Below are 71,746 nucleotides of genomic sequence, written 5' to 3' on the forward strand. Positions count from 1 at the left end.
ATCTGAGGGTTTCTTTTCTCTGGGCTGGGTCAGGAAACAGCCTCAGCTTTTGGTTCTTGTCAGAGGTGAGCAGGGAGGGGAGGCTGCAGGACCCCAAAACCCCAAAACCAGCCTGCAGGACCCCTCAATGCCCTAAAACCAGGCTGCAGGACCCTCACCACCCCAAAACCAGCCTGAAGGAACCCAAAACCCCAAACCCAGCCTGCAGGACCACTTAGTGACCCCAAAACCAACCTTCAGGACCCCTCAGAGACCCCAAAACCAGCTTGCAGGAACCCCAAACCCAGCCCACAGGACTCTCAGAGACCCCAAAACCAGCCTGCAGGACCCCTCAGCACTCCAAAATCAGCCTGCAGGACCCCTTTAGGGACCCCAAAACCAGCCTGGCAGGGAATTGAGGTGCACAGGAGGGTAAAGGGGGTCGGTTCCAAACTCTCATTGCAGATATTTGGTTTGACAGCGAAAATAAAAATTAAATCAAATAACAAAAACAATTAAATAATCAAAAAAATAACCACATATCAGGGTGATGTCATTGAATTGTTTGGGACCTTAAAACTCATCCAGTCCCCCAGGGGCATCTCCCACTGTCCCAGGTTGCTCCAAGCTGCTCTGGACACTTCCAGGGATGACTTCCACATTTTCTCTGTGCCAGGACCTCACCACCCTCACAGGGAGGAATTCCTTCCTAAAATCCAATTCCTAATCTGCTGGGAAACAGAAATGGGAAAATTAAATGAAGGCCTGAGAGCACCCAGGATGGGTTAGGCCAGTGCCCAAAGCTTGGAGAGGCATTTAATGCAAAACACAAGAGAAAAACAAATCCAATATTCTGCAGGAATATTCTCCTTGGCAGCCCAGCTCCATCTTTAAGCCAAGCTCCCCCTGGGCAGGTGATGTCTTACAAATCCACGTGCCAGCCACCAAAATCAAGGAGGTTTCAAAAAGTTTTAGAGCTTTCTTCTCCAAATCCTGGCAGCAGCTGCAAAGCTGCAGCAATGAAAGTGTTTTCCTCTCCTCCCCCCCGTGAGAACAGCACAGTTCAAGCCTTGCTCTGCTCGGTGTCAGGGGGGGTTTTTTGGAGATTTGGGGTTTTGTGCATTTGTGGTTTTTTTTTTTTTTTGCCCAAAGCTCAGCTGAGAGGAGCTGCAGCAATCTCCTTTGGCTGCCAGCAGCTGTGGCTCTGCTGTGGAGAGAGAGAAGGTGACAAGAAAGTGAGAGGGGCCTTTCATGGGAGGCATTTTTAGGCTGGAGCTGAGAAAAAAATTCAGAGAGGAGCCACAATCAGCGAGCTCACCCTGCTGAACCTGGGCTTGGGGACAACCCAGACCTTCCTGGGTGCTCATTCCCTGCTTTCTCCTCCTCAGGGTGGGGAACTGGGGTTTGGGCAGGGAAGCACCAGCAAAACTGATTTTTGTCGCTTTGAGGAGCCGTTTGTCACCTCCACTCGCTGCTGGGGCTGTGACACCTGGGGAGGGATCCAGGGGACACATCCCAGGGACAGCTCACCCTGAGCAAGGTCTGGGCTGGGTTTTGTGTGCCTGGATCTGCCCCTCGTGCCTGGGCACGGTTTGTGAGCACAAAACCGGCAATAAAAGCAGAGTTCAGAGCTTTGCCTCTGGTTTTCCTGTCAAACAGCTCCAAGGAACCGGGCATGACACTTGGGAAGTCTTCACCTGGAAAGATTCACCCGGAAAGATCCAAAGTTTGTGTTCCACCACTGTCACTGTCGCCTTTTCTGAAAAATCCTTTCGCCAGGACTTCTCCTCCTGGGAAGATGAGAAGCCTCAGAGAAAAACCAATATTATCTCATTTGCTGCTCCCTGTTTTGCTGCTTTGGAATGTGGCTGGAGATTGTTTATCCAACTGGTCATTGTTTGATTGGTTTCATGTGAATTGTTTTTAATTAATGACCAATTTGGTCATTGTTTGATTGGTTCCATGTGAATTGTTTTTAATTTGTGACCAATCATCTTCAGCTGTGTTGGACTCTGAGGAGTCAGTCACGAGTTTTTCATGATCATTCTTGTTTAGCCTTCAGTCTCTATCCTTTCTCTTTCTTTGGTATAGTTTTAGTATAATTAATACAAAATTATATCATATCATATCATATCATATAATAATCAGCCTTCTGGGAACATGGAGTCAGATTCTCATCTCTCACCTCGCCCTGGGGACCCCTGCAAATACCACCCACCACATTTTAGGATCTTTATGTTTACAAACTTCCAGGTTTCTCAGATCCCTGTCCAGCCTGGCCTTGGAGATTTCCAAGGATGGGGAATCCACAGCTTCTCTGGGCTCCCTGTGCCAGGGCCTCAAAACCCACCCAGTAAGCAATTTTTCCCCAATATCCCATCCAACCCTACCTTCCTGCACCTTCAGGCCATTCCTGAAGGGGAATGTGAGGTTTTCCTGAGGAATTTTTGCTGCCATGATGAAAAGCTTCCTTTACATTTACCTGGTGTCATTGTTTCCATGATTTTCCAGCACCTGCTTCTCCTGGGGAAGATCTCAACACCTTCTGCTGTTGGAACCCTGGGTGCTGAGAATTCCAGACTTTCTGTGCTGCCAGGCACTGACCCCCAGGAGAACACTGCACTGACCTGAGGCCCTGGAGAAGCTTCCAAAATTCAAGAATAAAACTGAGATTAAAGGTGTGGAGTTTGAATAGAAGTGTGTGATATCACAGGGTGGGAAACTCAGAGTTTAAGGGTTTAGAACACAGGAATGGATAGAAAGCAAGATGGAGGTTTTAGGTGGAGGCTGCTCCTTCTTCTTCACCTTCTTCTTCTCCTTCTTCTTCACCTTCTTCTTTCTTCTTCTCTTCCTTCTTCTCCTTCTTTTTCTCTTCCTTCTTCTCCTCCTTCCCCTCCTTCTCCATGGGTTTGGGTGGTTTTGTGTCATTGGATAAAAAAGTCCCCATTGCAGGCACGGGTGGTTGGGTATTGGGTTAAAAGTGAAAATAATTGAGGTGTCATTTCTTAATTGGACAGTTTATCCTTCAAAGGCCTTGCAGAGAGAGACAGGGCTCCATTTTTAGTTTGTTGGAGTGAAGTGCTGCAGAACTCAGGGTTTGTGAGACTGTGACAGAGATAAGAACTGATAAACATCTGAGTCCCAACAAGAAACACCCTCTCGCACATTTAATCCCGACCCTGGCAAATAAAAAAAGCAAAGAATCCACATTCTGTTACCCCCTAGGAATGGTCCCTGCTGCATCCTCGTGTCCATGGGCTTGGAGTTCCTGAAATCATGGAATGGTTGGGGTTGGGATGGGTTTTAAAGCTCATCCCATTCCAGCCCCTCGCATGGTGTGAGATTCAGAAAAACAAAAACTTCTATAGACACTGAAAAGTTTGATCTGTATCCTTAAATGAATGTAAATTAATAAACTAGATTAGTTAAATTAAATTAAATTTAAATTTAATTAATGCAAAATTACACTAATAAAAATGTAATATTATAATGTAAAATAATGTAAGTTAATTTAAAATACAATGCACAAACATTAAGCAAAAAACCATAAATGTGTATTTCTATAGTTATAAATAAAAATATACCTTGTGAACCTATATTAACTAAGATTGTAAAAAGTTTATAATATAAAGTGTAATTATATATAACAAATTAAGAGTTTAAAAGTTGTAATAGAAACACGTGTACCTATAAGTTAGAAGCCCATTAAATAAAAGTATCCACAGTACAACAGAAGGAAGTAAAAGTAATAAGTTAAAAAAATAAAATAATTTTTATAACAACTATCTAATAATTTAAAAAATTATATATTAACTTATAACAAAAGACTTTTGACTACTCTTGAGCTATAACCACATACTTATTCCTCTAAAATCTTAGAGTTTTTAAGATTAATAGTAAATAATTCTTAATTTAATATATAAAATAAATTAATCATAAAGCATATAAATAAATAACTATAAATAGATAAATAAAAATTAAAATAATAATAAATAACATAAAATAAAAATAAATAATAAAAATTTAAAAGAATAAATAATAAATCAAAATTAAAAATAATCCCTAAAAATTTCTAACAGTGACAGTGACACCATGGGACACCTTCCACAGTCCCAGGTTGCTCAAGGCCTGGCCCTAAACCCTTCCAGGGATGTGGCTTCTCCCTCAGGCTCAGCTGGAAGGGAATGCTGGAATTCCCACCCTGTCACTGGGATATTTTATGAAAAATCCCTTTCGCAGGATTTTTCTCCTGAGAAGCTGAGAAGCCTCAAAAACGAAGTGTGAACAATAATTATGTGATTCTTAGATCTGAATAATTATCTGAATCTTAGAATGTAGTTTGAAGGTTGCTTACCAACAGGTGCACCTTTAATTAGTTCCATGTAGATTGTTTTTATTTGATGACCAATCATGGTCCAGCTGTGTCAGACTCTCTGGTCAGTCACAAGATTTTATTATTCATTCCTTTCTTTTCTAGCCTTCTGATGAAATCCTTTCTTCTATTATTTAGTGTAGTTTCAGTGCAGCATTTTCTATTTATATAATATATATTGTCAAGTAATAAATCAACCTTCTAAAACATGAAGTCAAGATTTTCATCTCTTCCCTCATCCTGGGGACCCTCAAACACCACTACAGCAGCCCAGCCCCAAGCCCTGGGATGTGGATCAGAGCTGAGCTTTCTGGCCGTGACGAGGCAAAAGAGGAGAAGCTCAGTCCCTGGGGAGCTCAGCCCTGTTCCTGCTGCTCGTGTTCAGCTACTAAACCCACGTTTGTTTTGTCTAACTCTGCTTCTCTCCCTGTCTTGATGGAAAGGAAATCCAGATCTGGGAATGTGGGACAGAACCCAGTAGATTTGTCTGCTTTCAAAGCCCTCCTGTGAAGCTCACTGAGGTAATGGCTGCATTTCTGTCAAAGCCAGCTGGGTTCTTTTCCTTTTCCCTATTTTTTTTTTTCTTTTGGCTTCTCTGATTTTTTCCAGCCTGACAAGAAACCGGTGGCTGAAGGAAGCAAAAGGATATAATTTATTCTCTCTGGGCTCCCCCTGCTCCTGACAGAGGCAAATTTTCCTGCTAATCCTCTGTGTCTGGATATTTTATTCCTTTCAACTGAAACCCTTGAACCCTTGAAATCCTCGTTTCCCTTTGCTGGTGATGTCACCTGCCCACCTCCAGTTCATGAGTCACATCCAACACCCCTGCCAAGAACTTCAGCCTCCCAACACTTCCCTGATGGAGTGGGAATATAATGGATCCACTGGATAAAACCCCTTGGAACATAAAGGAATCTTTAATCGCCTCTTAATTAGAACAGCAGGAGTTGTTAGAAAGATGGAGGGAAAGTTTTGGGATGCTTAAAAATGATTTTTTCCATGAATATTTCCCCCTGTCCCATGGGCATGAGGATATTGCTGGAAAGCATCAGCCCCCCTGTCCAAAAATTAGGATTGTGGAACTGGTGATGTCACCATGGAAAACTGAAATGTTGTGTTTGAGAACCTGGAAAAGGAGGTAGGGAAGGAAATGGAAAAAAATGAAGCAGCAAATCCGACAGCTGGAGAGCCCAAAGGAGCAGGAGAGATGACTCAGCTTCCCATTCCCAGGCCAGCAGCTCCATTTGGGACAGCAGCAGCTTCTCATTTCTCCTCCCTGAGTTTCTTGGCCAGGCTCTGGACTCCTCACAGAAATGTGGCCTCTGTCTGGGGCTGCAGCAGCCAGGGAGCTTCTGCTCCTGGCCAAACCTTCCAGGGGCACTGCTGAGGGCACACCTGGAATGCTGTGCCCAGCTCTGGCCCCTCAGCTTGGGAAGGACCTTGGGACACTGAGCACATCCAGAGGGGACAACGAGGCTGGAGAGGGGCTGGGAACACAAACCCTGAGAGGAACCCCTGAGGGAGCTGGGGCTGCTCAGCCTGGAGAAAAGGAGACTCAGGGCTGCCCCCATCACTCTGCACAGCTCCTGAAAGGTGCCTGTGCTCACCTGGGGCTGGGCTCTTTCTCCAGCAGCACTGACACAACCAGAGCACACAGCCTCCAGCTGCACCAAGGAAAATACAGGTTGGAGAGCAGGGAAAAGGTTTTTGCAGCAAGGGTGAGAAAGTTCTGGAATGGCTGCCCGGGGAGGTGGTGCAGTCCCCATCCCTGGGTGTGTTTAACAAAGCCTGGATGTGGCACTGGGGGCCGGGGCTCAGTTGGGGCTGGGTTGGTGTAGGAATGTGCTCCTTGTTAACAGAGTGACCAAACTCTCCTTTGTCCTCTTAAAAGGAAATAAACCCAGAAGTTTCTCTCCTTTATTAGGTGAAAAAGACACCTCATAGGACTTTGGGGACTTCACCTCAAACTTAAGGACAGCAAATTGGACAGGAGCCAAAAAGTCCCACCTGGGCAATTTACTAGAAAAAGAAGAGAACAAAAAAACCAATGGCTTTTGTGAGGTTTTACCAGAACCTCTTGCACCTGACTCGGTTTTTCTGTTTGTTATTTTGCCTTTTATTAAAACCTTTTTGTTTCCAACACTGCAACAGAAGCCATCCTGCTGATTTTTATGCCTCCAAGAGTTTATGAGACCTGGCTTGAGGAGGCAACTATAACAAGTTGGACTCGATGATCTTGAAGGTCTCTTCCAACCCAGTGATTCTGGGATTCTGTGAATTCTGTGAATTCTGTGAATTCTGTGAATTGTGTGAATTCCACAGCTCAGAGAGAAGAACTTGGAATATCTGGGAATAGGCACCTCAGGGTGATCCCAAACACACGGGGAGGGCTGTACTTTTTAATTTAATTGTCATGTTTGGGACTGTTGATAGAAAGGTTCATGATCCTAAATCCCATTTTTTAAAGAGAAATGGGATTATTCTCTGCGAGTCCATCATTATTAACTGAACTGAATGAATGAAGGGACAAAAGACATCAGGTGATTTCTGGTCCCTGGGTGTTAGACAGGGACAGTGACTGGAATTTGCTCTTTTCCTCAGGAATTCTTTTTCCTTTGGCATCACAAATTCCTACTGGTAAAAGAACCAATGTATTGGCTCTTTAGGGAACCACTGCTGATAGAAAAGTTCTGATGGAAATTCTGCATTTTAGAGACAATTCCTGTGGATTTCTACTCACTTGGCCTTGACCTCCCAAATCTGAAGAATTTTTTTCCTCAAACTTTCCCATTTTGATTTTCCTTCTTTTGTGTTTTACTCTTTTTGTTTCATTTCCACCCAAGTTCAATCTCCAAAGACCTTTTTATTCTTCTTCGTTTTATGATTTGGATTACATTGGTTTTTATTTTTCCAGCATTTCAGCCTAAATTTAGAGATCCTGATGCCAAAATTAGCATTGATTTTCTCTTTGATATTGAATCATCTGAGGCTGCAGCAACAAATAATTTCTATTTTTTTGAGCCTTCCTAATTCTTCTGTGAAAAACCACTTTTCTGAGCAGTCTAGACTTAGACTTAGAACCAGTTTTAAGTCTAGAATGCTTGTTATACCTTGTGTTGGCATTAAATACTGGGCAAGGAACATCTCTTTGATCTGGACTTGGACAGAGAGGATCCAGCCCATGAAAACAGAAAATGATCCAAGATGTTAAAAATGGGATTTTCCAAAGGGTTTCAGCTCTGCTTCCCAAGAAACCTGTGAGGATATCCCAGGGCTGTGTTTTGAGGGAAGTGTTCAGGTCCCAGAATCCACAAGGGAGAATTCCAGGGCAGGATCTCCCATTTGGATGAGGTTTCCCTGGAGCTTTCTCTTCTCCAGGCTGAACACCCCCACGGGGTTTTTCCAGTTCCTCATGGATGTAAATCTTCACCACACCAGCAGCTGAGAGGGACAGAGAGGGAGAGGTGAGGGCTGAGAAATTCTCAGTGGGGAAAAGTGGAAAAAATAGGAAAAAAAATGAAAAAAATTAGGAAAAAAAAAGAGAAAAAAAGATTAAAATTTAAAATTGTAAGGAGTGACTCTCCAAGTGAATGTGACCCTTCCTGAACTCTCTGAGCTCCTTCCCTGAAGGATTTTCCTGCCCTTCCCTCCCTTGCAGCCCTCCTGCTCCTGCCCTGGGAGCCACTGGAGCCTGGCCTTATATTGGGTCCCAAATTGGAAGATTTGGGCTTGGCTCCATGAGGTCACCAGGTCCAACCCAGAGGGGACAGCCCTGGGAGAGCCCCAGGAGCTGGCAGGGAGGAGCAGGGTGGTGTGAGGGGACAGACCAATGGGGTCCATCCTGGGAAAAGTCCCTCTGGAGGAAGGAGTCAGACTCTGAGTCAAAAGGGAGGATTTTGCTGCTCTGGGCTGATTTTCCTTTGGCTTTTCATGGTTTTAATTATTTTTTTTTTTTTTAGGGAGGGGGTGAGGAAGAGTTGGAATTGTGGGGCAGCCCTGAGGATCTGAAGGGATGTTCCTCTGCTCTTATCTTCAGCCACGTTATCAAGGCAGAGAGCAAAGGGAAAAATAACCAACAACAACAAAAAAATTAATTTTTGCCCTAACGAGCAAATAAACCAGGAAATTAATTCATGAATGGAAGCTGGGAATGTCCTGAGTGGGAAGGGACCCACAGGGATCATCCAGTCCAGGTCATGGCCTTGCACAGACACCCCCAAAAATCCCACCTGGGCATCCCTGGAAGTGTTGTCCAAACACTCCTGGAGTTCTGGCAGCCTTGGAGAAGAGAAGGATGTGTGGAGACCTCAGAGCACCTTCCAGGGCCTGAAGGGATTCCAATGAAGCCAGGGAGGGATCCTGCATCAGGAACTGGAGCGCCAAAAAAAGGGAAATGGCTTCAAACTGCCAGAGAGTGAGTTTGGATGGGATATTGGGAAAAAATCTCTCCCTGTGAGGGTGGGGAGGCTGAGTGTGCCCAGAGAAACTGCCCCTGGATCCCTGGCAGTGCCCAAGGCCAGGCTGGACACTGGGGTTGGAGCAGCCTGGGACAGTGGGAGGTGTCCCTGCCATGGCAGGGGTGGGATGGGATTTAAGGTCTCTCCAAACCCAAACCATTCTGGGATTCCGGGATTCTCTGGCTGCTTTTCTGTTTGAAGCTGTGATTCCTTCTCCCCTCTGAGCACTTTTCCCATCCTTTGCCCAATCCTCACAGCAGGCAAACCCCGTGCCATGGCTGTTGTGGTTTTGGCCCATCCCATTCCTGGCCTGGTGCATTGTCCTGTGAACTTGGAAAAATCCCTTGGAGACCTGGATTTTGCCTCAGTCCCTGTCCCTTTGGCAGTGCCAGGACCCAGGGGATGGCTCCCAGTGCCAGAGGGCAGGGCTGGATGGGATATTGGCAATGAGGAATTGTTCCCTGGCAGGGTGGGCAGGGCTGGGATGGAATTCCATCCCTGGATCCCTGGCAGTGCCCAAGGCCAGGTTGGAGCAGCCTGGGACAGTGGGAGGTGTTCCTGCCATGGCAGGGGTGGGATGGGATGGGATTTAAGGTCTCTCCCAACCCAAACCATTCTGGGATCCTCTGAAGTGTCTCCCTCAGGACAGGGGTACCTGCACTGATCCTGCAGCAGGAATTCTGTGGAATGGGGCTGCTGGGAAGAGCTCCTGGGTTCACAGAGATTTCAGGTGAACCTGGAGCTGCCTCCCAGTGTCACCGACAAGGAGCTGAGTGTGGGAGTGAAGTCCTTGAGGAAAGAAGGAGACCGGGAACCCCTGGGAGCCCCTCCTGATTTGTGGCACCACCTCTCCCTTCCACCCTCACCCGCTGAGGGACCTCCCAGGCATTTTCACCCACCAAACCTCTCAGGGACAAAACCGCAGTGCCCTGAGAGTGGGGCTGGAGTCCACAGCCCCTCTGGAGCACAGGAGCCCCTTTTTCGTGGGAAATGGGATTCAGATTTCAGTCTGCAGCTCCTCAGAGGGACAGCTCTGATCTCTGCTCTGGAACAGGGACAGGATCCTGGCTGGGGCTGGGCCAGGAGGGATTTAGGTTGGATTTTAGGGCAAGGTTCTTGCCCAGAGGGTGCTGGCACTGCCCAGGCTGCCCAGGGAATGGGCACGGCCCCGAGGCTGCCACAGCTCCAGGAGCCTTTGGCCAGCGCTGCCAGGGATGCCCAGGCTGGGCTGGGTGGGCTCTGGGCTTGAATTCCATAATTCCATTCAGGACATTCCACAATTTACTCTTTTAAATACTCACCTTATTCAAGCAGGAAGTGGTGGAATCTGAAATGCAGGGATCTCTCAGAGCTTTGGGCCTGGAAGCCAAAGCTTAGAGTCAAACCCAGGATTTGATCTGAGACCTTGGGAAAGGCTCCCAAACTGAGGTGCTGGAAGGGAAAATGTGGATTTGTGGTTTAAAGCAGAGACAGGTTAAGCTAAGGAAAGGAAAGTTTGGAGTTTTAGAGTTTAAGATATAAAAATAAAAGCAGTTCCAGAGGTAAACAAGGACTTCAGAATGCAGCACTGTGGGTTCGTGTGTCAGAACATGATTGGCTAAAAAAGCTCCCACTGTAACATGGGTCCATAAAACACAATATTTAAGAATTGGGTCAAAAACCATAAATATCCTTCTTGTCAGTCTTTTATTAATTAATAAATCCTTAAAAAGTCTTGTAATTAAAAGTCTTGGGACCTTCTGAACCATGAAGTGAAGGTGTGAGCTGAACTCACCCTTCCTGCCTGTGTAGAAGATAAGAAAAATTAATCACATCATCTAAAGTAACTCCGAGGTCCCATCACATTCAAAATTCCTTCAATAGTCCCCACAAGGAAGAAATACTCTAAAAAGCTTTTTTGGGGGGAATGGAGACAATGTCCTCCATGTCCTTCTTCAGTTAGGACAGAGACCTAATATAGAAATAAAATGAAATGAAATGAAATGAAATGAAATAAAATAAAATAAAATAAAATAAAATAAAATAAAATAAAATAAAATAAAATAAAATAAAATAAAATAAAATAAAATAAATAAAATAGAGGAAGATGTCCTGCTGCAGGGAACGGCTGCATCCAGTAATCCCCAATGTCTGGGAATTGCCCTTGTAAAGAGATTATTGTTCATCCTTTGACATCCAGAGCCATTCCCCACCTCAGCAGCCCTGGCTTCATTCTGGGCATGATCCTAAATCCCGTTTTTTAAAGAGAAATGGGATTATTCTCTGAGAGTCCATCATTATTGACTGAATTGAAAGAATTAAGGGACGTTGAATGAATTAAAAGACATCATGTGATTTCTGGTCCCTGGGTGTTAGACAGGGACCGTGACTGGAATTTGCTCTTTTCCTCAGGAATTCTTTTTCCTTTGGCATCACAAATTCCTACTGGTTAAACAATCAATGTATTGGCTCTTTAGGGAATCACTTCTGATAGAAAAGTTCTGATGGAAATTCTGCATTTTAGAGACAATTCCTGTGGAATTCTCCTCACTTGGCCTTGCCCACCCAAATCTGAAGGAGCTTTTTCCTCAAACTTGACAATTTTGAATTTCTTTCTTTTGTGTTTTACTCTTTTTGTTTCATTTCCACCCAAGTTCAATCTCCAAACACCTTTCTCTTTTTCCTTTTACAATTTTGATTACAATGATTTTTATTTTTCCAGCCTAAATTTAGAGATCCTGATGCCAAAATTAGCGTTGATTTTCTCTTTGATATTGAATCATCTGAGGCTGCAGCACCAAATAATTGATTTTTTTTTTTAAGCCTCCCTAATCCTTCTGTGGAAAAACACTTTTTGAGCAGTCTAGACTTAGACTTAGACCCAGTTTTTAGTCTAGAATGGTTGTTGTGCTTTGTGTTGGCATTAAATACTGGGCAAGGAACATCTCTTTGATCTGGGCTTGGATAGAGGGGATCCAGCCTCCAGGAAATTCTCTATCAATATAAAATTAGATTATTAATAATCATAATTATGAGTTGAAGACTGATGATTCTGGATTCCTGACATGGGTCCTTCATCCCATTGGCCTCAGAGAGGTTGGGATGTGGCTTTTCCTGGCTCGGCTGCTCTGCAAATGGAAAAATATCTGGGAGTCCTGTTTTGCTGCCTCAGCCTTTGCTTTCTTTCCCTTTTCAGGCCATTTTACTCCAGCCTAGTTTGCCTTTGTCTCACAGCCTCAGGAAAGAAAAAAAACAGGGAAAAAGAGAAGTTTTCTCCAAATTACAACAGGAGCAAGAGGGGTGTGAGGAGAAAGGATACACTCATGATCTAAAAAAAAGGGAAAAAAACAACTTTCTGTCTGAATATCCAAAAGGAAGCAAAAATCCAAAGAAAAGGAATAAATTCCACCCCTCTGGTGCCCCTGGAAGTCTGGAGCATCCAGCTTTGCTCCTGTTCTGCTTCCAGTGAAGCAGCTGCCAAATTTGTCCTCCCTTGGAGGCAGAACACATCAGGCTCCGGGAAAACCCAGGTGCTGGGATGGATCCTGGAAATCCCACAGCAGGAGGAGAGCAGGGGGAAAGAAAACACAGCTTCCTCCTGGGATAAAAATAGACGGACATGCACAGGAGCTGAAAATTCCTGGCTTCTGTTTGGTTTTGCTCTTGGATTTGTTTTGATTCCCTCTCACCCTGCTGCTTCCCTCTCCTATCCCCAGTGGATGGTGCTTCCCACCATAGCCAAGCTGTCTTCCAAGACATTTTCAACTTAAAAATAAAATTAAAAAAAAACCCCACCACCCAAAACCCCCCAAATTAAAAGTTATTTCCCAGTGTAAAACTCAGTAAATTCCCTTAAGGAAAAACTGGATATTTAATGTTGCCATGGAAGCAAAATCAGGTCAATTGACAGATATTTGGTGAGGGTTGCCCAGATCCTTTGTGTAAAATCAATGGTTAAATATTTGATTTCTGATCATATTTGCAGTTCTTCCTCTTTCTAAAAATATTAAAAGCCGTGACAGTTGTCATTCTCTTTTGTATTTGTTGCATATAAAAATACAACAGCACTAAGGCCTGAAAAATCAGCTTTTTCCTCAACTTAATAAAAGTTTTATGAGATATAAAACCCCTGAAACAATAAATATTCTGCTGGAAATGATGAGTGGAGCAAAACTAACAGATGTTCATCTAATACTCCTAAAAACAGGGAACACGGAGTTCTAACTCAGCTAAAAGTGTGATTGCTTCATATTCCAGCTTTAAAACCTTGGTTTTCTGGGATGAACCAGGAGATTTTTAGGGATTTTGTGTGAGTTTTCCCCTCAGATTGTGAGGTTTTAGCAGGAAATGTGTTTGCATTTAGGGGCAAGCAAGTTCTTGGAGGGCTCACACCACATCCTCACTGGTGTAAACTGGCAGGGGCCTAAAGGAGCTGATTTAATAAAATTAAACACAAACCCCCACATTTCTGGTTTGGACTGGGTAGTTCAGCTCAGCCTAAAGTGAGTTTATTCATGTGAGGAGCAGAAAAACCAGGACAAAAAGGGCAAATCTCCTGAGTTAACCTGGTTAGGCCGGGTTTTCCAAGCAGGCTTGGAAATCCTGGAGAATTAACAAATGATGGCATTCCCAGAAAATATCCACTAAAAAAACCCAATACTGTGAGCCCAGCTCATCCCATGGATTTGAAACCCACCCTGAGCAATCCCTGTGGAGCTGAGGTGGGAATTTGGCCACCAAAAGTGTCCCTGCACTGGCCCAGGCCACATCTTGCCCTGTGTGGGACACTGGGAGTTGTAAAATTCCTCCTTATGTTTCCCTCCTTGTTTTCACCCTCCTTGCTGGGAATAAGCAGGAAAAAAAACCCAAGCTGAGTTGGTTTAACTGGTTTGGGAGATAAATTTGTGGACTGGGAGAGCTGGGGGTGTTCACCTGGAGAAGAGAAGGCTCTGGGGAGACCTTAGAGCTCCTTGCAGGGCCTACAGAGGGTCATAAAAGGAAGGAGAGGGTTTTTTATAGGGAATAACAGTGAAAGGGTAAGGGGGAATGGTTTTAAACTGCCAGAGGGATCTTGGGAATGAGGAATTGTTCCCTGGCAGGGTGGGCAGGGCTGGGATGGAATTCCCAGAGCAGCTGTGAAGCTTCTGGATCCCTGGCAGTGCCCAAGGCCAGGCTGGACACTGGGGACAGTGGGAGGTGTCCCTGCCATGGCAGGGGTGGCACTGGATGAGTTTCAGGATATTCCTCTGCTGGCAGGAAAGGCTGGCACAGCTGGCATTGTTCACCTGCACAGGAGAAGCTTTGGCCTGAGCTCAGGGTGGCCTTGCAGGGCCTGCAGGAGCCCCAGGAAAGCTGGAGAGAGACAATTTCCAGGGGATGCAGGGACAGCACCCAGGGAATGGCTTCACACTGGAAAATTACAGGTTTAGATCAGATATTAGGAACAATTTTCTCCCTGGGAGAGTGGGGAATAGAATTCCCAGAGCAGCTGTGGCTGTCCCTGGATCCCTGGCAGTGCCCAAGGCCAGGCTGGACACTGGGGCTGGAGCAGCCTGGGACAGTGGGAGGTGTCCCTGCCATGGAACCAGATGGGCTTTTAGATCCTTTCCATCCCAACCCATTCCATGATTCCACAGCCTCCAGCTGCACCAAGGGAAATACAGGTTGGATAGCAGGGAAAAGGTTTTTGCAGCAAGGGTGAGAAAGTTCTGGAATGGCTGCCCGGGAGGTGGTGCAGTCCCCATCCCTGGGTGTGTTTAACAAAGCCTGGATGTGGCACTGGGGGCCAGGGTTCAGCTGAGCTGTTGGGGCTGGGCTGGACTCGATGGGCTTGAAGGTCTCTTCCAACCTGGTCATTCTGGGATTCTGGGAATTATGTGAATTCCATGACTAACTAGGACCTCCCCAGGGTTTGCCCCAGTGACACTTCTCCTGATGTCCCATCAGAGGTGCTGCTAAGCCAGGCCAGCCCTGCTGGTTGAACACAAACAGGATCTGACCCTGGCTTTTATTCCTCCCCTGTCTGAGCACATCCAGCTGTGACCCCCCTCCAGCCCAGGCTGTGACTCAGCAGTGGCCCAGGAGATGAATGCTGAGCCCAAATCTTCCCTTTGCTGCCTCAACTCTTGGTTCCCAGTGCTGGGAATGATTTCCTGGCTTGGTGCTGGATGATTCAGTGCTGTCCAGGGAATCCCCTGGAGCCCCACATGGATTGACTCATCCCATGGCTCATGGGGCCCACCTGCTCAGGGCATAACTGTGGTGGAAATCCACCCTGCCTTACATGGATGAGATTCCCAGCTGGGATGGCACATGGGGCCTGCTGGCACCATGGAACTGGGGTTGTTTGGTGACCTTGGATTTGTTCTCCATGGCACTGGTTGGGAGCAGCTCTGAATTAGTGTTAATTCATTGGGGTTTTTTGGTGACCTTGGATTTGTTCTTCATGGCACTGGTTGGGAGCAGTTCTGAATTAGTGTTAAATTACTGGGGTTGTTTGGTGACCCTGGATTTGTTCTTCGTGGCACTGGTTGGGAGCAGTTCTGAATTAGTGTTAAATCATTGGGGTTTTTTGGTGACCTTGGATTTATTCTTCATTAGACTGGTTGGGAACAGTTCTGAATTAGTTTTAATTCATTGGGGTTTTTTGGTGACTCTGGATTTGTTCTTCATTAGACTGGTTGGGAACAGTTCTGAATTAGTGTTAAATCATTGGGGTTTTTGGTGACTCTGGATTTGTTCTTCATGAGACTGGTTGGGAACCGTTCTGAATTAGTGTTAAATCATTGGGGTTTTTTGGTGACCTTGGATTTGTTCTCCATGGCACTGGTTGGGAGCAGTTCTGAATTAATGTTAATTTCTTGGGGTTGTTTGGTGACCCTGGATTTGTTCTTCATGAGACTGGTTGGGAGCACTTCTGAATTAGTGTTAATTTCTTGGGGCTCAGTTCTAAAATATTCCTGATTTTCCTTCTGAGGAAAAGAGGGAGAATCAGTTGGTGAAGCTGAAGCCAAACTAGAAGGGATTAAAAAGGACAAGAAGAATTTCTCCATGATCAGGCATTGGAAGGGGCTGCCCAGGGAGGTTTGGAGTCCCCATCCCTGGAGGTGTCCAAGGAATGACTTGAGAAAGAGAGAAAAAGGAGAGAAAAAGATAAATCCAAATATTTTGGGTGAGAAATTTACAGATGGATCAGGACAACTCTGGCAGGAATAAAAGAGAATTTCATGGATGGCACCAGGAGCCATCCGGCTTGGAAAAGATCCCAGTCCTTGTCCTCCATGTAAATCATCCTTCACAGCAAATGTGGAGCCTCCCAGGTGTTCCATCATGGAATCTTCCCTGGAGGCTTTTTGAGGCTCTGAGGAAAATGAGACCAAAATAGGAGATCCATGAAAATTGGCAAACTTTTACCTCAGAGAAATCTGATTCATCCTCACCAAGACCTCACCTTGATTGAATAATAGAAAAAGTTGCTACTTTCAAGTGGGAGTGAAATTTTTGGACATTTTTTCCTTGGTCTAAACTGAAAGTAAATTAGGGGAAAACTCCAATTCATTTAAGCTGGTGAATGGGCAGGTTTGAAAATGCCACGGGAGGGTCTGTGGGGCAGGGACTCTGCTCTGCTCTGCCTCAGTGCCTTCCCAGCATTGCTGGGACATTGCTGGGATACATTTGGGGTTGTGCAATATGGTTTTCCATACCTTTGGCTGTCTGTCTTTCCAGAAAAAGGGTAGAGGAGGAAAGCACTTGGATATTCAGTACAGGAATTTTTGTCTTGGATTTGAACTTCTGTGAAGGACGGATCAGTCCTACTAAACCTGGCTAACAAAATCTAAGAATTTAGAGATTTTTCTCCTATTTTTATTCCTATATTTAAAGTTATAGATTGTTCAGTCCTAGATTTAAATTACCAAATCAACCAAAGCTGGTAACCCAAGTCACTCTCCATATAAAATAAATCAAGAAGTGGAGTGGAGGCACTGCTGCAGGACAATTCCTCCAGCTCCGGGCTAACTTCGAGAGCTGTGTAAATTTTTTGAGATGACTGCAGGACTTTAAAGTAAAGATTTCCCGCTAGAAGCAAGCTGCAGGAGCTAAATATATCCTTCCTGTTTATTCTGTGTGTGATTTCAGCCCCAGCTCCAGCCCAGAAAACAAAAAGCATCAGCACCCCAGCCCTGGTGAGTAACAGCAGCATCATCCGAGCAAAGCTGGCAGGCAAAGCCCTGCAGGCTCGTCCAGCTGCAGATATCTGGGTCAAATCAGCTCTGTGGTTTAGTTCAAACTTCAGGCAGGAGACAAAGATCATTTTCTTTTCCCCTCCTTTTTAGGGAAGTGTTTCGATTTGTAATGAGCTGTCGATTCTGGAGGGTGCAGAGGGGATTTAGAAAGAACCTCTGCAGTGTCCAGGACATATTTGGCTTTGACAAAGATTTTCCAGCTTCTCAGCTGATGATAGGCTGGGAGCTGGGTTCAGAGATCTCCTGTTTAACCCTTTCCTTAATTAACGATTTTTATTCTCCTCACAATCCAGTTCAGAGCAACCCCCGGAGCCCCTGTGCATCCCACTCCCAGGGCAGGAATCCAGGGATGCTCTGCTTTATTCCCTCCCCAAACCAGACATCTTCTGGGAGGAAAAGGTCAGAGGACCATGATTTCTTTTTGTCAGCAGACGTGAGGAAACAAAACCTCTTCGTAGCCAGCCCAAAAAATGACCAGAGGCTCTGTTTTGCAACACAGAATGGACAACCTAATAAATCCCAACCTCTCTGACAGAACTTCGAGTTATTCCTTGCCTACCTCTCTTTTTTGTCTGGGAGGAAAAAAGGTCAGTTTTGTGTTCCAAACCCACTCTCAGAGATTTGATGATTGTGCCATTGGCCGGAGTTCAAACAGTGCAGGCAGGAAAGAATGTCCAGCTGTCAAGTGTAAACAGCGCCGGGTACAGCTCAGAAGTGCCTCAGACAAATCAGTCCATGTCATCAGCTGCTTTTAATTAACACCAGACCAAATATCCTCTCCCCTGCCCCCTCCCTCTTTCTTCTCCCACTTTTTCTTCCCCCTCTTCAGGGCCTTGAAACGCCAATGGTTTGTGACAATTGACAAATTTTCCACCTGTATTTTATTTTTCTGAGAGGATTTCTGCCTTGCTGAGAAACAGGGAGGGAGTTTTCCCTCTGAAATCAGGAAAACTCTGCACAAATTTACTCTTAAAAACCTGCAGGGAATTTATGTTACATTTAAAGCTTCTTTTCACTGTTTTTTTTTTTTAAGGATTTATTCCAACTCACAGCAATTGAGACAAAAACTGGGGGAAAATCAAGTTAAAGAATGAATTTCTTTCATGATCCACCAAATTTCTTAATGATTTTTTTTTTCATCTCGGCTTTTTACTCTGTCCAAGTTGAATGTGACAGTTCTTAAATCCTCTAATTATCCCAGTCCTGTAATTATCCATTGTCTTGGTGGTGGCTGTCCTTGTGGAAGGGAGAAAATGAATATGGGGAGAGTTCAAAGCATATTCCAACATCCCAGCGAGGTCACAGATTCTAATCTCCCAGCCAGGTTGGATTTGCACCTTTCTCACTTTCCACACTGAAAATCTGGCTCCAGGAACAGAATGCCAGCGTGTTGTTTCATGTTGTTTCATATTCTCATTTAAATTGTTGTTTTAAAAGCACATTTCAGGCTGATCACCCCCAATCCAGCCAGGTTTCCTGTGCCTTGTGCTAGAACCAGGCCTGGCAGGATGGAAATCTCTTTGCAGCTCATCCTATTTTTAGGAATGAGGCATTAATCAATATTTAGAGGCATTAATCAATATTTAGACTCTTCTGGGTGGGCCTGAGCTGGAGGCAATGCAAAGGAAGGGAGGAAAGATGTGGTGCACACATTAATTGTGCTTAATTTTCTATTTTACAGTCTCTTCCGTGGCTTTTCCTGCTTCTGTGGTTTATTCTGGTTGCTGGTTCTTTTCTGCCTCTGAGCCTTCCAAAATTAATATTCCTCAGTAAATTTATTGTGGCTAAGACCTGACACTGAAGAAAACATCTCTGTCACAGAATAATCATAAACCCATGGATGGTTTGGGGTGGAAAGGACCTTAAAGCTCCTCCAGTTCCACCCCTGCAATACAGGAATTTTTGTCTTGGATTTTAACTTCAGTGAAGGACAGATCAGAACTACTAAACTTGGCTAACAAAATCTAAGAATCTAGGGTTTTTTTTTCCTGTTTTTATTCCTATATTTAAAGATTACAGGTGGGGAGTGATTTTTGAGTTCTTCTCTCTTGTGTTGTGGAAATTCCGCTTCTTCTGGGGGCCAGGAATTGGCTCTGCTGCCCAACCAGAGGGTGGGTTCTCCTTGGAGAGCAGTTTAGAGCTTCCCACACCCAAGAATTCCTGGCAGACACAATCCCAGGGGCTGGTGAGCCCAGCATTGATGGGAAATGCAGGATTGGCTATTCCCATGTTTGGGGGAAAGCCCAGGGAATTCCAAAGAATCATGGGATGGTTTGGGTTGGGAATCACCTCGAGGATCATCCAGCTCCAAACCCCTTCCACTGTGCCAGGTTGCTCCAAGTCCTGCCCAGCCTGGCCTTGGGCACTGCCAGGGATCCAGGGGCAGCCCCAGCTGCTCTGGGAATTCCATCCCAGCCCCTCATCAACCTCACAATTGGGAATTTCTTCCCAATATCCCATCCTGACCTTCCCCCTGGCAGTGGGAAACCATTCCCCCTCATTCTGTCACTCCAGGCTTGTCTCAGTTTGAAAAGCCAGGTGTGTGCTAAGGAAGGCAGGAGCCTCCCCTGAAATGGAAAATGCAAACCCCCCCTCCTCCAAATCGTTATAAATTTGAAATTAAGGGGCTCTCAAGCAACAATATGGGAGCAGGAATAACAGTTCTGTAGTAGGGAAGAAAATAAAAATAAAATAAACAATGCAGTAAATCAAAACAACCCTGCCAGAGTCAGACCATGCCCTGCCCCCTGTGTGTCAGGGGGTGGCACAGCCCCATCCCACGGGGGCTCAGCCCTCCTGCAGTGCCAGCTGTGCTGCTGCTGCAGCAGGGATCCTGCACAAGGGGGGAGTTTTCCTCTGCAGCTCCAGGGCTGCTGCAGATGGGCCTGGGCTCCCTCTGGCAATGCAGGGGGCAAAGGCTGCTGTGCTGTGCCAGGCTCAGATTGGATCCAGGTAGGAATGCTTGGCTCCTCCCCTGGGCGCAGCATCTCCCCATGGGATGCTGGAATTGGATCAGCCCCTGCAGGGACACTCAGTGGCCATGGACAGCAGAGATCTCCTGGAGGGAGGGTTGGCTGTGGGAGAGAGAAAGAACAAACTGCCCCATGGACAGCAGAGAGCTGCCCCAGCTCTGACAGATGGGGACAGAACACACATTGCTTGGCAATCTAGAGCGAGGCCCTGGCAGTGAAAATAAAGGAGATTTTTAGATAATTTTTGCACTTCCAAACAGTTAAATCACATCAATTAATCCTAAATTTACTTTAAGAATCTCTGCACAAGGAGCTAAACCACTTCTGTGTTTAATTTTCTTTTTTTCACCATCCCTCTCCAAAGAGGAGGGAAATCCCAAATGAACAGCTGGAAATCCAACAAAAAACCTGAAAATTATATTAAAATTATATTAAAATTTACCAACAGCTCAGTTTTGTCTCTGGCTCTACAGAAGCTGAACTGAGACCAGTTCAGAGACAAAAAAAAAAAAAAAAAGAGGAAAGAAATGCAAATAATCATGGAAACATAAGAGGAATTAAGGAGACATATGGTGATCTCCAGGAAATATGGCCTCTAAATTTGAAATGTGGTTCCTATTTGCTTCTCACATTTTGTGTGCAGCAGGAACAGCTTTTCTTTATATTCCATGTGGGGTTGGGGTAATCTGAATATTAATTTATGAAACAACTCCACAGTGCATTAATTGCACATTAATTATGGTGGTTTTATGTAATAGACCATCATTAAATTATGTTTATTGCACAATTCTTGTATCAGGTTTGCTGGGGAAGCCCAAATTTTTACAAAATCACATCAACAGAGGCCCCCCAGATGGATCAGAAGCGGTCTGGAGAAAGCTGGGATTTTTACAAGGCTCAGAATCCCAATAAAGCTCCCCTACATCCTCATCCAACAGGAAATAAAAACCTTTTATGAAATACCTCAGCCCTTTTGGGAGACATTTCTGACATCATGAGGACAAATGGATTTAAGGAATAAAAAGCATCAGGATGCACCACGCTGGGAGTGGGATTCTCCAAAATGGACGAGTTTTCCACCTCTGTTTTATTTTGGAAGGGGATTTCTGCCTTGCTGAGAAACAGGGAGAGAATTTTCCCTCTGAAATCAGGAAAACTCTCCACAAATTTACTCTTAAAAACCTGCAGAAAAATTTTGTTCCATTCAAAGCTCCTTTTCACTGATTATTTTCCAACTCACAGCTATTGAGACTAAAATTGGGGGGAAATCAAGCTAAAGAATTCATTTCTTTCACGATTCCCCAAATTCCTAATTATTTTCTTCACCTCTGCTCTTTATTCTAAGTTGAGTGTGACAGTTCTTAAATCCTGTAATTATCCCAAATTCAGCATCAGCTTTTACAGTTAATTTATACTTAATTAAACAAGTTACCATGTGTATCCTTCAGATGTTGGCAGATAAAATATTAGTATCTGATAGTACTGATATTAAAATATTAATATTTTATTTGAGGGTCTATCTCATATTTAATGTGGCCACAAAATTCCCACTGTATATTGAATTTTCCTGTTGATAAAAGCTGTGGGATCAAGGTGTGGCCTTTTTTAATGCCCTTTAAAAAGTCCTTATTTAATAGGCTGTAACTGCACTGGGTATTTCCATGGGATGGTTCTTGGGAGCAAATTGGAAAACTGGGATGGATGGAAATAATCGGGGGAAGAGCTGGGGTGAGAAAGGCTCTGGGATTGGCAGAACAACAGGCAGGGGTGAAGGATTTATCCCAGTCCTGCTGGGGCAGGTGGGTTCCAATTCTTACATCTCCCCAGAATGGCTCTGAGCTCTGTTGTTCTTTTAATCCCACATCACAGGAACCAATCCCAGGAGAAATTCAGGGCATTTTTCTCCCTGCTTTGAAAGTTCCTCCTCACTTTTCAAAAAAAAAAAAAAAATTCAGATTTTTTCAGCAACCTGCACTGATGGTCATTCAGAATAGAATGAAGCAGAGCCTCACATCTGGGATCAAAAACTGCTTCCAGGGATGGTTTGGATTTCTCTGGGTGCAGTTTTGATTTGTTGCAGAGTTAATCCAGCCAGGAAATAGGAATAAAGCTCCATGAGTGGGTGACAAACTGACCACGGCCAGCAGCTGAAGGCACCAACTGAAATTTCCAAGTGTTACCAAAAAAGAGACGAACAAAACAAAAAAAAAAAATCAAGTCACAAACTCAGACAGACTGAAATGAGTGTTCAATTTAGGAGAAAACCTGTGAAGTTTTTTTCCAGTTATTCATTCAGTGCCAGGCCTGGGGTTTGTCACAGGTTTGGTGACAAAAGTCGCGCCCTGAGCACGATATTTAAACGAGGTGCAGGCCCCAGATGACTCAGCTGCAGCTCAAAAAGCTTCACAGTTGGGTTCACAGATTTTGTCCTGTGAGAAATGTTGAGATAAACTCAACTGAGTCATTTACTGGGGGTGGTTCCCTCAGTGTCAGCAGCAAAAAAAGCAAAATGTGTAGTGGTTCTGGTTTGTTAATTTGAGATTTTTTTTGGTTAATGTATTAACCAAATAGATTAATAATGTATTAGCCAAATACAGAGTGTGGTGGGTTTAGTGTTATTTAATTATTAGTATTTATTAGGATTATTAGTATTTATTAGGATGTATTGATTTATTTTTTGTTGTGAGGTAGGACTGGGAAAAAGGTAAAGTATATTTAAAACTTTAGAAGAGAATAAAGAGAAATTTATTAATAGTAATTAAAGAAAAAGTAATAAGAATTAAAATAAAACCTTTAAGACACTTCTTTTTTATCACTTTTTAAAAAATGATAATGTAAAGAAATAAAATTCTGGTTAGTTTATCATTTGTAGAATAGTCTTTTTTGACCCCAAATCCCCTCCTCAACTGGGCAGGGGAGAGAAAATCCAAGAAAAAATTAATGGATCAGGATAAAGACAGGGAGAGGTCACTCATCACTGTCAGAAAAAACAGATTTGGGGAAATTAATTGGATTTATCACCAATCAAAAGAAGAGCAGGGTAAGAAGTCAAATTAAAGCTTAAAAACATCTTTGTCCCATCCCTTTCCCTCCTTCTTGGGCTTAGATTTATTCCCAAATCCCCCTCTTCTCCCCACCAGTGGCACAGGGAGCTGGGAATGGGGTTTATGGGTTTGTGGGTCCCTCTCCATGGGGTCAGTCCCTCAGGAACTGCTCCAACTTCCATGAGGTCAGTCCTGCAGGAACTGCCCCAGTGTGGATCCCTTTTCCCATGGGGTCATTCCTTCAGGAGTTGTTCCCTTTTCCATTGGCTGAGTTCCTCAGGAACTGCTCCAGTGTCAATCCCTTTTCCATGGGGTCAATCCCTCAGGAACTGCTCCCTTTTCCCATGAGATCAGTCCCTCAGGAACTGCTCTACTGTGGATCCCTTTTCCCATGGGGTCATTCCTTCAGGAACTGCTCCCTTTTCCATGGGATCAGTCCTGCAGGAATTGATCCTTTTCCATGGGGTCAGTCCTGCAGGAACTGCTCCCTTTTTCCATGAGGTCAGTCCCTTAGAAACTGCCCCAGTGGTGATCCCTTTCACCAGGGGTCATTCCCGCAGGAACTGCCCCAGAGTGGATCCCTTTTTCCATGGGATCAGTCCTGCAGGAACTTCTCCCTTTTTCATGGGGTCAGTCCCTAAGAAACTGCTCCAGTGTGGGTGCTTTCCATGGGGTCAAGTCCTTCAGGAACTGATCCTTTTATCCATGGGGTCAGTCCTGCAGGGATTGCTCCCTTTTCCATGGGATTAATCCTTCAGGAACTGCCCCAACATCAATCCCTTTTCCCATGGGGTCAGTCCTGTAGGAACTGCCTCAGTGTGGGTCCTTTCCATGGGGTCAATCCTTCAGGAACTGCTCCAACTTCCATGGGGTCATTCCTTCAGGAACTGCTCCCTTTTCCCATGGGGTCATTCCTGCAGGAATTGATCCCTTTTTCCGTGGGGTCAGCCCCTAAGGAACTGCTCCAGTGTGGATCCCTTTTCCATGGGGTCATACCTTCAGGAACTGCTCCAGTCCACTGTGGATCCCTTATCCATGGGGGCAGTCCTGCAGGAACTGATCAAGTGTGGATCCCTTTTTCCATGGGGCCAGTCCTGCAGGAACTGCTTCCTTTTCCATGGGGTCAGTCCTTCAGGAATTGCTTCAGTGTCGATCCCTTTTCCCATGGGGTCATTCCTGCAGGACCTGCTCCAGTGTGGATCCCTTTCTATGGGGTCATTCCTTTGGGAACTGCCCCAGTGTGGGTCCTTTATCCATGGAGTCATTCCTGCAGGAGATGCCCCAGTGTGGGTCCTTTATCCATGGGGTCATTCCTGCAGGAGCTGCCCCACTGTGGGTCCGTTATCCATGGGGTCATTCCTTTGGGAACTGCCCCAGTGTGGGTCCTTTATCCATGGGGTCATTCCTGCAGGACCTGCCCCAGTGTGGGTCCTTTATCCATGGGGTCATTCCTTTGGGAACTGCCCCAGTGTGGGTCCTTTATCCATGGGGTCATTCCTTTGGGAACTGCCCCAGTGTGGGTCCTTTACCCATGGGGTCATTCCTGCAGGACCTGCCCCATGTGGGTCCTTTATCCATGGGGTCATTCCTGCAGGATCTGCCCCAGTGTGGGTCCTTTATCCATGGGGTCATTCCTTTGGGAACTGCCCCAGTGTGGGTCCTTTACCCATGGGGTCATTCCTTTGGGAACTGCCCCAGTGTGGGTCCTTTACCCATGGGGTCATTCCTGCAGGAGATGCCCCAGTGTGGGTCCCTTTTCCGATAAGATCCCAAGCCCTCCCACCAAACCTGCTCCAGGGTGCAATTCCCATGGTATCACACCTTTTTTTTTTTGTGCATCCATTATTTTTCCTTCTTAAATACATTAAGGGCCCTTTCCCACAAGTGGCTTCACCCGTGGGATCAGCCCCATTAAATTCCCTGGGAATACTCATGGATTTGGAGTGTACAAAAATCCTCCCAGGTGTGGGGACTCCAAATGTCCTTGGTGCATCCCCCAGGATGCTTAGGAAGGAGTTTAAGCTCGTGCCTAAACCCCTCTGCCAAGGATTTGGGGTGGTTTTAGGAAAGCAGGAATGGATTTGTGCTGGTGATTTCCAAACATGTTGTTAAACTCTGATTAAATCCATCAGCAAGTGAAAGTTAAGGATCTCCACTGCCATGAGGAGATTCCAACTTCTTTTAAATCCAGACATTAATTTCTGATCATTCTTTTCACCTAATTGGATAGAAATTGCTCTATTTGTGGGATCAATTTACCATAATCACAATTCTACACCTTTACTTCTCCAAACCTCTTCTTAGGACAATAGGATTAGGTGAGATAAATACCCAAAAAAACCTTTCAAACCTCCCTGTCTGCCTTAAACCCGAATTTGTGTTTAGCCCCAGGCCTTGGCAGCGATTGAAACGAAATGTTTTGAAACAAAGCAAATTGGCTTTTTGCTGACTTTTAATGTGCTGCGAGACACCTGGTTCGACACAAAACATCTATTCACAATTAAAGGCTGAGCTTTTGTTATGCAAAAGGTAAATGAGGGCACCATGAACTCTGGCAGAGTCAGCTTTGGGGGTTTTTTTTGCTTTTTTTCCCAAGGGGAATCTGTCAAAAAAATCCTGGTTGGTGACAGGAAATCAGGAGTTTTGAGGATGGGTTGGGTTCTTTTTTTGGGGGGGTTAAGGAGAGGCAGTACAGTGGTAAAAAGACACCAAGAGTAGAAAAACAAACTGGTTAAATTAGGCAAAAGGAATATTCCCTTATTTGAATATCGGGTTTTATGCAAATGGGACGTTGTGTGTTTGTGTAAGAGGCCAGACGGGTCCCAGTCACAGCACAGCTCAAGTGACATCTGAATCTTGATGTTCCCAAGGCATTCTGTGAGATCCCTGCTGGATGGAGAGGGAGGCATTTGTGTGTTTTCTGCTGGCTGGGGATGTTCATGGATTCAAAAGCAGGAAAGGGATTGGGATTGGTGTCCCTGTGCCCCCACAGGTGATTTCCCAGCTGCAGAGCTGCCCCAGCCCTGGGCCCAGCGCAGGGAGGAGCTGGAGCTGCTGCAGAGAGCCCAGAGGAGGCTCCAGGATGAGCAGAGGGATGGAGCAGCTCTGCTGGCAGGAAAGGCTGGCACAGCTGGCATTGTTCACCTGCACAGGAGAAGCTTTGGCCTGAGCTCAGGGTGGCCTTGCAGGGCCTGCAGGAGCCCCAGGAAAGCTGGAGAGAGACAATTTCCAGGGGATGCAGGGACAGCACACAGGGAATGGCTGCCAGTGCCAGAGGGCAGGGCTGGATGGGATCTTGGCAATGAGGAATTGTTCCCTGGCAGGGTGGGCAGGGCTGGGATGGAATTCCATCCCTGGATCCCTGGCCGTGCCCAAGGCCAGGCTGGACACTGGGGCTGGAGCAGCCTGGGACAGTGGGAGGTGTCTCTGCCATGGCAGGGGTGGCTCTGGGTGGGATTTGAGATCCCTTCCAACCCAAACCATTGTATGATTCCATCTGATTCCATTATTCCATAATTCCTTTATTACATGACTCCATTCTTCCATTATTCCACGGTTCCCCGTTCCCAGCACCCACTATCAGCAAAGACAAGTAATCTTAAAAAAAAATAGAAGTGGTCTAAACATAACACTTTGTATTTTCAAAGGAAAACTGAAGGGTGGGAGTTAAAATAAACACTTCTTCTTTTGTGATAAATATAAGTAATGTTTTAAAATGCTGAAATATAAATTCAAAAATGGTTGAGTCATTAAATGAAACCTGGTTTGGTTTTGATTCTGTTGGAGCTTTTTAGTTCAAAAAGACTTTGATATTTTAATGTTTTTTTCCTGGCATCATTGGATTTTAAAATTTTTTTAAACTGATTTAGAATAATAAAATGTCCAAAATCTTGAAAATTTTCCATGGAATAGAAAGCAAACCATATGAACTCTGGGATGTGATTACTCAGGATAAAAAGGTCTTATTGTAATGATGGACCATGGACACATTGCTATTCCCTTCATTTAGTTATTTCTGTATTATTATAATTTATTATTATTATTATTATTATTATTATTATTATTATTATTATTATTATTATTATTATTATTATTATTATTATTATTATTATTATTATATTGCAATCACAACAGTTTGCCAGGTGCTCCCATGGCATTGCCACTGATGCATTCCCAATGAGGGAAAGAAAGGAATGCGATAAGGAAGGGAAGCTCTGGCTCCAAGTTCTCCCCATTCCTGAAGTTTCTCCAAGTTCTCCTTCTATTCCCATTGGGATGAAATGCAAAAGATTATTAAAATTAATGGAATTAATGCTATCTGTGCTAAGGCAGGAATTCATCCTCCTGTCCCTTCATGTCCTGTCACTCCTGGCTCCCAGTCCACATCCCATCCCATCCCCTTTTTCTCCTTTTAGCCCCTTTCCCAATCACCAGGATCCACCAGAGACCCTTGACCCCCCTGGAATGTGGACTTGGCCCCATCCCATGGCCATGGACTCCCCAAAATTCCCTCCCTCCTTCTTTGTGGAGCCACCTGGGCTCCTGCCAGGGGTTTCCAAACTCCAGACAGCTCCAAATCCATCAGGACCAAGCCTGGAGGGAAGAAGCAGAGGAGATGTCTGGGAAAAAGGAGCTTTATGGTAATTCTGGAGCAGGGAACCAGACTTTCAGATGGGAGCCGATTTTTTGGAGGCTTGAAAAGGGATGAGGGAGCCCCAAATCCATGGGGAAAAGCAAGTGGGAACAGAGCAGGGGGAGGATGGGGCTTGTCCCAGTCTGCCTGGTCAGATCCCATCTCACCGCTGATGGATGCTGTCCAGAACAACACATTCCAAGGGATTCTTCACCCTTGGGTGAGCAGAGGAGGGTGGAAATGGCCAGAGCTGAAGCTTGAGGGGGTCCTGGGGTGGTGTGGAAAGGCTGTGGAATATCCAGGGATGGATGGAGGGGCTGGGAGCCTGAGGGAGGAAGAGCAGCATCCTCATCCCTGCCACTGGAGTGCTCTTCCTCAGGGATGTGGTGGCTCCAACACTGCACAGGATCAGATCCACAAGTTCTGACTCAGGTCCCTCAGAGCCCTGCCAAGAACCCCTGGAGGGCGTGGACACAAAACCAAAACCAAAACCAAATACAAACCAAAGAAAGGGTGGGAGTTTGTTTCTTTGGGGAAACAGAAATGTTTGGTCACCACAAGTCCCTGACAGGAGGGGTCCAAGGGAAAGGAGGAGAGGAAATGGCCTCAAATGGCACCAGGGCAGGCTCAGGTTGGAGACTGGGACAGAAAATTTCCCTGGCAGAGTGGTCAGGCCTTGGGCTGAGCTGCCCAGGGAGGTTTGGAGTCCCTGGAATTGTACCAGAGTCTGGATGTGGCCTTGGGGACAGGGACAGGGTTTGGGGTGATGCTGGTGGGGCTGGGGTGGCACTGGGTGATCCTGAAGGGCTTTTCCCACCTTGGTGATTCCATGATGCTCTGAAAGACCAGGGAAGGCTTCAGTGCTCCAAACAGCGACAAACAGGAGTGACAAACATTGCAGTCTGTGCCCAAAGCAGAGCAAGCAGGCACAGATGGGATCTTGGCAATGAGGAATTGTTCCCTGGCAGGGTGGGCAGGGGCTGGGATGGAATTCCCAGAGCAGCTGAGGCTGCCCCTGGATCCCTGGCAGCGCCCAAGGCCGGGCTGGACATTGGGGCTGGTGCAGCCTGGGACAGTGGGAGGTGTCCTTGGGGGACTGGATGATCCCCAACCCAACACAACCTGCATCTCCTTCCAACCCAACCCATTCCATGATTCCATGATTCCATGAAATGGGCTGTCACCAGGGATGGGAGAGGGCGCCAGAAATCCATGACCATGGTGGCCCCTGTGAGGAAGGATGAGGATGGGATGGATGGGGATGGGATGGATGAGAATGGGATGGATGGAAACGGGATGGATGGGGATGGGATGGATGAGGATCGGATGGATGAGAATGGGATGGATGAGGATGAAGCTGAATGAGAATGGGATGGATGAGGCTGAGGCTGGATGAGGATCAGGCTGGATGAGGATGGGCTGAATGAGGATGGGATGGATGGGGATGGGATGGATGAAGATGAGGCTGGATGAGGATGGGCTGGATGGGGATGGGTGGATGAGGATGGGCTGGATGAGGCTGAGGCTGGATGAGGATGAGGCTGGATGAGGCTGAGCTGGATGAGGATGGGTGGATGAGGATGGGCTGGATGAGGATGGGCTGGATGAAGATGAGGCTGGATGAGGATGAGGCTGGATGAGGCTGAGCTGGATGAGGCTGAGCTGGATGAGGATGGGTGGATGAGGATGGGCTGGATGAGGATGGGCTGGATGAGGATGGGCTGGATGAGGATGAGGCTGGATGAGGCTGAGCTGGATGAGGATGAGGCTGGATGAGGATGGGCTGGATGAGGATGAGGCTGGATGAGGCTGGCTGGATGAGGCTGAGCTGGATGAGGATGGGTGGATGAGGATGGGCTGGATGAGGATGGGCTGGATGAGGATGGGCTGGATGAGGATGAGGCTGGATGAGGCTGAGCTGGATGAGGATGAGGCTGGATGAGGATGGGCTGGATGAGGATGAGGCTGGATGAGGCTGAGCTGGATGAGGATGAGGCTGGATGAGGATGGGCTGGATGAGAATGAGGCTGGATGAGAATGAGGCTGGATGAGGCTGAGCTGCCTCAGCCAAACCACCTCAGACCTTTGGGCTGGGTTTAGAGTTCGGTAAACCCCAGGTGATAACATCAGCCCCAGGGCAGTTGGGAGGCTTAGCAAGGCTCTGTCTCGAGCTTTGAGGTGCAGAGTGAAAGTCCTTTATGACTCTTTTATTGCTTTTGAGCTGAGATCAAAGCCCCAGCTCTAATCTGATGCCATCCCTTTTATGTTCCTACCACCCACTTGTATCCAAAGTCAATCCCAGCTCAGCCTCTTGGGCTTTCCAGGCTGGGTTGGTTTTTTTGGAGAGGTTTTCCAGGGTAATTGTCTGCCTGCTCCTCGGTGGGAGGCTGAACCTTGGAAAAGAGTGAGGGCAGACACAAAATTGCATCATTATTTAGCATCAATGTTTTCTCTCGTTACGTTAATTAGGTGGGCGTGTCAGGCCAAAAAAGCACTGTGTTGTATTTAAATTAAATTTTAATTTATTGGTGGTCAAATTGAGGCCTTTTATTATTCACAGGGGGTGTTTGTAAATACAGATTTATATAGAAGTCACCGAAGACAGAAAATAGGGAATTCACGGATTTTTCTTTCCCAGTTGGAAGTGTCACTGTGTGATTTAAATCTTCTTTTTCTTTTTCCTGGAAGGGAAATCCACTGCTGGGAATCTCAATTTATTAAATGAATCTTCTTGGGCACCAATTTTATAAAGTGCCTGAAAGTGTGAACTGGACACAAAGGGGCCAAGATGTTGAAGGGTGACAGTAAAAGCTCTGCTGACAGGAGGCTGTGTGGTCCAATTATTATAAAAATAAAGAAAGAAAGAAAGATGAAACCAAGGAAAAAAAAAAGTTTGCAACTTCATGCCCAAACCTGATCCAAAAATAAGGAAAAACAAGAGTTCCATGGAACTCTGCCTCTTGGAAAAAACCCAAACCCCATGGCTGGTATTTTTTTTTTTAATATTTATTTTAATTTATTTTCATTTGATTGTGTTTTACATCGCTCTTAACCTGTTCATTTGAGGGCACAGCTCCCAAGAACCACCTAAATCTGCACTGGTGCAGCAATTCCCACCTGCCTGGGATGGAATGAGGAGCTGGGGGATGGAGTTTTGAAAAAAAGTGGGAACAAAAAGGACTGAAAAAAATAAATGGAAATGTCTCTGTTCCTGACAAATCAAAGAGCAGAGGGTTTGAGTTTGGATCTCTCTCACAAGATGCCCTGGAACCCAACTGGAATGTTTGGGATGTTTCCTTTCAGGTTCCTTGCACTTTGTAGTAGGAAACAAAGGAAAACTCAACCATTAAAACAACAACAAAAAAAGCTTTTTGAATAACAAGAGATGAAGACTCAGGAGTTTCACTTCAGAAGTGCTGAAATAAAACCTTCCAATGCTCTGAAAATGCCTCTCTTGGGTTTTTTTACCTCACCTAGGACTAATCACTGAATGAATCTCAGATCTGGGAGGTTTCTGACTGGCCAGGCCTTTGGATTTGACTCATTTTTATTTGGCAGAGCAGGAGTTTGAATCCTTTTTATAAACAGAGAACCCTCATGATTCACACAACCAAGAACAGGCTGCCTGGGGAATGGATGATGTCCCTGGATCCCTGGAAGTGTCCCAGGCCAGGCTGGATGGAGCTTGGAGCAGCCTGGGACAGTGGGAGGTGCCCCTGCCATGGCAGGGGTGGGGTGGGATGAACTTTACGATCCCTCCCAGGCCAAACCATTCCGAGGCTCTGCTTCATGAAAAAATTAACCTGTCCATAAATGCAGGTGAAAATAAATGAGTTGGAGGAACACAGACACATCCAATGAAAATTCCCAAGCAACCCAAACCTCTTCTCCATTAGAAGAGTCCGGGGCAGGATTTTCTTCACATTAGTTGCAAAATCCAAATTTAAAGGTGAATTGTGATGACAGGGGCACTTCACAAAGACCTAAAGCTCATCCCATTCTAGTGCCATGGCAGGGACACCTCCCACTGTCCCCAGTGTCCAGCCTGGCCTTGGGCACTGCCAGGGATCCAGGGATAGAATTCCATCCCAGCCCTGCCCACCCTGCCAGGGAACAATTCCTCATTGCCAAGATCCCATCCAGCCCTGCCCTCTGACACTGGCAGCCATTCCCTGGGTGCTGTCCCTGCAGGCCTTGTCCCCAGTCCCTCTGCAGCTCTCCTGGAGCCCTTCAGGCCCTGCCAGGGGCTCTGAGCTCTCCCTGCAGCTTCTCCTCTCCAGGTTGAACATTCCCAGCTCTCCCAGCCTGGCTCAGAGCAGAGGCCTGGCATGACAGGAATTCTTAAAGAGGAGTGTGGGATGGCATCACCTCTGGGGTGGGTGGCACTGCTGCTTTAAAGGTGAGAAATTCTCTTTTTCTGGTTTTCTGTGGAGTAAGGAGACTGATGGATTGGTCAGCAGGCAAAATCCCGAGCCTGCCTATTCCACAGTGGGAACACAAGTTCATCAGTTCACCGACAGAGTTTCATTTTTATTTTTTTCCTTTTTTTTTTTTTTTTCCCCTCAGGGCAATTTTTTTGAATGTTCTAAAAATGTCTCATCGTGGTCAAACAAAACCCAGGACCTTCCTTAAAATCCCACCCCCTCTCCTGGGGTGTTTGCCTCACCCAACTCTTTGGAGATCATGGAAGGTGACTCACGTTTGCTCTAGCAACATTTTTAATCTTTATTTTTAAATTTCAATTTATTTTCAGAGCTTGAGGGGAGGAGAATTTTTGTGGAAAAAGGCTGGGTGAGAGCAGGGTCAGACAGAGATCATGCAAAGTAGAACCAGGGCAGGTTCAGATTGGATATTTGGAAAACTTTTTGCCTGGAAGAGTGGTTGGGCACTGGAATGAGTTGTCCAGGGAGGTGGTGGAGTCACCATCAAGGTGGGAAAAGACCTTCAGGATCATCCAGTCCCAGCTCATTCCAGCACCACCATCATCCCTGAGGGGAGGAGCGTGGGTGATTGTCTCAGACGTCTTTTATGGAAAATCCTTTCCTTAGGATTTTTCCTCCTGAGAAGCTGAGAGGCCTCAGAACAAAATGTAAACAGTGATTATCTGCTGCTGTGGAATGCAACAGGTGCATCTCTGATTGGCCCATGTTGGATGTTTGTAATTAATGGCCAATCACACTGAGCTGGCTCAGACAGAGAGCTGAGCCACAAACCTTTGTTATCACTCTTTGCTATTCTATTCTTAGCTAGCCTTCTGATGAAATCCTTTCTTCTATTCTTTTAGTACAGTTTTAATGTAATATATATCATAAAATAATAAATCAAACCTACTGAAACATGGAGTCAGATCCTCATCTCTTCCCTCATCCAAGAACCCCTGTGCACACCATCACAGGTGATGTCATCCCACACTCCTCCTGGAGAATTCCTGTCATTCCAGGCCCCTGCTCTGAGCCAGGCTGGGAGAGGAGAGAGAGAAGCTGCAGGGAGAGCTCAGAGCCCCTGGCAGGGCCTGAAGGGATCCAGGAGAGCTGCAGAGGGACTGGGGACAAGGCCTGCAGCGACAGCACCCAGGGAATGGCTGCCAGTGCCAGAGGGCAGGGCTGGATGGGATCTTGGCAATGAGGAATTGTTCCCTGGCAGGGTGGGCAGGGCCTGGCACAGGGTGCCCAGAGCAGCTGGGGCTGCCCCTGCATCCCTGGCAGTGCCCAAGGCCAGGCTGGACACTGGGGACACTGGGAGGTGTCCCTGCCATGTCAGGGGTGCCACTGGAAGATCTTTATTAAGGTCCCTTCCAACCCAAAGCCTTCCATGATTCCATGACCTTGGAGCATGACTTCAGTATCAGGCCTGATCCCATCAAGGCAGGATCCCAAGGCAGGCTCACTGGTTTAGTTGGAAGGGAATTTTCTGCTCAGTTTTGCTCGTTTTTCCAGGAAAATCCTCATATCTGCCTGTCCAAGTCCCAGTTTTTAAGTGGAATTTTATCCTTTCTCTTTGCCTTCCATTTGGTTATAAAACACTGGGACCACTTGGCTACACATTTATCTTTGGGATTCAAGAGAATATCCTGCATTTATCCCAAAGTCAAGGATAACCCATGAAATCCTCTTGTCATTGATTATTTTGATGCATTTTCTGCACTTCCCTCAGCCATAAGGAGCTCCAATTTCCTCCCAGGCTGAACTTTGGCCTCCTGCTGAGGAATCTCTGCAGTTTTCCTTGGAAAAATTCCAAGCCTTGATTTTTTTTCCCCATCTATCACTCTGTCCACAATTTTTGAGCAATTATTTTTGCCTATTTTTTCTACTTAGGGGCTAAATCCCTTCAGTTCTTCCACATTTTCATTCCATGTCTTTTTTGAGTCAGGTTAAAAAATTTAAAAAATTTTAATATGGAATTTTGGTGTAATTATGAAGGAGTTTCTGTGGAGTATAAAAATTATCCCTGGCATTTTAAAGTGGTTTATTCTCTTCCTTTTTTTTTTTTTTTATATGGAGGCAACAGGAAAAGGCATGGATTTCAAATATAATGGCCCTTTAAATAATGATAGTAATGATAATGATAATGAATGATAAGAAGAAGAAGAAGAAGAAGAAGAAGAAGAAGAAGAAGAAAAAGAAGAAGTAAAATTTTAAAGAGTGATATATGAAAATATTTCAGAATTACTACCACAGTTATTCCCTTTATTTTCCAACATGAGCCTGGGATGGGAACATCACTTGGAGACAACAAGAGAATGATGATGAAACTTGACTGAACTAACGACTTAGGACCAGATTCCTGCTCTTCTCCCCTAAATCCCACAAAATTGAGCTGATTTTGAACCGAACACCAGCAGGGCTGGGAACTGAGGTGTTGTTATCTAGTTTTAACCCCCCCTGGAATTTGGGAATTTTCCGTAACCGGGATTTGAAGCGTCCCTGACCTCGACCGCCCACGCAGGAAACGTCTGGGAGCAGGTGCTCAGTCCTGGCTGGCTCCACCGGGGTTTGTGGGATTCTGATCTCAGTGCCCAGTTATGATCCCAAACAAAAGGCTTTCAGAGAAATTCCAAGTGAAGAAATCGAGGAGGATGAAGTGACGGGAATGACAATCCTGAAATGCATTAAAAGAGATGGGGAATTGGGAAAAAGACAAAAAAAAAAACCCAAGGGGTTTTGTGCTGGGTTTGCTTCTGTGGATCTGCTTCCCTGATCACCTGGTGGAGGAATCAGGGAGCAGATCCTGCATTTTAGAGGATATTCCAACCAACTGTTTGCTTGAACTTACTAGAAACATCAGAATTCCTACTGAATAATCACTCCCGGATTAAAGTCTTGGGAATACTGCCAGGAATTACAGCAAGTGCTGATTTAGTTTTATTTTTTATGTGTCGTGTCTTGGAGCTCCAAAAGCTGGCAAAAAAGAGGAGAAAATCCTACAAAATGGAAATCCTACAAAATCAGCTGCTTGTTTGAGCCCAGCTGATCCAGTTGGAATTCAGTGGTCCTGGCGGGTCCCTTCCAATTCAGGATATTCCATAATTCCATAATTCACAAGCTGAAGTTTTGTGTCTTACTTTCAAGGTTTGCTCTCTCTTCTCTCCCCATCCCTCCTGTCATTTGCTTTATGACCTTTTATTTATTTGATGCTTAAATCCCTGCTTTTAATTTCTGTTGGAAAAAAAAGAGGGATAAACAATCACATTTCCTAAAAGAGTAGTCAGCACCCTTCCTCCTGTGATTCCATGATTTATTAATATTAAAAATGCAGGAATTCTAGTGCTGGTCTGTACTGGGGAACCATTTCTGGCCTAAGTTGTGGAAAGGAAAAATAGAGAGACCTTTCTCTGCTGGAAAAAAAGATTTCCAAAAATTTCTAAATATCCATATTTATGGTTCAGTTTAGCTGGGCAATGTCATGGAATCATGGAATGATTTGGGTTGGGAGGGACCTTAAAGATGAGCAAGTTCTGTGGCAGGGACACCTCCCACTGTCCCAGGCTGCTCCAGCCCCAGTGTCCAACCTGGCCTTGGGCACTGCCAGGGATCCAGGGATGGAATTCCATCCCAGCCCTGCCCACCCTGCCAGGGAACAATTCCTCATTGCCAAGATCCCATCCAGCCCTGCCCTCTGGCACTGGCAGCCATTCCCTGGGTGCTGTCCCTGCAGGCCTTGTCCCCAGTCCCTCTGCAGCTCCCCTGGAGCCCCTTCAGGCCCTGCCAGGGGCTCTGAGCTCTCCCTGCAGCTTCTCCTCTCAGGGAGCACCCCCAGCTCTCCCAGCCTGGCTCCCTCCAGCCCTCAGAGCATCCTGGACTCATTCCTACAGATCCACATTTTTCCTTGAATTAGGAACCCCAGAGCAGAGATTGGGAATCCCCTTCCCACCCTTCACTGTCTGGGAAGTCAAGGGAATGAGCTGGGCCTACAACTCTTGCTTTACAAAGCTGAAGTTGGGTGAAATTAAACTTTCCTTGCCTAAACCCTGAGCCTGAGGTGCTTTAAATGCTTCCAGCACTGAGAACCTTCAGCTTTCCCTACACCTTTATTTCACTGGAATATCCAGATGGAAACCACATTCCAAGGATCGTTCGGTCCACGTGAGTGTCAGGGAGGAGCTCCTGGCACTGGGAATTGCTGAAATCTGTGGGGTTCTCCTGGGAACAGCTGGGAATGTCTCAGGCTCTGCTGTCCCTTTGCCCCATCACTCCAACATCAGCTCATGGAGCTCCAAGGATCCCACTGTGGGCCTCATTCCCACCCTGGAGAACACCACAGGAGAATTTCAAGGCTTTAAAAAGTTCCCCTGTGACTCTGCAGCTAAAAAAGTGCAAACCCACCAATTTTAGACCAACTCCTGTGGCAGGAACATGGAATATTTCACTTTTCAAGGCCTGGTGACGGAGTTTGTGGGCACCTGCAGACACCCACGTGCACAAAGCCTTGTTTTAATCATTAACCCAGCCAAACTCGAGATTAAGTTGTCGTGTCCCAGCCTAATGTGCTGAAAAGATCAAGGCATTTAATGAAGTGTAAAATCCATCCCACTGACGACGCGAGGAACGTCGCTCTCTCCAGGGAAAACTCCATGCAGAAAATGTGGCTTTTTAATGGAAGTTCTTTGTGTCTGCTTCATATTCTGGGCCATGAGAACAGATTGGGGTTGTTGCTGTTGTTTTGGCACATTCACAGCCTGAAGGGCTGCACCACTTGATTTTTTCCTAACAACTTGAACTCCTTGGCAGCCAGCCCTGCTCCAGAGTGGATTTCTCCTCTCCTATTTAATGGGATGGTTCATTAGCAGATCCAGTCTTGTAGTTGGGGAGGAGAGCAGGAAAAATTGAAGAATTTCTGATCTGCTTCATGTTCAGTTCACAGCTCTGAGAACTCAGACCCAGCTTTGAGACACTCAGTTAATTACTCTCTGTCTCAGAGTGATTATTCCTGACCTGGCTTCCTCCTCATGGAGGTTAAACTTGGCCTAATTGTGGAGGCAGAATTAAAAAATCCCAACCCTGAGAGAGCAAAGGTCAACTGTGGGAGACTTTTCAAGTTCCATTTTGAGATGGAGTTGGCAAAGAGCACCTAAAATTTAGGTTACTAGAGGAAAGGGCTGGAAAACACATTTGGGAGGGGATGTTTGGGGTTTAGTCTGAAGGAGAGGAGACTGAGGGGGTTCTGAAGGTCTCTTCCAGCCATGATGATTCCATGACTCTGGGAAATGAGAGGTGTCAATGCTGAGACAGAGCCTGCCCAAATAACAGCACATTTATAGAGCAATTCTCTTAAACTCGAGTTGTTCTGTGCGAGGACACCTTGGTGAAAATTCCTCCCTCACTCTCATAAATCCCAGCTTTAGGAATGGTTTAGAACTTAAAAATAATCATCCTCCTCCTGCAGCATTCCTTCCTCTCCAGACAATCGTGCTGGTCTTGTCCAAGCTTTCCACATCAGCTGCAGGGCTCCTGTAATCCAGGTTTTCCTGAGGGCAAGTTGTCATCACACCCTGGATGTCCCAGTAAATCCCAGTTTGCTCAAACTCCACCAGTGGCCCAGCAATGTTCAGTGCCTCGTTCCTGCAACATTTACTCAGGAATATGAACTTCCAAGAGCAGAACATAACATCCCTCTGGTGAGTAATAAAATATCGAATTTCCTTGCTGCTGGAATTAAATAACCTCATTCTGTCACTCACTGGAGGATATCAGCAGTTGCAAATCTCAGCTTTAAGGGAAAACCACCGGAGGAAAAGGGAACAGGTGATTTTTAGCTTTAGACTACAGCTGTGGAAACTATTGAAGGCATCCATCTGTGTGTATTTCTTTGCTCCTTAAAAAGCCTTTCCAAATTTAGCTCTCTGCAGGTTGTTGGAGGGGAGGAATAAAGGTGTGGTTGTCTGTCTGAGTAAAATTCTGTTTGGTGGGAAGCTTTTACTCCATCTAAAGATTCCAAGCTCCCTCTCAGTGTAAGGCAGAGCAATCCCTGTTGTCTTGGTTTGGAAAGACAGGAGTCTGCTAAGGAAGGCAGGAGCCTCCCCTGAAATGGAGAATGTAAACCCTCCCCACCCCTCCAAATTGCTGTAATTTTAAATTAAGGGGCTCTCAGGCAAAGATATGGGAGCAGGAAATAACAGTTCTTTAATAGGGAAAGGAAAATAAAATAAAATAAAATAAAATAAAATAAAATAAAATAAAATAAAATAAAATAAAATAAAATAAAATAAAATAAAATAAAATAAAATAAAATAAAATAAAATAAAACAATGCAGTCCACTAGAACAACACTGACAGAGTCAGAACCCACCCTGACACCCTGTGGGTCAGGGTGTTGGTGGCAGTCCCATTGAAAATGTGGCTGCAACCCTCTGAAGTATCAGGTGTGGTTCTGTTGGAGCAAGGAGGATCTGCAGAGAAGGATGTGTTCTTCCTCTGGAGATCCAGGGGAGGAAGAGGCAGCTGCTGTTCCTCTGGGGCATCCCGTGCAGAAAAGCCGTGCCGGAGTTCCAGAATCTCAGAGTATATCGGGGCAGCAATGCTTGGCTCCTCCCTCTGGGCGGAGCATCTCCCAATGGGATGTTACAGTTCTTATCAGCCATGCAGGGACATTCAATAGTCTGTTATCAGCAGAGGTCCCCTCCCGAGGGAGGTGTGAATGTGGTCACTCAAAGAGAGAGATAAGGCAAACTGCCCACTTGGCAAGGTAATCTGCCATACAGATGGGAATGGAAAACATCTTGCATGCAATCTTCAACACCTGTGGAGCAGCTGTTCCCAGAGCTCCTGGCAAGGTTTGTGATGTTCCTTGCTCAGTGAAGGTCACAGGCAGCTGCCCCTCTTGGAAGGATTTTATTTTTACAGAAGTCCAGGATCACAAAGGTGGGAAGAGCCCTTCAGGATCATCCAGTGCCACCCCAGCACCACCGCTTGATTTTTTCCTAACAACTTGAACTCCTTGGCAGCCAGCCCTGCTCCAGAGTGGATTTCTCCTCTCCTATTTAATGGGATGGTTCATTAGCAGATCCAGTCTTGGGGAGGAGAGCAGGAAAAATTGAAGAATTTCTGAGCTGCTTCATGTTCAGTTCACAGCTCTGAGAACTCAGACCAATCCTTGAGACACTCAGTTACTCTCTGTCTCAGAGTGATTATTCCTGACCTGGCTTCCTCCTCATGGGGGAAGGAATCACCAGCATCACCCCAATCCCTGTCCCCAAGGCCACATCCAGACTGCTCTGGGACAATTCCAGGGACTCCAAACCTCCCTGGGCAGCTCAGCCCAAGGCCTGACCACTCTGCCAGGGAAATTTTCTGTGCCAATCTCCAACCTGAGCCTGCCCTGGTGCCATTTGAGGCCATTTCCTCTCCTCCTTTCCCTGCTCCTCCTGTCAGGAGCTGTGCAGAGCACTGAGGTCCCCCCTGAGCCTCCTTTGCTCCAGACTTTCCAAGGATCCAGGTTTCAGTCTGATGCACAGCTCAGATATCCAGCTTCTGCGTCAAACTTACAGATCCAGCAGCTGAAAAGTTGAAGATGGAGCCTCCTCCTTCCTGCAGCTCTTTCTGAATAATGCATTCTCATATGTCTGAAAAAGCAAATTCCTGCTGTAACTGATTCAGGGGGAAGTTAAAGATGTCCATGGTAACAAAATAAATAATAGATAGAAAAACAGGTCATACTTTGTTACAGCATCTCCTGATAGCACAGATTTTTTTTTTTTTTGAAGCGTTAAACTGTGGTTTTTATTTAATGGAACTCCCCAGCCAAGCCTGGCATTCATCAATCTGCAATTTATTAGCCCTGATCCTCTTCCTACAGTTGCTTTAAATAAAATTGGGGCTGGTTTTTATTTACTGCAACTCCTGGCCTTCACTGGCAGGTGAAAGTGAACAGCAGGAAAAGCTGCCAGGGAGTTTTCATGCAGGGGATGGCACTGAGAATGTCCCAGGTGGGTGGGGAACACTTGGAGGGGCAGCAGTGGGGTTTGCTGGGGGTTCCACATTTTCCCAGTGTGGGTAGCAGGGAAAAAACTGCCAAATGAAAAGTCAGCCCTGTTGTATCAGATAACTCTGGAAGTGTAGGAAAAGGAAATTTGTCCGGACCACAAACCCTGTGGAAATGGAAGCCACAAAGATTTTGGCCTTCCCTTCCTTCTCTCATCTTCACAGTTTTATCCCATCTTGTACAGCTGCTTCCCATTTTTTTCCCCTCCTGGTTCTCCTGAGGACCTGTCCATGACTGTGGTGTGTTTTATGGAGAAGGTCTGTGTTGAGTTTTATCTTTTTTTTTAGCCAAGGTCAGGATTAAATGTGTGAGAGGGTATTTCTTGTTGCGACTCAGATGTTTATCAGTTCTTATCTCTGTCACAGTCTCACAAACCCTGAGTTCTGCAGCACTTCACTCCAACAAACTAAAAATGGAGCCCTGTCTCTCTCCGCAAGGCCTTTCAAGGATAAACTGTCCAATTAAGAAATGACACCTCAATTATTTTCACTTTTAACCCAATACCCAACCACCCGTGCCCGCAATGGGGACTTTTTTATCCAATGACACAAAACCACCCAAACCCATGGAGGAGAAGGTGAAGAAGAAGGAGCAGCCTCCACCCTAAAACCTCCATCTTGCTTTCTATCCATTCCTGTGTTCTAAACCCTTCAACTCTGAGTTTCCCACCCTGTGATATCGCACACTTCTATTCAAACTCCACACCTTTAATCTCAGTTTTATTATTGAATTTTGGAAGCTTCTCCATGGCCTCAGGTCAATGCAGTGTTCTCCTGGGGGTCAGCGCCTGGCAGCACAGAAAGTCTGGAATTCTCAGCATCCAGGGTTCCAACAGGTCTGGATATTTTCCAGGTCTGGATCCTGCTGGAGCACCTCCACTCTCAGGTTCAGCATCCAGTCTGTAACCCCCGTGATCCAAGGAATAATGCACGGGATTACAGATGCTGAGTATTCCCCATGGATGGCTGGAAACACTTGTGGGATTTTCCTGCTACCATCAGACCCCCCTCAAGATTCTTTAGGACAAGAAATCCTCATTATATCAATCAGGGAATCCTCTTAAAGCCTGGATCAAGCCGGGGGTGAGGGGAAATTTGAGGTTCAGCCTCCTGTAGACAGAGGGGTCCCCTGGGATTTTGGAGCTGAAGCTGCCACAGGATAGGAGGGGGAGAGGGAGGACAAGGCAAAGGGCTTTGCAGGGCTCCTCTGGGAGCTGGAAGAGATTCCTGCACATCCAATTAGTGGGATGGAGAGCAGATTAAAACCAGATTATTGCCGCTGTAGATGAGCAAGAGCTCCCTTCTGCTCAAGATGCTGCTCAGATGTGAGACAGGGTGGCCTTCAACTCCCCAAAAGTGATTCAGGGAAGCACCTGCCCCATCAGCAGGTTTAAATATTCACATCACTTTTGAAAGGATTAATTAATTATTAAACACAATTCTATTTATCCATTATTCTTCCTTTTCTTTCCTTTTTTATCCCATTGTTTGTGGCATGGCTTTGAATCCATACTGGAAATTTGGAATTTCCTTAAGCAAAATGCTCGGGGTCATTTGCATGGTGACCATGCAAATGCCAGGCAAACATCCTGCTTTTGAACAAGGCTTTTCTTCTCTGGTGCGGTTTGGTCGTGAAATTCTGACCTTTGCTGGATTTGTGGTTGCAACTGAACTCGTTGGGCAGAGAAAGAGGCTGGAAAAATCCTTTTCATACATAAAGCACAGCAGCAGGGGCAGCAACAACACAAGGCAGGATAGGAACACATCCATGGGAAGCTTTTCCAAAGGTGATGGAGCCAAGGGATGGACAGAGTCAAAGCTTTAGGTAGGAACAGGAAGCCAGGCAGGATGGGTACAGCCACTGCAAGAAGTCCTGCCAGGCTGCCCAAGCAGCCTTGGGAAAGCAAGTTCCTCTCTTTTTGCCTCCATGCCCTCTGGAAAATGTGGGTGGGTGCTTCCTTCTTTCCAATCCTGTCACTTATTCCTCATCCTGGAGATGCTGGGATGGCACCAGGTGGCACCCGAGGGTTCTGGCTCCTGCTGTTGTCCAAGCAAAGGAGATTGAAGAAAAGTTGGAGTGGGACATGAACCCTGACAATGAACCTGGGAAAAGTCAGGACAAATTAATTTGTGCTGTAAATTGCTCCAGTTCTTTCCATGGAATGATGGAATGGTTTGGGTTGGGCGTGACTTAAAAATCACCCAGTTCCATGCCCTCCATGGGCAGGGACACCTTCCACTATCCCAGGGTGCTCCAAGCCCCATCCAGCCGGGCCTTGGGCACCGCCAGGGATGAACCAGCCCCAACTCTGGGGATCTTTAGATGATCTTTGAGGTCCTTTTCAACCCAAACACAATTTTCTGTACAAAAGGTCTGACTCCAGGGATTTGGATCAATTAACATGGATCAATTGGCACAACACAATAACATTTTCTCCCTCTCATTCACTTTTAATCATTTTTGGAGAAGCTGAGCAGGGAGCAGAACAGGATATCCACACAGCAATGTGTATTTATTCACACACATGAATATTCCTGGTTGGACCTTTTTGATGCAAAGAACAGACCATTTCTGGGCATTTCTCCATATTTAAAAATACATCCTGGCAATCACAGGGAATAATACCCAGACACTTCCACTTTGGCCCGACAGGCTCCTTTCCTCCCTGATTTTGGATGGCTCCCCGTAACCATGTGCTAAGCTGAGCCTGGGGCTTGCCAAAGCCAGGCTCCTCACCAGGGTGCCCTCCAGCCCCACAAAGGCTGGCTCTGCTGAACTCTTGGAGGAAACAAATTCCAGAAGCAAGAATTCACCCTTGGAGCGGGCACAGACATGGGAATACTCCTCTGCTGCAGGGATTTCACATTTGTGGTGTCTGGCCTCTGTTAAAAAGCGATAAAATTGTGCTTGGTGTAAGATAAGCTTCCTTTTTCAATGTAAATATCTTTCTGGTTGGAAAACAGATCTTCCAGGCAAACAGGCAAAATATGGAATGAGGAGGCTGCCCAGAGTGAATAACAGGAACCAAAGGCTTATGAAAGGAGCAAGTTCCCCATCCTGTAATCCCTCTGCGGAGACTTTATATTTGATTTATACCCTCACTCAGAGGGTTGTATTTGAGGGAACCACACAGAGAGAGGAATCTAAAAGTAGGACAGAGAGCCAGGGGGAATAAGAAATGCAAACACAGTCAAAAAAGCCAAGAACATAGAGATTATTTTTTAAAAAGTGATACTGAAAGCAAAATACTCATTTGCCCCTTAACTGGGGGCAACCAATTAACCTCTCTGCTTTCCAAAACCAAATAAGAATCACTGAAGGATGACAAATCCCACATGAGCATTTGGGACTGGGTGTTCACCATTTCTTCTGTCCACAGGGACAGCCAAGTGTCCCCCTCCTCCCTTGCCCAAAATCCAACAGCAGAGAGTCCCCAGGCCAGCGTTCTCTCTGGGGGAGCAGCAGGGGGGAAGTTTGAGGACTTCTGAGAGAGGGGAAGGCAGGGATTCTCCTTTCTTTCTGTCTTTTCCACACCAAAGGAGACTCCTGCAATGGGAAAAGGAGTTGTTCATGGTGGAACTGCCCTGCAGGGCTCTGGCCCAGAGGAGAGGCCTGGGGGACATAAGGTGTGGTCCCACCTGCAGGTTGGCACTTGAAAGCTGTGTCAGTGGGAAAATTGGAGAGAAAACAGATGATCCAGAAGCACACTTGATGTGTCTCCTCTCACTCAGCGCACTTGGAGGAGGTTCTGGATCAGTGATGCAGGACAAGCCTAGGAAATCAGGAGGAACTCTGATTTTACTCCTTGTGGGAAAGGAGAGGGGCATTTGTGCGCGGCTGAAGCGGGGCAGTCCTGCGGGAGCTCCACAGCCATTCTGCAGCCTTGGAGCCAGCTGTTGGTGTTTCCCTGGTGTTGCTCAGTTTTGCTTCAATGTTTCCAAAATACAGAAGAGCGCAGGAAAGAAATGGAAAAGTTGTAACAGACAAGAGCAACAAGTGATAGACCTGCAGAAAATTTTATAGCATTGCTTTTCTTTCCTTGAACCTTTTGTCGGTCGAGATGTTGCTAACTACCTGTTGATGACTTTTGACCCACATGGATTTTTAACGATACCATTTTAGTATTTATGATGCCTTTTAAGCCCAGTGCAATCCAAAGTGGTTTTCTATCCCAAGTAGACTAAAAGCCTCATTTCTTTATCCCAAATAGATGAAACCCCGTGGGTTTAGTGTCACATCTCACACAGCTGGGCCCAGGGGTGACATTATGGCAGCCGAGCCCAGCCCCTGGGGCCGCTGTCCGGGTGCATTTGGAATTTCAGCGCCGTCTGTCTTTGTGCTCTGTGAAAAATGGTTTTGTGATTTGTGTTCATTGGTAATTGTATCTGCTGTGTCAAAAAGAGATGCACAGAATGGCTTTGAAACTTTCTGTTCCAATAGCTTAGTAAAGAATGGAAATAAAAGAAGTAGAGTACAAGAGATGAAGTAACAAGATGACTGATGCTTATGTAATATATGTTATGAAATAATTCATGCTTAAAGAGAGAATGTATTTTATAAGATTGTAAATTCCTAATGAGTCTCTGATCACAAGCAGCCCAGGGACAGATGTCTATTTTGGAATGTTGAAATTCCGGAAGGCAGCAAGAGAACAATACCCCGTTTACCCATGAATAGATGTGGCCAGCACAATGATCTCGTTGTCCTCTGGGGTAATCAGGAGACACTCAAGAGTAATCATCCCATGACTGATACCATCGATTGAGATGACAGAAGTCGCCAGAAAGATACATCTGAATACACAACTTCCCTTGACATGATCAGCACCTGCCACTACTCAGGAAACAGCAATTGTCCAGCCCAGCACAGTGAAAGAAACTCTCATGCATATGCGAGGTTACAAAAGAAATCAGGGCACTTCTGCCTCAGGCGTAAAAAACTGTATAAAATAGCCTCACTGGAAGCGGCACGTGTGAACAGAGGGAGGTCTGATGTGATAGGGGTCGGATCTGTGTTCACCCAGTGCCGATCCCAGGCTCGATGCTGTCTCTTTGGCTGCGGCGGTTTTGAGGACCGTATTTTGGTCGCAGAAAAAGATAAATAAAATCTTTTTGCATTTTTGTTAATTTGGCTTCTCAATTGATCATTTGTAGCACTTAGAACAAAATAGAAGTAGTTATGGTAAAGCTAAGAGGTATTGCAAAAAAGAACCTGTAATATATGGTAGGGATGATTCATGCTATTAATGTATGGTATAAAATATTGTGAAATCCAAACCATGTCTTTTGACCATCCCAGCCAGGAGCAGCTGTCTTATTTAGATTCAACTAGTTCCTGGACACAAGTTAAGATAACAATCGACGCCTTAACATAAGAATAGAAGCTTCCAGAATGATGATCAAAGGTTTCCCGAGTTGTTGGGAGCCACCCGAGAGTGATTATCGCCTTGCCGATTGCATCAATCAAGATAGTCAGCGGAGCCAACCCGATACATCTGAATACACGGCTCCTCCGAAGCCGATTGACGCCAATGGCACACCTGGACTCGCCCTTTGTCCACCTCTGCACATGGAAAGAAACAGCGATGCGTGTGAAGAGACACAGAGGAAATTTGGTCATCTTTGCCTCGGGCACAATAAACGGTATAAAACCTTGCTGTGTGAAGCAGCGACCATAAATGGGGAAGACTCTGACACTCGGGAGGTCAGATCCGAGTTCACCCAGCGCTGATCCCAGGCTCGACGCTGTCTCTTTGGCTGTGGTGGTTTCGAAGACCAAACTTCGGTCTCGCAGATAAATTAATAAATCTTTGCTAATTTTTTGACAATTTTGGCTCACGATTTGATCATTTATAAAAAACCTAACTGCTTCTGTATAATATAAAACTTGATGCACTTAACAAAATCATGGAGCAGATAACTGTGTAAGGCCTCCCTCCAGACGACCACAAAAAGGACAGGAAGCCAACAAGCACCTGGAAAGATGATGAAATTGCGGATCTCAGCATATTGATATTTGCTGATTCAGACTAACTAAACACATTGGAAAATGCTTTATAGGCCTAAAAACAGTATATATACTTTGGCAAACTTGTAAGTGGTGTGTGCCGTGAGTAGGGCAGTGACTCCTTGGCCACCCAGCACTGCTTGCTTGCTTTACTGACAAGAAAAGACATAAAATTGAAATTTGGTTTAGCTCTGGAAATTTTCTCTCACGCTCCGTGTTTGTGTGGCCCGTGCGGGCGGAGCGGGGCTGGCGGGAGCCGCGCTCCCCTCAGAGCCCCTGAGGGCGGCAGCAATGGCGGCGCCGCTCCCTCAGCGCCCAGCCCCGGCCCCGGCGCGGGCGGGGAGCCCTCGGCAGCGCCCTGCGGGCAGCAGGGAGCGAGCCCCGGCCCGGCCTCTGTGCCCGTGGCGCCGCAGAGGCCAGGGCAGAGCTGCAGCAGTCGGGGCCTCAGGCAGTGCCCCGAGGCAGCTGCAGCAGCCGGGCCCGGCCTTGTGGCAGCGCAGGAGGCTCTCGTGGTGCCGCTTCTCCAGCCCGGCCGGTGCCTGTGCATGGCCCCGCCTTGCGCGGCTGCCCCTGCCCCGCTTCGGCTTCCCGTGCCCGGCAAAGGCGCCCAGGCCGCGCTGCGGTGCCCCGGCTGTCGCTGCTGAAGGCAGGGCCGAGCCCCGGGGCCCGGCAGAGCCCTGAGGGGCACCCCTGCTCCCCGGGCTCCCGCGGCTCCTGGAGCCGCTGCCCACGAGTGCCCGGCCCGTCCGTGCGGCCGATTCCTGGTGCCCTGGGCAGCGCAGCCGGCAAAGCCAGGGCTCTGCACTGTGGGGCCGGGGCTGTCCTGTGGCAGCGTGGCCAAAGCCTCTCAGGGCTCTGGGCACAGCAGGGCCCAAAGGCCACAAGTGCGGGGCTGCTCCCAGCCACTTCCTGGCTGCTCCACTGATGTTGGGCTGCCGGGGGTTCCCTTTGTGACACGGGCACACGGTGTCGGGGCCCTTTGTGATGTGGGACGTGGTGGTGGCCAGAGAGCCTTGTGACATCAGGAGCGCGCCCTGGCTGAGGGTGTCTGAGGGGCGAGAGCCCTGCGGTGCCCAGTGGCAGGAGAGCCGCTCTCTGTGCAGGAAGCAGCTCCCTGTGTCTGTCTGCGCTGGACGCTGAGAGCGACAGAGGCCGACAGCGACAGACAAGGACAGCGACGAGGACAAAGGCAACTCCAACTCCCGGTCGCCAGCCCCTTGCCCAGCTGGCTGGAGGCCCCCAGTGGGCAGTGGTCGGGGGCAGTGGGCAGGCCAGTCCTGCCACTGGCACAGACTGAGGAGGAGGAGAGGCCCTTTGCCCAAGTGCACTGCGAGCTTTCCCAGTGGGAAGCTCTGCAAGAGACATACACAAGAGAAGTGCTGAGAGTCCCAGAAATGTTCCAGTGGAGATCCAGGAGCCGCCGAGAGCTGTACCAATGCCAGGTACATGTGAGAGTTCGGGAAGTTTCCCAGTACAGAGGTGGGACACACCAAGAGCTCTGTGAACAGAAAGAAACTGTCACAGTCCGGGAGCTGTAGCAGCGGGGAGAGTCCTCAGTGAGATGTACCAAGTGTGAGTGGGAAGAATGTATCACAACCCAAGAGATGTCCCAGTGGGAAATAGACATGAGAGGGCAGCAGGAGTTGGGATGGGGAGAAGACAAAAGATCCCACGAGCTGTCCCTGCAGAGAGATGGCAGTGTCCCAGAGGGTTCCCAATGGGACGAAGCCCAAGAGCTTTCCTAGGGTGATGTTGGGATGTACCAAGACCTCTGAGCATGGGGACAAGATGTGCACTGTCACATGTCCCAATGGGAAGACAGGAGAGAGCTGGAATTGTCCCAGGTGAGAGCCAGCAGTGCCAAGGAGCTGTGCCAAGGAACAGACGCTGCAGGCCAAGAGCTGCCCTGGTGGGACGATGGCAGTGAGCGAAAGCTGTCCCAGTGGGAGGAAGATGTGAGCAGCCAGGAGCTGTCCCAGTGGAGAAATGCCATCAGCTCTGAGATCTGGGGCAGATCCTTGCTAGCAGTGAGTGACGAGGAGCCTCAGCACTGTCCCCCCGGGGGCCCAGCTGTGGCAGCCCCGTGGGCACAGAGGTGGCAGCAGAGGCAGTGCCTGCCCCAAGCAGCGCCTCTCCTTCCCTACAGAGTCCCACGGAGGCCGAGCCGGCAGCTGCTGCCCCGGCGGGAGCTGCTGAGGAGGAGGAGCCCCAAGAGCTTCTCCCGTGCCAAGGGGAAGATTTGGGAGAGCAAGAGCTGTGGAGGGGGGAGGATGATGTGAGCTCCTGTTCTGAGCAGAAGCCTGTGGGCTCATGGAAGGATGAGGAGAGCTCCCAGCTGTGTCCATCGTCCTGCGATGAGGAGCTGTCCTCAGTGGAAGAGGCCATCGAGCTCTCTCCAGGTGACAGCAACACCGAGCCAGAGCTGTCCTCAGTGGAAGAGGCAATGGAGGACATTGCAGAGGACAGTGCAAGGGACCAGGATCTGTCCTCAGTGGAAGAGGACATTGAGGACATTCCAGAGGACAGCTGCAATGACCAGGAGTTGTCCTCAGTGGAAGAGGACATCGAGGACATTGCAGAGGACAGCTGCAATGACCAGGAGCTGTCCTCAGTGGAAGAGGACATTGAGGACATTCCAGAGGACAGCTGCAATGACCAGGAGTTGTCCTCAGTGGAAGAGGACATTGAGAACATTGCAGAGGACAGTGCAAGTGACCAGGAGCTGTCCTCAGTGGAAGAGGACCTCGAGGTCACTCCAGAGGACAGTGCAAGTGACCAGGAGCTGTCCTCCTTGCAAGAGAACATGAAGATCATTCCTGAGGACTGTGTGAGTGACCAGGAACACGCCCAAGTGGAAGAGGTCACCGAGGTTGTTCCAGGGGACAGCACGATTAACGAGGAACTGTCCTCATTGGAAGAGGACATCGAGGACATTCCAGAGGACAGCTGCAGTGACCGGGAGCTGTCCTCTCTGGAAGAGGACAGCGAGGCCTCTCCACAGGACAGCACATGTGACCAGGACCTGTCCTCAATTGAGGAGGATATTGATGAAATTCCAGAGGACAGCACCAGTGACCAGGAGCTATCCTCTGTGGAAGAAGACATTGAGTTCTCTCCAGCAGACAGCATGAGTGTCCAGAATCCATCCTCAGTGGAAGAGGACATCCAGGACATTCCAGAGGACAGCATGAGTGACCAGGAGCTGTCCTCAGTGGAAGAGGACATCGAGGTCTCTCCAGGGGACAGAACACGTGAGGAGAAGCTGTCCCCTCTAGAAGAGAACATCCTGGTGGTTTCAGGGAACAACCCAGCTGATGAGGAGCTGCCCAAAGTGGAAGAGGCCATCGAGCTTGGTCCAGAGGACAGCATGGCTCTTCCCCCAGAGGGGCCCAGCTCTGCCAGCCCCGTGGGCACAGAGGTGGCAGCAGGGGCAGCCCCTGCCCTGGCCAGCGCCTCTCCTGCCCCGGGCCGTCCCACGGAGGCCGAGCCGGCAGCTGCTGCCCGGTGCGGAGCTGCTGAGGAGGCGGCAGTGGGGTCAGTGCTGGCAGTGCCCGAGAGGATGAACGGCTCCAATGAGGAAATGAAATTTTGGCAGTTCTTGGATGACCTGGAGCCTTTCCTCGTTGGAGACCCAGAGCTGTCCCAGGAAGCGTCTGGCTGTGAATGGTGCACGGGGGAAGATCTGCCCCACACCGAGCACGGCATCGGGACCAAGCCCTTGGCCCCAGAGGAACATGAGTGGGACGAGGTGAGCGTCCTGGAGCTGCCCCCAGAAGAGGACACAGACCAAAAATGGAAAGTGTTTGGGGCAGACGAGCTCCCAGTGCCTTTCCCTCGGGAGGCCTGGGCTGAGTGCCCGGCCCAGGAGCCGTGCAGCCAAGGGCCGGCGCCTGCCCCGCACAGCCCCCCCAGCCCCTGGCCTGCCCGGCTGGGAGCCCCGGCCCTCCGCGGGCAGCCGGCTGCCCCCAGGAAACGTCCCTCCCGCTTCAGGCGGGCGCTGCGGGCGCTGCGGGGGCTGTTCCGCTGTCCCTGCCTCAGGCCACGGCCCGAGGAGTGAAACAGATGTGGAAAAGATGAAGAACATAAAGGCAAAGAAGGTGAAGAAGATGAAAGAGATGAAGATGACCCCTCCCACCTGTGCCACTGCTCTGGTGTGGGAGCAGCAGCTGTTGGGTTCAGCTGGAGGGGCTGAAAGATTGCTGCTGCAGCTCCTCCAAGGCAGGCAAGGGAAAAGCTTTGGGATGGGCCAGCAAAGCCAAGCAAGCCAAGCAAAACTGAACCAGGCAGGGCCAGGAGCACCTGGGCAGTGAGGCTTGGAAAATGGCCAGCCAAAGAGCCCAAAGGTCCCCCCTTCCCCGCCCCACACACACCCGGCCCCGGGCCTGGAAGGTACAGCAACCATTTCTTGGGCACAAAGCAGAGGCTCCTGGAACGGACTCTCAGTACAGACCACTGCAAGACAACGACAAAGAAGACCAAGAAGATGAAGACGATAAAGAGGAAGAAGACAAAGATGAAGACTAAGAAGACAAATTGGAGAAGGTTTATTTAAGGATTCATAGAAGAATAGTAATAAGAATTTAGAAATACTTAGGAGAAGAGTACTAGGAATAGGCATAAGAATTTAAAAATATGTAGAAGAAGAATAGGAATAGGAGTAGGAATAGGAATAGGAATTTAAGAATACATAGAAGTAGCAAAGAAGAAGAAGAGTAGTAAGACAGAGTAGTACAAAGAAGAAGAATAACATTAAGAAGGATAAGAATAGAAAAATGAAGAGAAAATTGAATGAATCAATAAAACTAACTAATAATTTCTTTTTGTTTGGTATATTTACTTATATTACAGTCTATGATGTAAAATCATTAATATAACATATGCTGTAATTACAATACAATATAATGTCCCCACACTATTCCCGTTCTTGAAGAATTTGTGTGTTTCTAAGAAAGTCTCTAAAAAGGCACAGGAGCAGAGTGCCCAGATTTCATTTGCTGTCTCTCAGCGGTGCCGATGTGTTTTCCCAGGCAGTGCCACGGAGCCCCCTGTGAGCAGCGAGTGCTCAGCCCCAGCCCAGCGGCAGAGTTGCCGGCCGGGCCGGCAGGGCAGGGCTGGCGCTGCTCTCTGCAGGGAACTGAAGGCGCCCGTTGAGGCCGGCTGAGAGAGAGCTGTGCTGGGAGAGAGCCCTTGGCAGCAGGGCTGTGCAGCCGCCACAGCGGAGCCAGCACAGCCCCGCTGGGACGCTGCCCGTGGCCCGGGAGCCCGGCTGGCTCAGAAGGGCAGCGCCGGTTCGGCGTGGGCAAGGAGCAAGGGCTGCTCCTTGCCGGGCTTGCTGTGCCTGTGAAGGTGCTGCAAAGGCTCTTCTCCCCATTTTCACTTCTAGTTTGCGCACAGAACATCCAGCAGAAGGAACTTGCCGCTGAGCCTGGGGCTGAAGCCTTGCCCCCTCTGCTCCCCTGTCCCTGCCCAGGGCCTGCTCAGCAGAAAGCAGCTGTGGAGTCACTGCTGGAGTCTGTACAGCTCCTACACGACACAGCGCTTGGGGCTGGCAGGGACCTTACAGCTCATGCAGTTCCAGCTGATTATCTCCTGCTCTGTGTCTCTCTCTCTGACAGGAGTTTTCTCTTTCTTTTCCTCACCCAACCTCACACTTCTTGGGCAGTCAAATCCATGTTGTTGAATAAAATCCATCTCTTGCGCTCCCATGGTCCCATTTGCCCCTTAATTGGGGCAGAGCCATCTCCCCCTCATCGCAAGGTGACACGTGGGCAGGGACACCTTCCACTATGCCAGGTGGCTCCCAGCCCCATCCCCATTTTTCGTTGTTTTAAGATAACTTTCACAGAATGCCAGGATCACAGCTCCAGGGATGGGAGCTCCTGCTCAGCCCCTGCAGCAGCTCCATGTGGGACAGCAGGGCCGGGTCCTGCCCAGCCCCGGGTGGCGCCACTGCCGTCCCGGTGAGGCCGCGCTCGGAGCGGCCCCGGCGCGCTGCCGGGCCCTGCTGTGTCCCTGGGCTCGGGGCCGTGTCCCTGCAGCCCTGCAGGGCCCTGCTGTGTCCCTGGGCTCGGGGCCGTGTCCCTGCAGCCCTGCAGGGCCCTGCTGTGTCCCTGGGCTCGGGGCCGTGTCCCTGCGGCCCTGCCGGGCCCTGCTGTGTCCCTGGGCTCGGGGCCGTGTCCCTGCAGCCCTGCCGGGCCCCTGCTGTGTCCCTGGGCTCGGGGCCGTGTCCCTGCAGCCCTGCCGGGCCCCGCTGTGTCCCTGGGCTCGGGGCCGTGTCCCTGCAGCCCTGCAGGGCCCCGCTGTGTCCCTGGGCTCGGGGCCGTGTCCCTGCGGCCCTGCAGGGCCCCTGCTGTGTCCCTGGGCTCGGGGCCGTGTCCCTGCGGCCCTGCCGGGCCCTGCTGTGTCCCTGGGCTCGGGGCCGTGTCCCTGCAGCCCTGCCGGGCCCTGAGCTCTGGGCACACGCGGCCGGGGGCTGCTGGTGGCCGTGCTGGTGGCTGTGTCCCCGTTCCTGGCAGGAGCCACCGAGGGGGCCGCCAGCAGCTTGGGGACACATGGCCTTGGTGGCCCTCCTGTGCCACCCTGAATGAGGGCAATGCCACCCTCGCAGATTCATCCCAGCAAAGAGAACTGGTCTCAAAGGCATCACGTTGGCATAAGATGTTTGTTGGGTTCATTACTTTTAGTTATTTGTTGTTATTTTTGTTGTTCAGGGAAACAGCAGGGTGAGATAATCTGCTCTTCATTTGGATACAGAGTACAGGGATTGTAACTAAATGCTGCTGGTTTGGGCTTTTACACAGCCAGAGGAAATCTCCCGGGCTGGGAGAAGTCTGGAGAGAGAGGCTTTGAACAAGGACATGGAGTGATAAAACAAGGGGGAATGGCCTTAAATTGGAGGAAGGCAGGGCTGGATGGGATCTTGGCAATGAGGAATTGTTCCCTGGCAGGGTGGGCAGGGCTGGGATGGAATTCCATCTGTGGCTGCCCCTGGATCCCTGGCAGTGCCCAAGGCCAGGTTGGACATTGGGGCTGGGAGCAGTCTGGGACAGTGGAAGGTGTTCCTGTGCATGGATCTTTAAAATCCCTTCTAACCCAAACCACTCTGGGATTCATGTCCCTAATACTAGCAATATATTCAAGCTGCAGTTTTAATTAGATGCCTATAAATGTCTGTTTTAATTAACTACTTACACTCCCCAGGATAATCTGTGGCCTTCCAAGCTGCAGTTAACTCTGCCCCCACAGCATTAACCATCCCATAGATAACATTTAAAAGGAATTATTTGACAAGTAGCACTTTCCAGGTGAATTTAAATGGATTTCCTGTCCAAGGCAGGAACATTTTTCTGTGGAGGAACCAAAGCAGAGCAGCAGAAGGACTTTCAAGTCAGCACAGCCAGCACTGTTTTCTGTCTGTGAGGTAAAAAATACAGATAAGACACAACTCCCCAAATTTAAACCATTTTCTTGTGGCCAGAAATCCTTTTGGGTCTCCCCAAAATTTGCTGAGGGCTCCAGGGGATGGCAGCTCGTGGAGAGGTGGCCTGTGAGGAAATGCAGAGCAGATCAAGCAGCAGAACCACAGAGTGCAATGTTCTGTGGTATTGAAAACAAGTCCCAGGCAGAGTTTGTGGTGGGGTTTCTGCTGCTGGAGTCCTCAGAACTCTGTGGTGAAGTTTTTTTGCCTTTCTCTTCCCTGTGTACCCAGAAATAAATGTCATTTACTTCAACAGATCTCTAACTCCCAGCAGGTGAGGCAATTCTTGAGCAGCACAAAGCTTTGGAGCAGGTATTGGAGGAGCTGGACTCTGCCTTTGGCAGGTGAGGGAATTCTGGAAAATTCCTCCAGCTGAGCACAGGGAGCATGGAACAGATGTCCCTGTGCTCAAGCATGTTCTGGGGAGGGCTGAAATCCTGCAGGTTTGAATGCCTGACCCTCCAGAGAAGCCATCTTTCCACTGTCATAATTTTTACTGCTGTGGTCTTTTTTTAACCCCTCTATATTCAGTAAAACAGGGATTAAGAGGAATGTAAATAAACTGAATTTATGTCTGTAAACATCTGAAAGAACCTGGCAATCCACTGTCAAGTGGCCTGGAAAAGGTGTTGAATGATCCCACAGGTTTAGGAGCCTGCCTCGTTTGCCACTCTTTTTTGTTGTTGTTGTTGTTGTTGTCACACAAAAAAAGTTTCATTCACATTTTAAACCTAATTAACCAACTAAATTAAAGCTTCTTTTCAATTTTGGGCACTTTAACACAGAGGATTTACCCAGATTTGCAGGTTTTCCTGTTATGTGCAAACAGCTCAGCCTTGGAGGCTGACAAGATTAAAGTGGAGTCATTGCTCTGTCCCCCGGAGATTTGTCACCCTCAGGAGTTTTGGAAAGCTGTGGGGACAGAGTTTGGAGTTCCTCAAAATCCAGCTCTGCCAAGAGCAGCCCATCAAAAGGAAAAATATCCCAGTCTGGAGCCTCTGGAGTGCATATTGTGCCTAATTTATCCTCGGGGAGGACGTAAAGTCAATTCTCTGCAAATGGTCATCAATCCTAGAGCCAATAGTGCTGGAAAAGCCCTTCCATAGAAATTATCCTGCATTATCCATCCAGGTTTTAGGCTGGGCTGTGAAACAACAGGAGGTTTGCCAGCTGCTTCAACAGTTTCCCTGCAGCAGCTCCCACAGAATCCCAGAATGATTTGGTTGGAAGGCATCTTAAAGATCATCCCATGGGATTCCACTATCCCAGGTTCTCCAGCCTGGCCTTGGACACTTCGAGGGATCCAGGGGCAGCCACAGCTGCTCTGAGCACCCTGTGCCAGGCCCTCCCCACCCTGCCATGGAATAAATCCTTCCCAATATCCCATCTAGCCCTGCCCTCCTTCCATTTAAAACCACTGCCCTCAACGGTTTTAATTTTTTGACCTCTGTGGTTGAGCTCTGGTTTGGGTCGGTTTGGTTTTTAATTTAGGAAAATCCCAAACTTCCAGCTCTTCCCCGCTGATCCCGAGTGGTTCAAGTGCTGCAGTACTTGGATTGTGCCTTTTCCTGGAGGGAGCAGGAAATGCTCTGGGAAGTTTCTGTGGGAAAGCAGGAAGTGCCACATCTGCAGCCCTCTGTGGCCACACAGCTGAGTGGGAAAATCCAGGGAAACAGAAGGAAAAATGCAAACAAAACCAGCATCCTTGAAATCCATCCGGCTTGGAGGAAGTGAGCATAAAATGTTGGGGTTTTAACTGAAAAGCAGAGAAACCTGGAGGATTTCTTGTTGTTTATGAGGGGTTTTTTTCCCTAAACTCCCTTGTCCAAACTTATCGCCTCCCCTGCCTCTGCAGAGCTGCTGAAAGCTTGGAATGGAAACATTTTTGTGTGGATGCAGTGGAAAACACCCGCTGCAGCCGGATGCTGGAGATCAGGAGGCCTGACCCAGAATCTGCACTGGGGCAGACATGAAAGCAGGAAAATCCCATCCACTGAGGTTTTCTGGGAGCAGCTCCTCCTGCCTCCGTGGAGTCACGCACACGCCGCCTCCGACGCTCCCACAGCAATTCCAGAGCTTTTCAAGCTTCATCCTGGATGGACAGAGGCCACGAGGACTGGGAATAATTACCAGCTGGAGAAGATGTTCGTCTGCAAGGGAGAAGTTCTGCCAGCTCCTGGGAGGAGAAGCACAATCAATCCCACGCCTCCTTGTTTTCCTTGTTTTCCTTCCCTTCATCGCCGTGTTCCGACTGATTTTGATTACTCTGGCGCCAAATAAATGAAAACATTTCATGGCCATTTAATCACTGGGAAGAAAGGGGAAAATGCCTGGCTGCTGGATGTTTATAAATGTGCTGTGGGGATAAGGGGGATCGCTCTTCCCTGCCCAGAGCAGCAGTTGGAAAAGCAAACTTCCAGCAGGAAGAACCCGACTCAGCTCCTGTTGCTTCAGGGGGTTTCAGCATCAGGAAAAAGGGAAGAGCAGTGCTGTCCTCATCCCAGCTTCCAGCTTGGCCCAGGTGTTCATCCAGAGGTTTTCCTGCTTCTTGGGCAATGGAACCATGGGGTGATTTGGGCTGGGAGCAATAATTTCTTAAAGCACCCAGTTAAATCCCCTGCACTGACATGGAAATGGGGACAAATGTGGAAAAACCCCACCTGATTCCCAGGAAAGCTGTTCCCACCTGTGCCCAAGGATGGAAACTGAGCAGATAAAACTGATGGCAAATATATAAACCAATATTGAATTTTCTTTAGAATACCGGGGTTTCTCACATATTCCCCAACTTAGACAATTCCAGGGCTGTTGTCCAGGGCCTGCTATCAAGGCATAACTGGCTAACTCCTACCCTCTGGAATTGCTGTTTGAGGTTTTTCCTATGCTGTGATGTCATTGGCCGTGGGATGATATTGCAAGCCCACAGAAATTGTGTGCATTATGCATTATTACCCAACGACACAGAAATGCACCAAGTTTCAAGTAACACAGAAGGAAATCTGGTGTTGATCACTTCTAGTCAGCTTTGATGGAGATAATTTGAATATTTGATTTAATTAGCCTTTAATGTGCCTCCCGTAGCACAGCTGGGTTTCTGCTGAAGGCCACAGAAATGTCTGGACAAAAGGAAAATGAGCTAAAGGGATGGAATATCTTTTATTTTTTTATATGTCTTTTATTTTGCATGCCTGTGTAAGCTGCAGTTGTGTTTTGTGAGGGCCTTTTCCAAAAAATGTTCAACCTCACAGCAAATTTCTTCTCCGGCTCAAAAGGGAATCAGGGAATTACCGACTTTGTAAAAAAAAAAAAAAGTAAATTTGTGGGAAATAGATTTGTAGAAAATTCTTAAAGCCTGACAGAAAACTCACACAATATACATCTGTATGCAAACCTTAAGAAATACTGACTTAGAAACGCCATAGAATGAGACAGACATTATTAAGAGAGAAATTAAACTAAAAACAAGTTTCAAAAGATAGCCTTACAAATAAGACTAAATACTTTAGAGAAATACAGCTATGAAAGATACATTGTAGTAAGACCTACAAGAAATAATTTTAAATAATTAGCTTTAAAATATTTACAACGTAGTGTAGCTAAAACTGATAAACCAAGAAATACTTATAGCATATTATAATTAAGAAACAGTTAACTTCTAATAATAATAGTGTGAATTATAACATCTATATTGTCTCACCCTTCTCATAAAACTAAAAATAAAATAAAAGTCTTTAAAATTACTCTCAGTTACCCCATCTCTAAATCAGAAAAAAAACTTAATCCAACACAAATTAATAGACACAATTCCAGCATTTTACAGCAATTCCTTCCTCCTTTGTCACCCACACTTTGGGAGAACCTCTGTAGTTGTTCTCCTCTCTGCTGCCTGGGCACCAAGGTGGATTTTCATGGAATGGGTTGGGTTGGAAGAGACCTTAAAGCTCATCCAGTTCCACCTTCTGCCACAGGCAGGGAACCTTCCACCATCCCAGGTTTTTCAGAGGGAAACTTAACAACAATCCCACCAATCCAGAGACTTCCCTCTGCTCCTCCTGCCTGGCTGAGAGAAGATTTCCAATCCTCCACTGAGGTTTTTCAGACTTAATTAATCAGTGGGGTTTCATTAAGTGAAAATTGAGAATCATCAACTGCCCTAAAGTGGCTCAGGAGGGAAGAGTTGAGAGGAGCTGATGAGCTCCTGATTATCTGCACCTTATCCATTGGCTCCAAACTGCCACAGAGTTGGGATTTTGGGAAGGAATTCTTCCCTGGGAGGGTGGGGAGGCCCTCGAATGGAATTTTGTCACACCCTGGGCCCAAGCTGCTCCAAGGCCATCAAATCCAGATCCTCTCAAATCCCAACAAATCCCTTTGGAATCAAAAGAGGGATTTGGGATGGGTTTTCCCTCAGCCATGGCCCTGACAGAGCCATCATGGGGTTTGGAGCAGATGGAATCGTGGATGGGATCTTGGCAATGAGGAATTGTTCCCTGGGGTGGAATTCCCAGAGTAGCTGGGGCTGCCCCTGGATCCCTGGCAGTGCCCAAGGCCAGGCTGGACACTGGGGACAGTGGGAGGTGTCCCTGCCATGGCAGGGGTGGCAATGGGTGATCCTTAAAATCCCTTCCATCCCAAACCATTCCCATGATTCCACGATTCCAATTTTATAACTAAATTTCCTGCGTTACTCTTTTTTTTTGAAGTAAGCTTCTTACTAAAGAGACATTTAAATTCTCATTTTTCGCATGAATAGGGAAAGAATTTAATTCCCTTCCAAAATATCCTGAAATGGACCCTAAAAATAAACAGTGGGGCAAGAGCTCATTATAATATCAGGAGAATCATATTGGGGTTGCTAAATCCAGGGAAATAAAGAGGGAAAATCCTTCTCAATTTGATCCTACCTGTGAGCAATCCCAATGATCCCAGTCTAGAGCTGAGGCAGTGAAAAATCGTGCAAGAGTGTGACGTGTTCTTTGAATATTTGACTTTTATATTTCAGTTATTTGCTGATGTTACATTATTGATTTATGTGGTTCTTAAGAGTTATTAGTAAATATTGTTAGAGTATTCAAAGGTATTTGATTTAATATGTAGTTTTTTCTGAAGTTTAATTTTGTTTGTAATAGTTGTGATTTGGAAAGTGAATAGGATAAACACCTAAAAAGTTTAATAAAGTAATTTGTATTTTTTTTATTTTTTGTAATAATTAATTTTTACAGTATTTTTTGTAAATGACTTTAAAATTTTTGTTTGTTATTGATAATACTTTTGATTTGGCTTTGATTATGACTTGAGTTCTTATTTTTAGTGTTGTAAAGATTGTTTTTGGAGATTTGTAAGATAAAAAATTTTATTTTTTTATCATGAAAAATGGTGGCACTTGCCAGTGGAAAAGCTGGAGTGGGACTCTGGAATTTGCCACACATTAGGAGAGAAAAAAAATGGGAAAAAGATCACCAAGGTGGGAAGTTTTTGGTTTTCCCAATGGGAATCACTTCGATTGTGTCTGATTCCAGGGAATAACCCATCCCTGGCACCCACTGATTTTAAATTTAAAATATTCAGGAAATTTAAAATATTCAGAAGTTTTATGAGGCCTACTACGTGCAATCATATTTAGGTGTTTATCTGGATTTTTGAGGCCTTTCTTTTCCCCACATGTTTCTTCTTATTCTTTTTTTACACCATTTTTCTGCCTTTTCCTGTGCTGGCCATAAACATTTGACTCTTTTCAAACCATCATCAAAAAACATGAGGGAACCCCCTGCAAATTCTATTACTGAAAAAAACCTCAATTGAAAATAAAGAAATAAAATGGAAATAAGGAAATATAATAGAAACAAAGAAATAGAATGGAAATTAATAAATAAATAAAATGGAAATAAATAACTGAAATGGGAATAAAGAAATAGAATGGAAATGAAGAAATACAATGGAAATAAAAAAATAAATAAGTGGAAATAAAGAAATGAAATGGAATTAAATAAATAAATAAAATAGAAATTATTAAATACAATGGAAACAGAAATAAATAAAATAAAAATAAATAAATAAATGAAATGAGAATAAAGAACGAAATAAAATGGAAGTAAAGAAATAAAATGGAAATAAATACATACAATGGAAATGAAGAAATAAAATGGAAATAAATCAATACAATGGAAATAAAGAAATAGAATGGAACTAAACAAAGAAATAAAATGGAAATAGATAAATGAAATGATATAAAGAAATGAAATGGATATAAAGAAATGAAATGGAAATAAATAAAGAAATAAAATAAAAAATTAGTAAGTACAATGGAAACATAGAAATAAATAAAATGAAAATAAATAAATAAGTGAAATGGGAATAACTAAGGAAATAAAATGGAAATAAATAAAATGGAAATAAAGAAATAAAAACCTGGAAGACCAGAAGGAAAAGTTCTTTTAGGTTAGGCCTTTTTTTAGCTGAGTTATTTAATCTGGGTCAATTTTGGAAATGAAAAGTCAAAACATTTTATTTTAAAGCTGCCAGAGTGAAACATGGGGATGTTGTTTTAAAACGTTTCCTGCTCTTCTGAGCTGCATTGAGTGACAGCCTCAATTCCCAGGCAGATCCAGTTCCTCTGGAATGCCATCTCTGGGTGAATTTTCTCCTCCTCATTTCTTTTAATTATTATTTTCATAACCCTTCCACCTGGTTCCTGAGCTTCTGAGAAGCCTCCGTGCTCTGACCCTGCAGGATGGAGCGAGGCTCACGCCGGTGATGAAAGCCTGAAACTTTTCCTTTGGCTTCCTGAAGAGCAGGAAGCCAAGGAGTGAGGATGGAAAACAGAAATTGTGTCTGGAGCAGGTCAGCACTCAGCTCTGACTTCTCTCAGGTTTCTCTCCCTGTGCCAAACCCTCAGCACAGAAAGCTGGGACAGGGAGAACCTGAGTCCTGTTGTGAGAACCCCCAAATCCCTGGGGCTGGCAAAGCCCTGCCAGCCCATGGAGTGCCAGCTGTGCCCCATGGGCACCTTGTCCCCAGCCCAGAGCACTCAGTGCCACCTCCAGGGCACACCTGCAGGGATGGGCACTGCAAAGCTCCCTGGGCAGCCCCTGCCAAGGCCTGAGCTCCCTTTCCATGGGCAAATTGCTGCTGCTGTCCCAGCTGAGCCTGCCCTGGCCCAGCCTGAGGCCGTTCCCTCTGCTCCTGTCCCTGTGCCCTGGGAGCAGAGCCCGACCCCCCCGGCTGTGCCCTCCTGGCAGGGACTTGTGCAGAGCCACAAGGGCCCCTGAGCCTCCTTTGCTCCAGCCTCAGCCCCTTCCCAGCTCCTCAGGGTTCTCCCCCGCCCCTTCCCAGCTCCCCGGGGATTCTCCAGCCCCTTCCCAGCTCCTCAGGGTTCTCCAGCCCCAGCGCCGGGGTCCAGCCCCAGCTCCGTTCCCTGCCCTGGACACGCTCCAGCCCCTCCAGGGCTCTCCTGCAGGAGCAGAACTGGACCCAGCCCTGGAGGGGCCTCTCAGAGCCAGCACAGAGGGACAAATCTCACTCATTAAAATCAAATGCTGCCCAAATACCAGTGAGATGACTTTTTTAAGGACTTGTCTTGACAGTGATTACAGGACAGCTTTAAAAAAAAAATTAGATTGGCATTAACAGTGGCACAGCAACACTTGGATGCCCTCCCTGAGGCCGGAATTGAGAACAATTCCATTTATCCCTCTCCTCCCAGCTATGCCAGCCACGCTGAGGGCACATTTTGACACAGATTTATTGGGAGGCTGCAGGAACAGCTGAGGTGCACCCAGCACAACAGGGCCCTGTGGTGGAGGGAACATTTCTAACAACCCTTCCCCACTTTTTGGGGATTTATAGCTTTGATATAGAAGTGGCCTGGGAGAAGAGCAGTTCATCCTCTTGCTTGAGTGTAGCAGAGAGCCACGTGGCTCAGTCTTTTCCTTGAAAATTCAGCAGGGTTGGACCTTCATCAAGCATTCCTTGGGAATTCCAGGTGGTCAGGCCTTAATAAATCCCATGCCATGTGCTATTGCCAGCTGCCTGTTGGCAAATCAGAGTCTGGAATGCCAGGAGCCACTCGAGCTTTTCCCTTGCATCATCTGCAGCCAGGAGGTGACAAAAGCAGCCCAACTGTCCCTTGTCCCTCAGCTGTGCCCTAGCCCTGGGTGTCCATTCCTGCCCCAACCTGCTGAGTGCCAGGAAAAGAGAAATACATGCAACAGCAAGCAGAGACTCAGGGAATTGGAGAATCAAGGAATGGTTTGGTGGGAAGGGACCCTGAACATCATCTCATTCCACGGGCAGGGATGGATCAGCTTGCTCAAGGCCCCAAGGAGAGATTTCAGGCTCTGATGGTTTTTGTCTTCTGAGCATCCAGGAATTAGAGATCCTTTGGGGAGAGTCTCTATCCCAGGTGCCAGGACAGACAGTAAGAAATTAAGGAATCTGATATCTGGCCACAGAACACATCCCTGCAACAGCCTGGTTCCTTGGATACCCTGAACCACATTCCTGTTGGCCTCATCTCCCACCTGACAAGAAATCCTTCATGCTGAGGGGCAGCTCCAGTCTCTGTCCCTGTGACAGGCACAGGACCCAGGGAGCAGCTGGAGCTGTATCAGGATATTCCATAATTCCATAACCCTTTCTCCTGCCCGTTGGGACATAACAGATATTTCCTCACAGGTAACTCCTCCGGATCTCGATTTAAAAATCCTTTCCTGTGGTGACAAACCTGAACTTTGGGGCTTTGTCTTCCCCTAAGTGATCCTGGAATTCTGCTGCCTGAATTGAACTCCAATCATCGCCTTTTTGGGGCGGGGACCCTGCGAAAGTGAAGCCAAAATTCGGTGCCTCCGGCCCGAGCTCCCTCTGCCGGTGCCGGTCCCGCAGCGCCCGCCCGGATCCCGCGGGGATCCCACCCGCATCCCACCCGCATCCCGCAGGGATCCTAACCACATCCTGCCCGGATCCTGCCGGGATCCCTCTCGGATCCCACCCGGGTCCTGCCTGCATCCCACCCGGATCCCACCCGGATCCCACCCGGATCCCACCCGGATCCAGCCTGGATCTCACCCATCTCACCCAGCCTGGTCCCACCCGCGTCCCCCGCATTCCGCTGGGATCCCACCTGCATCCCACCTGCATCCTGCCCGGATCCTGCCGGGATCCCTCTCGGATCCCACCCGGGTCCTGCCTCCATCCCACCCGGATCCCATCCGCATCCTTCTCGGATCCCACCCGCGTCCCACCCGCATTCCGCTGGGATCCCACCCGCATCCCACCTGCATCCTGTCCGGATCCTGCCGGGATCCCTCACGGATCCCATCCGGATCCTGCCCTCATCCCGCCCGGATCCAGCCTGGATCTCACTGGATCCCGCCTGGGTCCCTCCCGGATTCCACCCGGATCCCGCTCGGATCCTGCCCGCATCCCTCCCGGATCCCAACTGGAACCCACCTGCATCCCTCCCTGATCCCGCCCGGGATCCCGCATCCCTCCTGGATCCAACCCGGATCTCACCCGACTCCAGCCCGGATCCCACCCGGATCCCACCCGGATCCCACCCGAATCCCACCCGAATCCGCCCGGGTCCCGCCCGCAGCTGAGCGGGATGCGGGATGCGCTTCCTGGGCGACGCCGCGGGCTCATGCCGGCTCCAGAGCAGGAGGAGCCGGGCCCTGGGCAGGTGGGCTCTCCTCGGGGGGCTGCTATGGCCGTGGAACGCATCCAGCTCCCAGAGGGAAGGGGTTTGTCCCGATCCAGGCACAAAGTTGGCGGCAGGAGCTGGAAGAGCCGAGAAGCAAAAAAAAACTTGGTTGAGGATTGAGCCAAACTCAATGGGAGTGAGGAGTCCTCAGTTCCCTGTTCTTGCTGTTCAGAATTGCTCTGGGTTTTTTTTTCAGGAAGTTCATTTGGGAAAACATCCCAATTTCTTAGGTAAAGTGTGTGGCTGGAATTGCCAAATCCTTTTGCACCACAAGAGGCTTTTTGGGCCTGTTCAGGTGGGAGAGGAGAAGCTCCAGGGAGAGCTCAGAGCCCCTGGCAGGGCCTGAAGGGCTCCAGGAGAGCTGCAGAGGGACTGGGGACAAGGCCTGCAGGGACAGCACCCAGGGAATGGCTGCCAGTGCCAGAGGGCAGGGCTGGATGGGATCTTGGCAATGAGGAATTGTTCCCTGGCAGGGTGGGCAGGGCTGGGATGGAATTCCATCCCTGGATCCCTGGCAGTGCCCAAGGCCAGGCTGGACACTGGGGACACTGGGAGGTGTCTCTGCCATGGCAGGGGTGGATTAGGATGATCTTTTCGATCCTTTCCAACCCAAACCACTCCAGGATCCTATAAACCTCTGGTTCAGCAAACTGGCCTTTTAAAAAGGAAAATGAAAAGCACACAGCCCCAGAGCTCCCAGTGACTCCAGAAGGAAGCCAGGATGGCCTGACAGTGATGCCACAAGAAATTCAGGCAGGGACAGGACTCTGCTCCCATAACTGCAATAAGCAGAAAAATCCAAGTGAATTAAGTGAATTAAAAATCCAAGTGGATTAATCCAAGTGGATTATTTTTTTCCAGGAACTCCTACTTCACGTCGTAATTGAATTTTCTTTTCTCTTCTTCATCGGCACAGCCAGAGACAAAACTTCCAATTGATCACTGGTTTAGGCTTTTTATTTTTAATTTTTTTCTTCTTCTTGTTTTGGGGACGGAGAAAACAAAGGGAGAACAGGGCTAAGAAAGGATTGTAGGACTGGACCCTATGGAAGACCAAGATTTCCTGAGCTCTTCCAGCACTCCTTAGAGGGTGCCATCATAAAGATTCCAAATAAAATTAGGACCTTTTTAAATCTCCCCCTTTTTTTCCTTAAAAAAAAAACCAAGTTGGGACTTTTAAATCTGCCCTCTTTTTTTTTTAGATTTCATTAAAAAAAACATGTTGAGACTTTTAAATCTCCCCTCTTTTTTCTTTTTTTCCTTTTGTTTAGATTTTCTTTAAAAAATAAATGTTGGGACTTTTTAACCTCCTTTTTTTTTTTTCCATTTTCTTGAAAAAATAAATCTCATTACAGGGGTCTCCCTTCCAGCTGATTCCCAATGTTTTACAGGATGAGTTCCACATCCTGCTGCCTTCACAGCAGCCTCAAACCCAGGTTTGAATTCCTATGGAATAAGCAGCAATGAAGTCGCTATCAAAATAAGCAGGAGCTCCCAAAAAAACCTCAAACAACCAAACAAGAGGAGTTGAATGAACTCATCAAAGACCTTTTGGAGCACTGGGGCTGGTGAATCACCACTTTTTCCCTCCCTCAGCAACTCCATCCTTGCCTGGAGCCCCGGGGAGGGCAGGTGGAGTGGGAAGGGCATGACTTCAGCAAGTTAAAAAAAAAAAACCCTTCAAAAAAAAAAAAAAAAGAAAGGCAGAAAGTCGACATCACCCCAGTCATGTGATCCAAAAGAACCAATGGAGGCAGGTCCTGGAAAGGGGAACAGTTAAATTTGTAATTTGGGTTGTGTGAAACACTTCTTTGGGCCTCATAAACAACCACAGAACCACAAGTTGGGTACGGAGGCAGTCACCCAAGAGCGGGTCCGGGATATTGGTCAGCAGGGAGGGCGAATCGTTGTGCCTGCAAACCACAGGGTTTCGGAGGGTGGTAAGCATCAGCAACCACAAGCAAGCCACTATTTTTTTTTTCTTTTTTTTCCCCTCCTTAAGAAACAATTTCAGAGTTCTTTGAGCAAAAGTAGCTCAGGATCCGCTCCCGAGGCGCCGGGATGGAGCCGAGAGGGATGGCTGGGAGGAGGGTGGTGGCAATGACCAATCTTCACTTTGCACTCCCCAAGGTGGAAGAAACCCTAAATTCCCTCCCAGTGAAGAGAGAGTGAGTTTTAGAGAGGAAACAATGGCTTCAAACAGCATATTTGAGTCACTTCCTTCTTACCAGCACTTCTTGAGAGGTAAGTGCCATTCAGAATTTCTAAATAGATGTTTTGCTTTCCCATGTTTCACAAAATGCATGCTTGGAGAGGATCTGGGCACTTCCTTGCAGCACATGGGGTTTTTTCCACTTCAGTTTTCTTTGAGTTGATATCTGAGCTGGCAGAAATATCATCTCCTGGCTTATCAGTTAAAGAGATTCCAACAAGGTTTCATCTAAGCTGTTCAAACAACCATTGCACGCTCGTGAATTTGCTGTTCCTAAATCCCAGAGGGCTCGGACAACTCCTGGCAATTCCTGCAGGTACAAGAATGGCAGCCCAAGCTCCTTTGTGGTTCTTTTCTGGGGACTTTTTGAGCAGCTGCCACGACAAATGACAGTGCAGGGAGGCAGCAGCAAGCCCAGCCAGCAGAGCAGGATTTAGGCTGGGTTTAAGGCTCAGATTAAAAGTTTAGGAACCTGCTTAAAGTTTGCTGCAGCTCACGTGGCTCGGGGAAAGGAGCCGTGGGGATGGACTGGGAGGCTCTGAGGATGCTCTGATGGCTGAAGGAGCAGCTGCAGCCCTGGAGGGGCTCCGGGGGCAATTTCAGCCAGCAATCTGTGGTGTGTCACCAGTGACCAGGAGGTTGTAAACGTTCTTGTCGTGCTCTCAGCACCCCCTGTGGAGCTGCTGCTGCTTTAGTCATGGCTTATTCACACAGCTCAGCACCGGGAAAGTTCCCAGCTTCCCGGGAATGACCTTCCCAAAGAACTCCTGGAGCTGAGCTGGTCCCTGTCCTGCAGAGAGGGGCTGTGCCCATGTGGCTGACAAGGACACGGAGCCTGGCCCAGGCTTGGCCAGGGAGCAATGGATATTTTGGGGTCCTTTTTTTGCTTAAATTGGGATTAAAAGTGTGAGATGGTGTTTCTTGTTTGGACTTGGATGTTTGTTAGTTTTGATCTGTGTTATAGTCTCACAAGGCGTGAGTTTTGTGGTACTTAACTTCAATAAGTTAAAAATGGAGATGTATCTTTCTATAAGGTTTTTTAAGACTAAACTGTTATATAAGAAAATATATGTAAATTATCTTTACTTTTGACTCAATAACTACTTGTGGCTTGTAATGTGGACTTTTGTATCTAATTATACAATACTACTCAAACTCATGAAGAAGAAGGTGAAGAAGAAGGTAAAGAAGGACCAGCTTCTGCTTTAAAACTATCTTGTTTTATATATATTCCTATACTCTAAAACTTTAAACTCTTAAGTTTTCCACCATGTGATATTACACACATCTATTCAAACTACACACTTATAATCTTAATTCCATTATTTAATTTTGGAAGTTTTCTCCAGGGCCTCAGGTCAGATGCAGTGTTCTCTTGGGGGTCAGTGCCTGGCAGCACAGAAAGTCTGGAATTCTCAGCAGCCAGGGTTCCAAAAATGGAGCAGCACTTCAGAGCTGCTCAGAGCCCAGCCTGGCTGGCGTGAGTCAGGAGTTTATTCCCATTAATAACGGGGAATGCGGAAGAACTGCTCCCAGCTGCTGTGTCACCCCTGGCAGCAGCTCCTGAGGGTCACAGCCTGCCCAAATCCTGCCCAGCTCTGCTGTTCAAATCTATTTTTTCCCCCCTCCTTCTCCTCACACACAAAGTTTTTCTCCTTTTTCCTGGCAGCGCAGGCTGTGAGTCTGGCTGGGGGGGAGGCTGAAGGGTGAGCAGGAGGTGCCCAAGCGCTGCCATTGCTCAGCACCCCGAGCAGGGAGAGGAAGCAATACTGCTAAAATAACAAGCAGCATCTTCCTGCAATTCGTCAGCCTTTTTATTTTTTTTTTAATTTAATTTTTTTTTTTTTAGCTCAGCAACTGCTCAGTGTTCAATGTGTAGCACAGGAAGGGTTCTTGAGGAAATTTTGTGTGTGTGATAAAGAACAGAGTGAACCTCGTGGGGCTGTGCTTGTGCCAGGCCACGGGGCGGGATGGAGAGCAGGGGTCGTGTGCTTGGCAGGAGCCCAGAACATTTCTGAGCAGCTGGCTTGTCCAGAAAAGGAGGAGTTTCTTAAAGCTGCTTAATCCAGCAAGAGATTTAGCTCAACACCCCAGAATGGGGTTTAATTCTGTCCTCATTTTTGGCATTAATGTTGTTCCAGCGCCAGGATTTCATTTTCTTTTAGGAATGGGTTACAAGCAGGGCTAGGCTGGAAACCACCTGCATGTCTTAGGAACACCTGGAATGTTCTGGGCCAGGCTGGACTGGGCTTGGAGTAACCTGGGATAGTGGGAGGTGTCTCTGCCCACAGCAGGGGATGGAATGGGATCATCTTTAAGGTCCCTTCCACCTCAAATCATTCCTGGTTTTTATATTGATATAAAATTTCCTATTCAGTTTTGGCAGCCCAGGCACAAGATCCTGCAGAGCCTTGTGTAAGGAGATTTTTTCCTGCAGAAAACCTCGGGTCAAACACTTCAGTTGAGCTGTAAAACAAATGTTCCATCATTGCAAAAGAACATGGTGCGTGTGTGTGTGTGAACGTGGAACGGTTTTCCAGCAGTTCCCTTTTTGTTCCTTTCTCCACTCAAACGAACTCAGGGCTGTTTCAAAATCCTGGGCTCAGCAAAAGGAACGTTTGGGCTCGGGAGCAAGAAAAATAATCATCCCTAGGGTGGGTTGTTCTCACCCTATTTCTCAACAGCCTTTGCAAAGAAACGTCCCCAAAGTGCCTCTTCTCTGCTTTTCCCGCCAAAATTTATTGCACTTTCTCCCTCAACCGAAATCGTGAAGGAAAGGGGAAAAAAAAATTTGTTTTCTCTGTGGATTTCCCTTTATCAGGCCAGGCAGCTCTGTGAGAAGGAAATCCATCAGTCTTTTGGAGCTTGATACTGGGTGAAAATTGGGGAGAAAAAGGAGGGGAATGGGGAAGCAGCGGCGTTGGTGCAGGCCCTGGGGGCAGAGGCAGGCGCAGAAACCCTGACACGTCCGTGGGGTGTGGTACACCACAAAGGATGTGGCCCTTCTCCTATCACACCACACCAGCTCCCCGCTCTGGGAATGAGCGCCAGGCTGGAACCTCTGAATTCCCAGCACATCCCAAGGAGAACTTTTGGGATGGGGCATTAAAATGAGCCCTCTTGGGGGGCCTTGTGGTAAAGAGTGACCCTGTGGGTTTTAAAGGAGGACAAAATAATTGCATCACCCCCCCAATTTTTATTTAATTTTATTAATTTCTAATTTTATGATTTTGAATTATAGCATTTCTAATTTTGTAATTTCTAATGTTATCATTTCTAATTTTGTCATTTTCTCAAGGTTGTTTCATTGTAGTGATTTTTAATTTCCGGATAATTTTGCCTATGAAAGAACACAGAACTAATCTTTTTCTGCAGCTCAAAAGAGCACCAAGTGTAATATTTTCCAGGAGGGCACTTTTCCCTCGTTTTTGCTGCAAGGTCTGATTCTTTCAGTAGGCAAAGAAGTTTTCTCCTGGTTTTGCCTTTGTGATAATTTTTTATTAATTAATCACGGCCGTGGTGTGACATTTGGATGGTTTGTTATCAACTGGGAATGAAACAGCAGCACAGCAATTTTATATCATGGAAAAACAGAAAATTACATTGTGAGAGATTTCTTCTGAGTCTTCCAGTGCCAAGGAGCACACAGGCATTGAGGGATTCTTGCCTTGTAAAGGCAAAATAAAAATGTGGTGAGTCCAAGGAAAGGCAATAAAGCTGGGAAGGGGCTGGAAAACAAATCCTGGGGGGAGCAGCTGAACTGGGGGGGCTTAGCCTGGAGCAAAGGAGGCTCAGGGGGGACCTCAGTGCTCTGCACAGCTCCTGACAGGAGGGGCAGGGAAAGGAGGAGAGGAAATGGCCTCAAATGGCACCAGGGCAGGCTCAGGTCGGAGATTGGCACAGAAAATTTCCCTGGCAGAGTGGTCAGGCCTTGGGCTGAGCTGCCCAGGGAGGTTTGGAGTCCCTGGAATTGTCCCAGAGCAGTCTGGATGTGGCCTTGGGGACAGGGATTGGGGTGGTGCTGCTGGGGCTGGGGTGGCACTGGGTGACCCTGGAGGTCTTGAGATGATTTAATGGAGAAGCTCTCCCTGCTCTGAAGGTTCTGCCTGGATTCAGGGCCCCTGAGCACTCTGCTTCTCATTGAAAATGAGCGGCTCTGGCTTCCCTTGTGGTGGGATTCCCGTTGGAAAAGTCCTCAAGTCCCTGGTGCTGGGTGGGAGTGGAGGCTGAAGGGGTCAGGGGCTCCTTCCCATCAGCTCCAGAACTGGGGATTCCTCATCCCTGGAATGTCCCAGGCCAGGTTGGGGCACCCTGGGGTGGAATGGGATCCCTCCCATCCTTTAAATCCCTCCCAACCAAACCAGTCTGGGATTCTCTGTTTCCAGCTGCATAAATTCCCTTGTCACTGTGGAGAGAGAATTTTCCAGGCCTTTCTCAGGCTGCCTGCCCCGTACCAAAGGGTTAATTCCTGTCAGCATTATAAACCACTGACTGCAGCTTGTGAATAGGAAATTGAACTAAAGCTCATAAAAACCTTGGCTTACAAGTAGAAAAACCTTGCACAACGTCTGATTTACACAGCCTGAGCTCTTTTTTCACTTAAAAGCCTTGAGAAACATTGCGAGGCCTGAACACAGGAAGTAAAAAGTCTGACAGAGCTGAACATGCTGCTCTGGTGAGATCAAGAGATTTTATCCCGAGCCAAAATATTTCACTGAGCGTTTCAGCAGCCACACTCAGCCCAGGGATGTGTTGTGCTGAGTCTGAAAAGGATTTAGGTTCTGTCTGGCCTGCACATCCCTCAGATTGTTTTGCCTTTGCCCTTTCTCACTTGGCCATTAATTAGAGATTGTTGGGTGTTTCACCATGAGGTACCAGCTCCAGCTGTGAGGTGGAAAATGAAAGTTATCTCCCCCATGCTGCTGGGGGATGCAGTAAAAACAGAAAATAAACTGGTTTTTTTTTCCTTTTCTTGCGTGTGTGACCAGAAGATAATCAAGATTTAGTTTGACTGCTGAAGCACGATCCCAAAATAACAGGATGCTTATCTTGAAATGCGCATGAAAGCCAGGGGTAGTGGCAAGTTTATCGAAGTAATTTTTGAAATTTGACTTCAGAATAAAGAATGAGTGTCCCAGTCATGCCTCCCATTGAAAATGAGCAGCTCTGGCTTTCCTTGTGGTGGGATTCCTGTTGGAAAAGCCCTCAAGTCCCTGGTGCTGGGTGGGAGTGGAGGCTGAAGGGATCAGGGGCTTGCTCCCATCGGCTCCAGAATTGTGGATTATTTGAGAGGGGAGAGTCTGCGCCTAAACAAGAGTGGCAAAGAAATTACTGCTGTTGGATTTAGAAGTTGGATTTGAAAAGCCGAGGAGAAAGAATCCTGAGGAAAAAGCAGATTTCCCTGTAGGTTATCCCAAAACCAGCAGGAATGTCTGGCTTTGACATCCTGCCACGTGCACGTGGTACCTGCTGGGTCCCAGAGGTTTCTGCTGCACATCCAAAGGGATTCCCAGGCAGGAATGGAGATGGAGAAAAGGCTGAAAGGCATTAAATTGTACCAGGGGAGGTTCATTGCCATAAAACCCCACCAAATCCAAGGCTTGAACAGAATCCTAAAAACTCCTGGATTTGTCCATGCGTACAGAGTAGCATGGAACTGTTTAGGTTGGAAAAGCCCTTTAAGATCATCAACAATTTCTTAATAAAGACCAGCCAGGTTGAGGGGGAAAACCAAACCAAAACAAACAAAAAACCACAACCAACCAAAAACAAACAAACAAAGAAAGCGAGCAAACAAAAAAAAAAATACCCAAAACCCAAAAATCTTTGGAAGGGTTAAGTTCTCCCTTTGCCTCTCCCTGCCCTATTTCAGAGCACAAAGCAAACCCTGTTAAAGCTGGGGAAGAAAGATCTCCTGGAAGCAGCTCTGTCATCTGCCAGATGATTTGTGGCTTCCTCCAGGACATCTGGGATTGGCCGTGGAGAGAGACAGGCCACGGTGACTCACTGGGCTTGAGAGGACAAGAAAACATTGTCCTCCCTCCTTTTTTTCTGCTTTGCAGAGGCTGGGTAATATTTGGATAAACTTGAGTCAGCTGCCCAAATTGTGCAGAGATATCTCCTCTCCGAGAGGCACCGATGGGCTGCGTGGGGTGGCAGCAGGGGAGGTGACAGCAGGGCTGCAGGCTGAAGCACCTG

Source organism: Camarhynchus parvulus, chromosome 1 (assembly GCF_901933205.1).
Source record: "Camarhynchus parvulus chromosome 1, STF_HiC, whole genome shotgun sequence".
Classification (NCBI taxonomy): Eukaryota; Metazoa; Chordata; class Aves; order Passeriformes; family Thraupidae; genus Camarhynchus; species Camarhynchus parvulus.